General features: G+C 39.6%; 1 protein-coding gene across 1 annotated transcript; it reads right to left on the minus strand.

The window, feature by feature from the left end:
• Positions 1-35,465: 35,465 nt before the first annotated feature.
• Positions 35,466-41,839, minus strand: LOC127102465 (subtilisin-like protease SBT1.3). Its single transcript, XM_051039833.1, has 4 exons — positions 41,323-41,839; positions 40,925-41,212; positions 40,579-40,770; positions 35,466-35,632 (listed from the first exon to the last, which is right to left on the minus strand). Exons 1-4 carry the CDS (start codon positions 41,837-41,839, stop codon positions 35,466-35,468), a joined length of 1,164 nt encoding a protein of 387 aa, XP_050895790.1.
• Between the last annotated feature and the right edge of the window lie 30,250 nt (positions 41,840-72,089).

Below are 72,089 nucleotides of genomic sequence, written 5' to 3' on the forward strand. Positions count from 1 at the left end.
GCAGCCGCGTATTACCACTTGAGATGCGTGCAAAATTAATCCGAAAATATGGAAATTCAATTACAATGAACATCCACAAGCACACAAACATAAGCATATGCAAACAGGGAGGTGAGAATACAAAGTTCACCCAAAACGGCACTTAAAATCGACAAAATCACTGACTCGGAATGGGACAAAAATCGCACAGTGACTAGCAAATGGGCCAAGGAACCCAAAAACAATATCGGTTCGACCAAAAAACGAGTGGAAACACGACTTTTAAGCCTTTAAAAAAAACAGAATTGAAAACGTGCAAAAGTGAAATTCTGAAATAAAAAATAAACCATATGAATGCTTCCGGAATCACTTACCGATGCGGTTTCCATTATTACAAAACGCATACAAATGATACGGATCAAAAGTTATGAACAAATGCATACTTCAGCTCAACTTAATATCACATTTCAAATTAAATCCAAAGTCATGGAAACAACAACATTCAAATCCATATTAAATGTTAACACAAATCAAAACAATATTACACTGTCACAAAAGGCCATCACAAAGATTTAGCATAACAAATGGAATCGAAATTAAGCTCTCAATGGAAGATCTCAACAACATTTGAGGCATTTAATCAACCTTGACACCCAAATCCAGCACTTGAAACCTAACAAAATATCGCCTATTTCTCAAGCAAATTGTCAAGCATCATGCATTTTCAACACAACAATTGACACATAAAGCAACACCATCAATACTCATGAATTTGGTTCAAGATTATCAACATAATACTCCATTTCAATTTAAATTAACCTCATCCAACTTCCATTAACATCGTTCAACAAATTATCCACAATGGACTCTTACAATTTGCTCCAATGATTTAACAAGAGTTTACAAAATCAAAACGATTCTCACGTAGCAATTAACATAATCTACATCGATTGGAAATCACCATAATCACCTTCAATTCATTCCAACAATTTTCACACTATTACAATCAATATATTCATCATTAATTATCAATTCAATCAATAAACATTATCCCAACTCTAGCCAATCCCAAGCTTAATTATCATTATCAATTAAGTTCAAATCCAGTTACTCACAACATTATCACATAACTTCCAATTATGATCCAATCAAGCAATTGAATTCCTAGATCAATTAAAACAAGCTTGTAAACAACCGAAATAGTACCAGAAACGAGGAAGCTTACCGAAGCGTCATCGGAACTTGCACTTGATTGGAGTTGTGGCCGGAATAAGCAATCGAAGAGGCAGAGGATCATCGGACAGCAGCGCTGGTCGCGAGGAGAGAGGTGCGTGTTCGCGCGGCGGTCAAGGGTGGGGATCGTGTTCGTGATCAGTGAAGCTGCGTCGGGAGGAAACCGATCGGACGGGATGCAACACCGGAAATCGGAGAGAGATCAGTTGAGATTTCGGTAATTTTCCAGAAAAATGATTTGAACGTTCTTCGCGTTCTTGAGAATTTGTATGAAGTTGTTGTGAAAACTCAAGAAGAAAATGCAATTTGATTCTATAGAGAAGGGAGAGCAAAAGAGAGAAGTGTTTGTGAAGAGAGAGAATTGAGAGTCCAAAAATAAGAGAAAATTGAGGAAATAGGAATATATAGTGGTCCTAAAATTTGAATTTGAAATTTCCTCCAAAATGTCACTCAACTCCGATCTCGAGGAAACATATTTCAGTACAAAATTCGGTCTCGGGCTTCAAACAAAAGTCGAAGATGTGTAAATTTTTGAACCGTTGCCATGTGAATGGACTCAATTAGATAAACGATGCAAAAGTTACATGCGTTCGAATGACGAGAATTGACTGGTCATTTGAGGCGGAAAATTTAAACGCAAGATTTTCGTGCGTACCTTCCAAAGAACGCGACAAAACTCGATCTTCTGAATACCGTTTGAACTTGGGGTCAAAAAGGGAACTCGTAAATGACAAAATTTATGAAGCAATGCCGCGAGAACCGTCCCGATACGGTAAAAAACGAAGAAGTTATGAATTTTTGAATCTTGTAGAACAGTGGGAAAAAACCCTGATTCACAGTTGACCTCCGACACTTTTGCAATATTATGGAATTTCTAGTGCAGAATTGGCTTCCAGCTTCAACATACTAAATGTTGGGGACCTCGAGACGGGCTCCGTGTCCGAAATTCATTCGGTTTCGATATACGGTTAAGAAGTTATGAATTTTTTATCGCACAAGAAACAACGGTTCAACATAGTTTTTCACTATATAAACTCAGGTACTTGGCGTCAACAGATGAAATGAAGATAATAACCAGCCGGACAACATGGCGAAGGAATCGTATCAAAACGTTGATCGGGTGAAAATTTTCGAAATTTTGAACAACCGGGAGACGGTAAGCAGAAAACTCCTAAACTTCTATTGAAAATTAATTCCCGTTATCTTCCTCAAGGAATTGTCCTTCGGCCTCAACATATGAAATGTAGAATAAGTTGATATGGAATAGACGGCGAAAGAGCCATTGCAGAAAATTCTTCCGAGCAAAAGTTATGAATTTCATACTTGCAACAAAACACTGTTTTCTGCTTAAAACGCGCCGAATTGGCTGAAACGCTCGGATACTCTTGCCAACTCTGACGAAAATAATCACATGACATTTGGAAATAATAAGAACGGGATCGAGCCACTGAGAAAATGATCTGGAACCCCTGTGGAGCCCGCTTTGACTCAAAACCTGAATTCTTGCTTCATACGGCGAAACCGAATTCCGTTTTCTATCAAGTCTTTTAACAAAGAAAATCCTGGCGCTTGTAGAATAAGACGAGGACACTTAATCCTTCTGGAATGAATTAGTAGGGACCTTGATCCTGTATGAATGTTTATTATATGTGAATGTTATGCAAATGAGGCGACACACAAGTCAAAAGTATTAAAAAGGAGAGTGCGAATTTTGGGGTACAACAACCCTGCCCCTAAATCTAGGTCACAGAGAATTCAACTGACTCCAAGAAGGCTTGCATAGTTTGAGTTGGTGCAAGATACCGAGATTGATTCTGAAGGGGAAGTTATTTTATGTTCCATGATGGTGGACTTTGAACATGTCAATATCAATGAAGCACTTAAGAAGAAAGTGTCGTTGAAGGATATGAAAGAAGAACTTGAGGCAATTGAAAGAAACCAAACATAAGAGTTGACTATGTTGCCCAAGGACAAGAAATCAATCAATGTTAGATGGGTATACAAGACAAAGCTGAAACCAGATGGGTCAATTTCTAAGTATAAAGCAAGGTTAGTAGCTCGAGAATTTCTACAGAAATATGGTTTAGACTACTTTGAAGTGTTTACTCCTGTAGCTAGATATGAAACAATTATAGTGGTGATTTCTATAACTACAAATAGGAATTGACCTTTGATGCATTTATATGAAGCCAGCTTTTCTGAATCGTCATTTACAAGAGGAAGTTTCTATGTAACAACCTCTTATTTTTATGGAAAATAATTAGAAAGGAATGATGTACAAGTTACATAAAGCCTTGTATGGACTGAAACAAACTCCAAGAGCTTGGAATCTGAAAATTGATTCGTTTTTAAAGCTTCAAGGATTCTGAAAGTATGAGATAAAGTATGATGTATATGTTTAACATACCTCTGATGGCAATATGATTTTGGTGTGTCTTTTATAGTGTATATTTCTTTCTTTCCCCTTTTTCTTTTTCATATAAGTTCTTCTTCATTTTCTTCATTTCAAAAAGGTTTTATTTTTGTACTTCCATTAACTACTTATTTTTCTTTTGTATGTTATTTCTGTTAACACTTTAAATCTTTCCTTAATATGGTTTTAAGGTTACTTTTATCCTTTCCTCAGTTTGTTCGTCTATTATTTTTAAAAAATATTATTATTATTTTATCTCCATTAAGCAGATCTTTGTGCTAAATAATTTTACTTTTGTTTTATGTTTAATTTATGCATGCTTGTGTTTTTTTTAACCTATGAATTATTTATTTATGTCACACTTATTCTTCATTAAGGCAAAAGGTTCTTTTTTTATTCCTTTATTTTCCTTAGCATACCTGATCACGCTTCTGCTCATTAAAATTAGGAGGAGTTGAGTTTATGCGAGCAAGAATCTCCATATATTATAACAAAAACATGATCAACTCCTTCTAAATCCAGGCATTATGTAATACAAAACTTCAGTTTTATGTTAAGTAACTTGCCGATGAGAAACTTACTACCATCACATTCATAACACGGGGACTAATATATTTCAACTATATCAAGGAAGCAAGCAGAACTCATCTTGAAGAAGATGAAGATGATAACTCGTGTTCAAGAACGAGAGAGAGAGAGAGAGAGAGAGAGAGAGAGAGAGAGAGAGAGAGAGAGAGAGTTTGTTACACGTATTCAAGAAGAGAAGAAGGATTAAAATGAATTGAGTACTATTTTTTTATTTATTAAAATGAATAATAGTTACATCAGTATTTATATACAAGTATGGTATATGCTAAGCTATAGTATGTACATAATAATATCTATGTTAACTATAACAAATGCCTATATCTAATATCCCCCCTCAAGGTGGACTTTGGATGCTACAAAGACCCAGCTTGGACAAATTGGAATTGAAGGCAGGAGAATGCAGTGGTTTTGTAAACACATCTACTAGTTGTGCAGCAGTTGAAATAGGCAAGAGATGTAGCAGCTTAGATAAAAATTTCTCACGAACAACATGGCAATCCAATTCAATGTGTTTACTTCTTTCATGGAAGGTAGGATTGTGGGCAAGGTATATGGCTGACTTGCTGTCACAATAAACTGAAGCAGGCTGAGGAAATTGAATTAGGAAACCATGAAATAGATATTGGAGCCATTGAAGTTCACAAGACAAGGAGGCCAAAACGTGATATTCAGCTTCAGTGGAAGAACGAGAAACCGTATTTTGCTTCTTAGATTTCCAACAAATAAGAGAGGAACCAAGAAGGACACAAAACCCTGTAACTGACTTTCTAGTTTCAGAGCATCTGGCCCAGTCAGAATCAGCAAAACCACAGAGTTTGAGAGAGCTTGAAGCTGAAAACAGGATACCTTTGGCTGGGGCAGACTTTAGGTACCTTAAAATTCTTGTTGCAGCCTGATAATGAGGAACAAGTGGCTTTGACACATATTGGCTTAAGTGCTGCACAGCATAAGAAATATCGGGTCTACTGTTAGTAAGGTATATCAACCTACCAATAAGCCTACGATATGTGGAGGGATCATCAAGAGGTTGGCCATCTGAGGTGGAAAGTTTGATATTAGGATCAAAGGGTACGGAAGAAGGTTTGGCAGCTAGAAAACCTGTATCTTCTAGCAATTCCAGAGTATATTTCCGTTGATTCATGAATATGTGTAGCACCTCAAATTTGCACTTATCATTGTGCATACCATCTCATATTAGGTCATAGCATATCATGATACATTGCATAGCATTTGCATTGTCCCCAGTTGCCTCAAGAGCAAGCAAGCAAGAAATTGGGTCAAACTGATCAGGAGATCAATCCACCAAGCAAGCAAGTGTGTTTCTCAAGGAGCCAAAGCCCTGGGGTTTGTCCAACAAGTTCACATGACTAGAGGATCCATTTGAAGTGTTTAAGTCAAGGGTTGGATGTTCAAAAGTCATCAGTTCATGTACAGACAGTCAGAAACCCTAGAAAGTCAAAGTTGGTCAACTGTGGTTGATTTTGTGGTTTTGATGGATGGAAATGGTTTGAAAGAGCTTATTCATGTCCTAATAGGCCTCATATGTCATGGCAATCAACATCATTGAAGAATTTGAAGCCAAACAGAAAATTTCCAAAAATAGCAACTGGACTTGTAATTTCAACTGCCAAAAATGGAAACTTCTTGATCCTCAACTTGCATCATGATACAAGCTTCAAATGAATTTTTTCCCAACATGAAAGTTGAAGATCTTGTTCTCCCATTTTCAAAAAGTCCAAGAACTCTCAAATCCCATGTATGGTTGTCAAGATATGATCAATTCAATTTCAAAAATTTGTGAACTTCAAAGGGGCATATCTCCCAAACCATAAGGCCAAATTTGTTGGGGTTTTTTCCTACAAACCACATTTTTTCTCCTCTTTCCAAAAACATAAATTTCATGTCCTAAAACCTTGCCAATCAAAATGGCATTTTTTGACCTTTTCCATTTAAAATCAAGTTTGACCCAAAGTTGACTTTTTGATTCTTTGACTTTTTCTCACTTTGGCCAATTGGAAATGCTTGGAAACATCATTTGTGATTTGTCTAGAGCTTAAAATCATCATCATACCACTATTTTACCATCATTTTGGCCTAAAATGCAAAGTTGGCAAAATGTGCAATTGGCTTCACATAACCAAAACAAGTACAGCAATTCTTTCAGCACACACAAAAACAGCAATTTGAATGGTCTTTGGCAGCCTGTACCCAGCCCATTCGACCAAGCTTACACCTCCTTTTCCACTTATGTACCAAATTAGCAAAATTGCAAATACTCCATTTTGAGCTAAGCAAGGTTAGTACATGGATTACAGATGTTAAACAGAGATATATAAACATCCTTCTGCTCATTTTCACAACCCTAGACACACAGCAGCGCAGCAAAAACCTTTCACTCTCCCATTGTGCATTTTGGCAAGAACAGAATTTCAGAGCAAAACACCAAAGACCCTTGAACAAACCTTGATTGTTTCTTCATCTAGACATATCTCTGAGCTCATTTCCACCATCAAACACTAGCTGGAACCATCTCTTTTGTTCTGTTTTCTTCAAGAACCAACCATGGCAGTTAGAGCTTTGAAGAATTCCAAGCAAGTTTGAGCTGAAGCACCTTCATCATCCATCATTTGGAGCTGGAATCTTCGACTGTTTGAGCAAATACCATCAAATAATCACTGTTCCATCGAGTTCTTCAAATTAAGTAAGTTTTTCGACCCTCTCCTTTCTTTTATCCATGCTATGCCATGTGTAGTTCCAATGTTGCTGAGCATTATGAAACTTGTACCATGCTAAATGATCAACCATGCTGTGAGAAAATCGAATTTCCTTGTTTGTGCACAAATGTATTTTCCTTCGATTTGGCTTGTTTACAATGATTTAATGAAAAGTGATGATATATTTGTGATGCTTGAAGTATGTTGATGCTATTGGTATGCATGATTTGGATTTCTGGACATTTCGAAATTTCCATGTTTGAACATTGAATGATGAATGCACTGTTGTATTGAACCCTAACTCTGTCCAGAAAAACTCCCATGGTTATGTTTGTTTTGCTGTTAGTTGATGATGTTTCATGGCCACGATTATGTGTTAATGTTGTTGTTCATGTGGATGATGATTGATGAACATGAAGATAATGCCCTGTTGTTTGAAACCCCATGAACATTGCCCAGAAAATCCATGTGAAATATGTTGTATGCTGTTGTTTGGTTGCTGTATGAACATTACCACATGCCATGTTGTTTGTGTGCTTTTGATTTCATTTTGATCGATTGCATGAAGTTGAATGATGAAGCATGGCTGCTAAAACCCTAGGGTTTTCCTTTAAACCCAGAAATTCGAATGTTATTGGCCAAGTTTACTGTTCCATTGGCAACAGCCAATGAGAACATTTCCCGTGTCCCTTCAAAACGGGGCGTTTTGGATAAGTGAGCCCAGAATTACCAGTTTGCCACTGCGTTGACCCTGTTGACCATCACTTCATGCTATCTTGTTCATACTTCATCCAATTTATTCCTCAACTTGCCAAATTCATTTCTCATCCATTTCAACTCCAAAAATTCTGATTTTTTTTGCATCATGATCACAAAGATGTCTATTATTTAATCATGATTTTTAATTAATTTTTCATTGGCTGGATTTTAATTGGTAATTGTTTTCTTAACATGTATGCCAAATTGACACCTATTGCCATTTCTTTTGTGAAATTGTCATGTTGCATCCAACGCCCTTGAACTTTTTTGTGGTGAAACTAGACACATTGACCTTCATTTCCATATAAAGTTTGTGCATTTATCATTTGTGGATTGAGAGTTATGATTTTCTGAAGTTATGTGTAACATTTGGTGCTATATGAATGATATGCATTTTCCCAATTTTTGTTCACATGCTTCCTTACATCCAAATGACCTCAAATTTTGCATGAATCATCTATCACATGTCTAGTTTGTGTATGAATTTTCTTGGAATTAATCATGCTGTTTTCCATTTGATTGTGAATTTTCTTCCATGCTTAGTCTTTTGTGGACTTTTTGTGCTACATGTTGCCAAACCTTTTGTGAAATTCTCAAATCTTATTGTATGACCATGAAATTTCATATGTGATAACTACACATCTCAAGCTTTGCATTGGTGTTGACCTCACTCATTTCTCTTCTGTTTTCAAATTGATATGATTTTTTGAAGTTGACCCATGCTTGTTGACTTTCATCATGCTTACTTGAATTTGGTTTGACTTCATGATTTTACTTGACTGCCTTCCTCTCATCCAAATGCCATGAAATTTTACATGTCTACCATGCTAGATGTTAGGATTGAGTGTGATTTATTTCATGATTTTTGAGATTGTTTGAGTTGACTTTTGGATGAAGTCTTGCTGTTGACCTATTTGTGCTCTTTCTTGCCATGCTTTGCATCCTTTTGCATATGAAATGACAATGATGCATGATTTGGTTATGAATCCAATTGAGATTACTTCTTACATGTTTGAACATGAATTGGGTTGACTTTTCTTTGCTGTTTGACTTTTTTCTTTCACCTTTGACCCTAGGCTAGTCCTAGTGGTCTTCTGAGCTTACAATTGAGCTATTGTTTCAGGTTAAGCCCCAATGCCTCAAAGACCATTCAAATTTGTTTGAGTTGAATTATATATTGTGCTAACCTTTGTTTTGTAGGTGACTCACATACTTGAGTCTTTGTGCTTTGCACAATTGGTCCCCCTGTGGTTGACTATTGGTTCATTTCCTTTTGATTTTGACTGTTGAGTTGTTTACTAATTGGTTTGACTTTTTGCAGGTACTTTAGTTGCTTAAGTTCTTTGAACTTGCTTGCTTTGCTATTTAGCATTTGCTTTTGAGGTATAAACCTTTCTTCTTCATGTAGTCTGGAGACCCGGTCTGTTATTTGACCGGGCAAACTGTCTGAAGTCCTCCTTAAGAGGCAATGTCTGTGTGTGTTTAAAATTGTCCCAAGCAGGAAAAGTCCTTCAAGTAAGGCAATTGGTGGAAGGTAGGGATAAGTAATCTATCCCCCACTATTCAGTGTGTCCTCTCTTTGCTCCCATTACATGGTTGAAGCATCGAGATAAAAACCCAAGATCTAATCGAGTCAATAATGGGGAAAGAGTTCCATCTTTCTGAACTCCCCCACTTTCTATTATTTGATGCTCTCCCTGATTAGGGATAGAAGCAATGAGGCACACCCCTCATCTCCTATTCATCTGCTTCACCTTAGCCTCTCAATGGCAAGGTTAAGAGCAACACTTACCCTATTACAGTTGGCCCTAGTGCCTAACCTTTTGCTTGAGCCTCTTGTATGCATATAGAGTGTGCCTCTTGTGATTGTGATTGCCTGTTTGCTTTGCCTCTTTAGGTTTAGCTTAGACTTGCCCTTGTGCAAGGTAGGTTGTGCTTGACTTGCTTCCTGTGCAAGTCAGGTCTGTGTGGCTTACCTCCTGTGTGAGCCATGCTTAGAGTTGTTCGGCCGAACTACGGCAACTCTGATTCTCATGTTCAGATGAGATACGTAGGCACGAGACGCGATGTCTTGCCGAGTTTGACTAACCACTAACACTAACTCTTTTCTCTCACCCCTGTGTGATTGAGATCTCTCCTTTCGCTCGCCCTCGTTGCGATTGAGACCTCCCCTTTCTCTTGCCCTTGTTGCAATCGAGACCCTTGCTTCCTGTGCAAGTTTGGTTTTTGTTTGGCTTGCTTCCTGTGCAAGTCGTGATTAGGATAGGTTGGCCCTTGTGCCATTTAGCTAGAAACCTCAACTTAGGGTTGACTTTGCATGACAACATCTAGGCTCGAGTCGTAGTCTCCCTAGTGTTGTGTCTCCCTCTGTTATCTGGTTAGGCTAGTCCTTTTTCCCTGCGTAGGGGAACTACATCGCCCTGATCTTCATACCAGATGAAGTATGTAGGCAGGAGATTGAGCTGATCTCTCCGGGCGCCCTTTTTCTTTTTCACCCTTTGTGTCTTAACCACCCTTGTGTGTGTTCTGGTTGGAGTCCGACATAAGTCCAGCGATTGGCAGTTGGTTTCCTGTGTGTGTTTTCTGGTTCGGATGCTGATGTAAGTCCAGTGATTGGCATTCAGGCTCCACGTTTGCCTGTGTCTTGTTTGTTTGTGTGCGTGTCAGCCGAGCTACGAATGCTCTGATTCTTCTCTCGTCCAAGAAGATACGTATGCATAGGATGCGACATCCTAGCGAGCATTGTGTCGTTTCCCCAGTCCGAACTACTTGGACTCTGATGTCTATGCCTGATAGACTAAGTAGGCCCAGGATACGATGTCCTGCCGAGTCAGTTTCAGTCAGTCTCTTTTGTCTCTTTCAGCCAGTGTGTGTGTGTTTGAGCAGTGTTTAGCAACCATATTCCTTCCTTTTGTGCGTGGATCCCGTAGAGTACTACGGATGCGTAGGGTGCCTAACACCTTCCCTTCGCATAACCGACTCCCGAACCCATCCTCTTTGGTCGCGAGACCATGTTCTTTCCTAGGTTTACTTCGAGCGTTTCCTTTCCCTCTTTTGGGATAAATAACGCACGGTGGCGGCTCTGTTGTTCTTTCTTTTCCCGCCGGTTTTTCGCATAATGCGACAGCTGGCGACTCTGCTGGGGACATAAGAGAAGTTGACCTATGCTGGTCCATCTTCCCTGAGCGAGTCTCTCCTAGCGCTCTCTAGGATTAGGGTTTTGGTTGCTTTCTGCTTGTTGTACTTTATTGCATTCATTGTATATATGTACATTTATTGTTTGCATTGATTGTGTGCATTGATGTTTGCATTCATATTCATCATTTGCTGTTGCCTGGCTGGTTGTCTGTTTTCTCTGTGTGGGGGGGAGTCAGTTGAGGTAAAAGGTCCAATACCCAGACCATGAGTGAAATCTAGGATACCTAGGAATAGAGTGATTCATGGGAAGCGGGTGGTGTACGCCACTTAGCGGAACATTGATATCACGAGCAGTTCAGACTCTGATGGGGTATTATCGGTGCATACATCGGGTGTGCACAGGATGATATTTCTTGAAAGGGTTGTTTATCCTGCGTTTCTCTCAGCTTTACCCTGGCCTAGACTACACCCGTGAGTGGGGAAGGGTTAATCATTACAGGTACCGTTGGTGACTCGGTTCTGTTGGTGACCTGGTTCTGATGTTCAGACAGTGTTCAGTCGACCATAAGTTGGATTTATGTTCTGATTTTGACTGAAGCTTCGTACTGATCAGAGTTTGCACAACCAGCCAGTCCAGTCTGCATCATGTGCATCATAGCATATTTATTTTTCAAAAGAAACGCAAAAAAAAAATCAAAAAAAAAAAGAAAAAGAAAAAGAAAAAAAAACTAATCTCTGCATGCATATCATTCCTCAGGTACATTCCCGAGCTTGTCTACTGATAGAGATGGCAACAGTCCCAGAGCCGAAGCGGAAGACCTGTGTCTACGTTTTCCATCGTGAGCCGTTGACTCCACTAGTTGAGTTGGGTAGCCTTGTGACAGATGACCGTCTGAGGAGTTTTGGTGGGCAGTATGGAGATATCCTGACAGTGTTGAAGACGGTAGTAGATCCAGTACCTCTGCAGACCCTTCTTCAGTTCTACGATCCAGAGCTCAGGTGCTTCACATTTCAAGATTATCAGCTTGCACCTACTCTCGAGGAGTATTCTATCCTGTTGAGCATCCCAGTACAGCATCAGACTCCCTTCTTGGACGTCCCAAAGGAGGTCGACTCCAGGTTGATTGCCAGAGCTCTCCGGTTGAGTGTTGAGGAGGTTGGTAAGAATTGGAGACCCTGTGGGGAAGTAGTAGGTCTGCCTTTGAAGTTTCTGTTGAGAATTGCCAGAAGTGAAGCAGATAAGGGGAATTGGGAAGTGTTTCACGCTCAGCTTGCTGCCATGATCTATGGGATCATCCTATTTCCCAGTATGCCGAATTTCATTGACCATGCTGCCATCAGCATCTTTATCAGAGGGAATCCAGTTCCAACTCTCTTAGCAGATACTTACTATGCCATCCACAGTAGGCATGGTAAGGGTGGAGCCATCAGGTGCTGCCTGCCTCTCCTGTTCAGATGGTTCATGTCTCTTCTGCCAGCCAGTGGACCATTTGTAGATGCCCAGAGCACTCTGAAGTGGACTCAGAGGGTCATGTCGCTCACTTCCTACGATATCAGATGGCAGTCGTACCGGATGGACGTGAGAGATGTTATCATGAGATGTGGTGAATTCCCGAACGTGCCACTTGTGGGGACCAGGGGTTGCATCAACTACAACCCAGCTCTCTCCCTTCGCCGGTTAGGGTTTGTTATGAGTAGAAGACCGCTCGAAGCTGAGATAGTTGAGAGTGTATATTTTGAGAAGAAGGATGACCCTGTTAGGCTGGAACAGATAGGGAAAGCTTGGAGGTCTGTGGGAGTGAAGGATGGGTCCATCTTGGGGAAGAAGTTTGCCATAGCCATGCCCGATTACACCGATTGGGTAAAGAAGAGAGTGGAAACTTTGCTGCTACCCTACGATAGGATGGAGTCGTTGCAAGAGCAACCACCCTTGATCCTTGCTGATAGTGTGTCTGCCGAACACTATAAGCAAGCCCTGATGGAGAGTCGTCGTCTGAGGGAGAAGGAGCAAGACACTCAGATGGAGTTGTACAAAGCTCAGGCTGATAAGCTGCACTTGGCCCATCAACTCAGGGAGGTGCGAGGAGAAGATGCTAGCAGAGCAAGGAACAAGAAGAGATCATATGAGGAGATGGAATCCCTGATGGATGCAGAGCATAGGGAGTGTCTGAGATTGCAGAGAGCAGAAGTCAACTACCAAAAGAAGATCAGAGACTTGGAGAAGCAACTCAAAGACAAAGACACTCAGCTGAAGAAAGAGATGGAGTTGAGACAGAAGTCAGAGGATTATCTTGGAGGAGAAGTCTTAGAGCTCAGAAGACAGTTGAAAGAGAAGATCACCCCTCTACCAGATTGTTCAGAATGCTCACTGTTGATAGACCAGTGTCATTACCTGAAGACCCTCATTCCAGAAGGCCGTCTGCCGTAGACTGTATCTCTGTTTGTATTTTGTTGAGAATCACCTCCAGGCTTGTTGGGTGGGATTCATTTGTGTGTAATCCATCTCTTGGATCTTTTTGTTGAGAATCACCTCCAGGCTTGTTGGATGGGATTCTTTTTCTTTGTACTCTGATTATTCGGATTTTGTGCTGACTTGGCTGTATGACCTTCTTACCCTTATGTATGTATAAGGTTGTCAGTATTTCTTTGTTGCTCTTTTTCTCCCTGTATTTGTATCATTCTCTTGTTGCTGCAGGTTGCCATCTTTTGAAGACGAGTCAGGCTCTTTGAATGCCTGAGAAATGAGCATCTCATGTGCATCATGCATATCATTAAAACATCATAATCATATCATTTGCATAACAGGTGTTCTTGTGCCGTCTTCTTACTGTGGGTTCCTGTGTCCAGGCAGGATAGCTGATCAAAGACCACACCGCTACTCAACGAGGCTCAACCATCAACGCAACATGGATCAAGTACAAGCTGAGTTGGCAGAGATGAGGGCTAACATGGCCCAGTTCATGCACGTGATGCAAGGGGTTGCACAAGGCCAAGAAGAACTCCGAGCAATGGTTCAGAGACAAGAAGCTGCATTGCCACCGCCCAACCAAGCTTTGCCAGAGGGAAACCCAGTTCCTGATGTTCCTGCCGCTGCTATTCCCGTCAACAACTATGCTGTAGGTGAAGAGTTGAGGGGTATCCGAGTTGACGGTCAACCTATCGTTCCTGATGTTGCCAGTGCCAGAGTCATCCATGCTCCGGCCCGTAACCGAATTCCGATTGTTGACAGACAGGAGGATTTGTTTACTATGCTCAGTGAAGACGACGACATTTTGGGTAGAAATGATGCGAGAGATCGCAAAGTTGAGGCCCTTGCTGAGAAGATTAGGGCAATGGAATGTCAAAACTCCCTCGGTTTTGATGTTACAAATATGGGATTGGTTGAAGGACTGAGAATCCCGCACAAATTCAAGGCGCCGTCATTTGACAAATATAACGGTACCTCCTGCCCTCGCACCCACGTGCAGGCATACTATAGAAAGATATCCGCATACACTGATGATGAAAAGATGTGGATGTATTTCTTCCAAGACAGCTTATCTGGGGCGTCTTTGGACTGGTATATGGAGTTGAAGCGGGATTCCATCAGATGCTGGAGAGACCTGGGTGAGGCGTTCCTCAGGCAGTATAAGCATAATATGGACATGGCTCCGACCAGGACTCAGCTGCAGAGTCTTTGCCAGAAAAACAACGAGAGTTTCAAAGAGTACGCCCAGAGGTGGCGCGAATTGGCTGCAAGAGTTCAACCCCCTATGCTGGAAAGGGAGTTGACTGACATGTTCATCAGTACTCTGCAAGGTGTCTATATGGACCGGATGGGGAGCTGCCCATTCGGAAGTTTTTCTGACGTCGTTATCTGCGGCGAAAGAACAGAGAGTCTAATCAAGGCTGGGAGGATCCATGATGCTGGTTCCTCATCTTCTTCAAAGAAACCCTTCTCTGGGGCACCTCGCCGTAGAGAAGGAGAAACCAATGCTGTACAACACAGAGGGGGTGTGTACAGAGCAAACGCAAACAGAGAACAGTACCGTCCAGTGGCTGCAGTGACTATTCCTGCACCACAACCTCGTCCGCAACAACAACAAAGGGTTCAACAGCCACAACAACCACAACAACAACAACAACAACAGCAACAACAGCAACGTCCTTTTCAGCCAAGACAGAATTGGCAGCCTAATAGAAGATTTGACCCGTTACCCATGACGTATGCTGAGCTTCTGCCTGAGTTGCTCAGGTTGGGTTTCGTGGAATTGCGTACAGTGGCTCCATCAACAGTGCTGCCTCCAGGCTATGACGCAAATGTTAGATGTGACTATCATTCTGGGGCACCAGGCCACCATACTGAAAGATGCCGAGCTTTGCAGCACAAGGTTCAGGACTTGATCGATGCTAAGGCGATCAACTTCTCTCCAGTTCCAAATGTGGTAAACAATCCTATGCCTCAGCATGGTGGGCATAGGGTTAACAATGTTGAAGATGGAGAAGCTGAAGACTTGGTTGTCAGTGTTGAAGACATTCAGACTTCTTTGTTGGTAATCAAGGGCCGTTTGCTAAAGGGGGGTGTTGACCCGGGCTGTGCAGAGGGATGTGGGGGTTGTTCCGAGGCTGACAATGGTTGTGACCAGCTGAAGGCTGGTATTCAAAGATTAATTGATGAGGGTTGTCTCCAGTTCAGCCGGGCTGTTAAAGGTAATGGGGCAGTGTCTACTGTCACCATATTTTACAAGCCGTCTGAAGGACGAGGGCGTGGGGCTATCAGTGCACCCACAACGAGCAATGCTCCGGTTACCATTCCAGCTCCGGTAACCATCCATGCACCAGCTACTATTGTTGCGCCTGGCAGAAGACAGATTGAAAATAGTAGGGCTGTTCCGTGGAGGTACGACAACGCCTATCGCAATGATAGAAGGGCTGGTAACCAGACAAGACCAGCTGTACAAGCACCAGTTACAATCAGTGCTCCTGTGAGAACTCCTGCTGTTGCAAGTCCGGTGGTGGACAATGTTGGAGGACCAGGAGGTTTCACTAGGAGCGGACGACTGTTTGCTCCTCAGCCTTTGAGGGATGCTAGTGCTGAGGCATCCGCCAGAGCTAAGGGCAAACAAGCAGTGGTTGACGAGGAACCGACTCAGAAGGAGGCTGAGGGTTCTTTTCAGAAAGATGTTGAGGAGTTCATGAAAATTATCAAGAAGAGTGACTACAAGATTGTAGATCAGCTCAACCAAACTCCGTCAAAGATTTCGATACTCTCTTTGCTGATGTGTTCTGAGGCACATCGGGACGCTTTGTTAAAGATGCTGAACATGGCGTACGTCCCGCAAGAGATATCCGTCAACCAGCTGGAAGGTGTACTAGCCAATGTGAGTACCAGGCACGGTGTAGGTTTCACTGACCTAGACCTAACGCCTGAGGGACGCAATCATAACAAAGCCTTGCACATCACTATGGAGTGTAAAGGTGCTGTTTTATCTCACGTGCTGGTAGACACCGGGTCGTCCCTGAATGTCTTGCCGAAACAAATATTAAAGAAGATCGATGTCGAGGGAGTTGTGCTCACTCCCAGTGACCTGATTGTTCGTGCATTTGATGGATCCAAGCGTTCTGTCTTTGGTGAAGTCACATTGCCGGTGAAGATAGGTCCGGAGATGTTCGACATCGTATTCTATGTGATGGACATTCAGCCTGCTTATAGCTGTTTGTTGGGGCGTCCATGGATTCACGCCGCTGGAGCAGTCTCGTCGACTCTCCACCAAAAACTCAAATATGTCTGGAACGGTCAGATTGTGACCGTCTGCGGCGAAGAAGAGATTCTGGTGAGTCATCTCTCCTCATTCAAGTATGTTGAGGTAGATGGCGAGATCCACGAAACCCTGTGCCAGGCATTTGAGACTGTAGCTTTGGAAGGGGTAGCTTGTGCTGAGCAGAGGAAGCCAGGTGCTTCAATTTCGTCGTACAAGCAGGCCAAGGAAGTTGTAGACTCTGGCAAAGCTGAGGGCTGGGGCAAGATGGTCGACTTGCCAATCAAGGAAGACAAATTCGGCATTGGGTACGAGCCTCTCCAAGCAGAGCAGCATGTACACGCGGGTCCGAGTACTTTTACCAGCGCTGGGCTGATGAACCATGGGGATGTCTTTGCTACTGATGGTGAAGACTGTGACTGTGAGTTGGATGTCTGGGTCCGCCCTTGTGCACCAGGCGAGGTTATCAACAACTGGACAGCTGAAGAAGTGGTCCAAGTTACTCTACTGACAGAGTAATTTTCTTTTGTTTTTCATTTTGCATGAAAACCCTACGTTCTGCCCAAGACGTAGTGGTTCATTGTAGGGCCACATCATGTTCACAATGTTTATAAATAAAGGACGTTTTTTCAATCAAATTTTGAGATCTTTGTCTTTCTATTTTTCTGTTTTCCACTTTTTCAAAACAATAAAACTGGCAATGTTTTTGTTTTTTGTGACTTTTTTCAAACTCTTTTTCTAAAACAAAGCATTAAACATGCAGAAGTGATCTTTTGGCATCCACTGTGAACGACTCTGTTATGGCTCAGTATGATTTCAACAATCCCATCTACCAAGCTGAAGAGGAGAGTGAGGAAGACTGTGAACTCCCTGCAGAATTGGTCAGACTACTGAAGCAAGAGGAAAGGGTCATCCAACCTCATCAGGAAGAGTTGGAAACTGTGAATCTGGGTACTGAGGACGCCAGAAAAGAGATCAAGATCGGGGCTGCTTTAGAAGACTCTGTCAAGAGGAGGCTAATCGAGATGCTAAGAGAATATGTGGAAATATTCGCCTGGACATACCAAGATATGCCTGGGTTGGATACCGACATTGTGGTGCATCGGTTACCTCTCCGAGAAGAGTGTCCGTCGGTTAAGCAGAAGCTTCGCAGAACTAGTCCTGATATGGCAGTCAAGATCAAGGAAGAGGTTCAGAAGCAGTGGGATGCAGGATTTCTGGCTGTAACAAGTTACCCACCGTGGGTTGCTAACATTGTTCCCGTGCCAAAGAAGGATGGCAAAGTCAGAATGTGTGTCGATTACCGGGACTTGAATAGGGCGAGCCCGAAAGATGATTTCCCATTACCTCACATTGATGTATTGGTGGATAATACGGCTCAGTCCTCGGTATTCTCTTTCATGGACGGTTTCTCAGGCTATAACCAGATCAAGATGGCGCCAGAGGACATGGAAAAGACGACATTCATTACACCTTGGGGCACGTTCTGCTACAAAGTGATGCCATTCGGGTTGAAGAATGCCGGTGCTACCTATCAGAGGGCAATGACGACTCTCTTTCATGACATGATGCACAAGGAAATCGAAGTGTACGTGGATGATATGATTGCGAAGTCGCAGACGGAAGAGGAGCATCTGGCTAACTTGCAGAAGTTGTTTGGCAGACTGGTCAAATTCAAACTGAGGCTGAATCCGAACAAGTGTACGTTCGGGGTGAGATCAGGGAAGCTGTTGGGCTTCATTGTCAGTGAAAAAGGGATTGAGGTAGATCCAGCAAAAGTTAAAGCTATTCAAGAGATGCCTGAACCGAAAACGGAAAAGCAAGTCCGTGGGTTTTTAGGGAGGTTGAACTACATTGCAAGGTTCATATCTCATCTAACTGCTACATGTGAACCAATTTTCAAACTGCTCAGAAAAATCAGGCGATCAAATGGAATGATGACTGTCAGAAGGCATTTGACAAAATCAAAGAGTACTTACAGAAACCTCCAATCCTCATTCCTCCAGTTCCAGGGAGACCACTGATCATGTACCTTTCAGTCACCGAGACTTCGATGGGGTGTGTATTGGGGCAGCATGACGAGTCTGGTCGAAAAGAGCATGCCATATACTACCTAAGCAAAAAGTTTACCGACTGTGAAACAAGATATTCACTGCTCGAGAAAACTTGCTGTGCTTTGGCCTGGGCTGCTCGCCGACTAAGGCAGTATATGTTGAACCATACTACTCTGTTGATTTCTAGGATGGATCCAGTAAAATACATCTTTGAGAAGCCAGCTCTCACCGGACGTGTTGCCCGATGGCAAATGATCTTAACAGAGTACGACATTCAGTACACGTCACAGAAGGCCATCAAAGGTAGTATTTTGTCAGACTATCTTGCCGAGCAACCGATCGACGACTATCAGCCTATGATGTTTGAATTCCCTGATGAAGACATCATGTATCTGAAGATGAAAGATTGTGAAGAGCCGCTTGTCGAGGAAGGACCAGATCCTGATGACAAGTGGACACTGATGTTTGATGGGGCTGTGAATATGAACGGTAATGGTGTTGGTGCAGTGTTGATCAATCCCAAAGGTGCTCATATACCTTTCTCTGCCAGATTGACTTTCGACGTCACCAACAATGAAGCTGAGTACGAGGCTTGTATCATGGGGATAGAAGAAGCCATTGATCTGAGGATCAAAACACTTGACATATTTGGAGATTCTGCTCTAGTGATCAATCAGGTCAATGGAGATTGGAATACAAACCAGCCGCATTTGATTCCGTATAGAGATTACACCAGAAGAATACTGACGTTCTTCAGGAAGGTGAAGTTGTATCATGTCCCCCGGGACGAGAATCAAATGGCTGATGCTCTGGCTACTTTATCGTCCATGATAAAGGTTCATTGGTGGAATCATGTGCCACATGTTGCGGTAAATCGACTCGAGAGGCCCGCGTATGTGTTTGCAGCCGAGTCTGTTAATGCTATTGATGATAAGCTGTGGTATTATGACATCAAGAACTTCCTCAAGACTCAAGAGTATCCTGAGGGTGCGTCGAAGAATGATAAGAAGACCCTGAGAAGGCTAGCTGGAAGCTTTTACTTGAATCAGGATGATGTGCTGTACAAGAGAAACTTTGACATGGTCTTTCTCAGATGCGTGGATAGACACGAAGCAGACATGTTAATGCAAGAAGTGCACGAGGGTTCGTTTGGTACCCACGCTGGTGGTCATGCAATGTCGAAGAAATTGCTGAGAGCCGGATATTACTGGATGACTATGGAATCCGATTGCTTCAAATACGCTCGGAAATGCCATAAGTGTCAAATCTATGCTGATAAGGTGCATGTACCACCAAGCCCGTTGAATGTCATGAACTCGCCTTGGCCGTTTGCCATGTGGGGCATCGACATGATTGGGAAGATTGAGCCTACTGCTTCTAATGGACATCGCTTCATCTTGGTTGCGATCGATTACTTCACCAAGTGGGTGGAAGCAGCTTCTTTTGCCAGCGTCACCAAACAAGTGGTTGCCCGGTTCATCAAGAAGGAAATCATCTGTCGTTATGGAGTTCCTGAGAGAATCATCACTGACAATGGTTCAAATCTCAACAACAAAATGATGAAAGAGCTTTGCAGAGATTTCAAGATTGAACATCACAATTCTTCTCCTTACAGACCAAAGATGAATGGTGCTGTAGAGGCAGCTAACAAGAACATCAAGAAGATTGTGCAGAAAATGGTCGTTACGTACAAGGATTGGCATGAGATGCTACCTTTCGCTTTACATGGGTACCGTACCTCAGTACGTACGTCGACCGGGGCAACCCCCTACTCCCTTATGTATGGTATGGAAGCAGTCCTACCAGTTGAGGTGGAGATCCCTTCTCTGAGGGTATTATTGGATGTCAAGCTGGACGAAGCCGAGTGGATTCGTACAAGGTTTAATGAGTTAAGCCTTATCGAAGAAAGACGGTTAGCAGCTGTTTGCCATGGGCAGTTGTATCAGAGAAGGATGAAGCGAGCCTTTGATCAGAAAGTGCGTCCTCGGACATTTCAAACTGGCGATCTGGTTTTGAAGAGGATCCTTCCTCCCGGTACAGATAACAGGGGCAAGTGGACTCCTAACTACGAAGGTCCATATGTTGTGAAGAAGGTCTTCTCTGGTGGAGCCTTGATGCTTACAACAATGGATGGTGAAGATTTTCCTTCCCCTGTCAACTCAGATGTAGTCAAAAAATACTTCGCATAAAATTGACCCGCTGGACGAAAAGAATAAAAGAGTCCAGGCAAAAATGGGCATCCCGGCGAACCAAAAAAAACAGAAAGAAAAGGTTCGGGCAAAAGTTAGGGATAAAAATGAAAAAATTGTACACCCGGTAAGTCGAAAACCCGCAAGGGCGGCTTAGGCAAAAATGGGTATCCCGGTGGATTGAAAACCCGAAAGGGCGATCCAACCAAAAGAGGGATTAAAGCGAAGACTACAGTCTGAGTCATCTGTACCTCTTCATGCTTCGTCAGTTGCCATCTCGACAGATGTGACCGGTCCAGTCATTCTTCTCAGAAAGCAAGGAAATGGGAGGAAACTGATGGTCTATGAGTTATAACAGAGTTGGGAAACAGTGGATGCCGTGTTCACATTGCCATTAGGATAGTTTATTTTCCTTTTGTGCGCAATTACCTCTTTCTAGGAATTGCTTCCCAATGTACTTGCCTCTTCAGGCACACTTTCAATCAATAAAAGTCGTTATTCAGATAAATTGTTCTTCTGTTTTTACTTTTACTGTTTTGTTTGCAAAAACGTCCGAATTTTTGATAAACATTGCATATAAGAACATGAAGGCTAAACAATGACGTGCAGAAAGATTAAAACATTTGAAAATCATTTTGAATGTTGAGGACACTTGAGCGTATCTTGTCCAGGTACTCCCTGGGGCATCTGTTGTCCCGATTTGCAGGTTGTCACCTGTGAATATTTTCCCCAGTAAGGTCGTCACCTGTGAGCATTCCCCAGCAGTGCTTTCCCCAGACGAAATCATTCTCCTAACTATGGATTTGTTCAAGCCTTCCCCAGCGAAGCAATTATCTCTCCAGCAGAGTTCATCCTACCAGTGGATTGGACAGGTGTCCATGGCAGGCGGATACCTACATCCCCAGCTGATTCGTTTCGACTTGTAAACATTGTGGGTCGTCCTCGGCGGAGTAGCGGTTATTCCCCAAAGCACAGTCTACTTTATCTGAGGTGTCTGAACCTTATCCCCAGAGAGTTGCCTGGTTTTACGTCCCCAGCGGAGCATTTATTTCCCCAAGCGGAATTTTTGAGGATTGATTGGGCTATCCCCAGCAGTTTACCTTTGCTATCCCCTAGCGGAGTGGCATTTTTACTCCCCAGCGAGTTGCCTTGTCCTCCTCTAGTGGGTTTGTGTTGTTGGTTCCCCAGCAGTTGATTTGTTTCCCCCAGTGGATTCATCTTGAAGATTCCTCAGCACAGTCGTCCTGTGTACTTTTCCCCGCAGAGTTCTCATCATACCGCATTGCATATAGTAATCATTGCATCCTCAAAACTGCGTAGCATTTCCATTCCAGATGGAGCATTACGCCATAGAAAAATTCAAACATATGCATTCATGTGTTCGAAACCATATCAGACCGTATCCCCAGCAGAGGCGGATCATCTTTATTCAACATCAGCACACCAAGTCTGCTACAGTTGCTTCGACAGCATTCAGAATTGATTTTCCCCACAGAGGTTTATTTCCTCACCCGATGGTGACAGAGGTTTATTTCCTCACCCGATGGTGACAGATAGTTTGTTTCTCCCCAGTGAGATCCTCCAGCAAGTGATCAGTCTTGCTTTGACATATCAGATGCTATTCTTGTGATACCAGTAAGTGTCATGACAGCACCCGCGTGTGTCTCATTTTTTTTGGTGTCGGTAAACGCCATTGTTTCGGTGTCGGTAAACATCGAGTTCCACCCAGTCATCGGTAAATGTCTGGTCATTTTTTGGTGTCGGTAAACGCCATTGTTTCGGTGTCGGTAAACATCGAGTTCCACCCAGTCATCGGTAAATGTCTGGTCATTTTTGATGTCGGTAAACATCATCTTTCGATGTCGGTAAACATCGAGTCTCACCCAGTCATCGGTAAATGTCTGGTCATTTTTTTGGTGTCGGTAAACGCCATTGTTTCGGTGTCGGTAAACATCGAGTCTCACCCAGTCATCGGTAAATGTCTGGTCATCTTTTTTTGGTGTCGGTAAACACCATTGTTTCGGTGTCGGTAAACATCGAGTCTCACCCAGTCATCGGTAAATGTCTGGTCATTTCTTTTGATGTCGGTAAACATCATCTTTCGATGTCGGTAAACATCGAGTCTCACCCAGTCATCGGTAAATGTCTGGTCATTTTTTTGGTGTCGGTAAACGCCATTGTTTCGGTGTCGGTAAACATCGAGTCTCACCCAGTCATCGGTAAATGTCTGGTCATTTCTTTTGATGTCGGTAAACATCATCTTGCGATGTCGGTAAACATCGTGTCTCATCCCAGTCATCGGTAAATGTCTGGTCGTTCTTTTTGATGTCGGCAAACATCATCTTTCGATGTCGGTAAACATCGAGTCTCATCCCAGTCATCGGTAAATGTCTGGTCATTCTTTGTACTCTTGTTAATAAAATCAGAATCCCCAGAAGTCGTCGGTAAACGTCTTGTCTGGTATCACCACAAAGATTTTGTTCCTCCCCAAGTGGAGATGCCATCGGTAAATGGCCCAGTTCTCTTCGATATCGGTAAATATCGAATTCCTTGTTGCAGTAGCCATCGGTAAATGGCCTTGATATCGGTAAATATCAAGTTTGATTTGAAGCCACCATCGGTAAATGGTCTTGCTTCCTTTCTACATCACATTATTTCCCAGCAGCCATCGGTAAATGGTTTTGCTGAAGTTGATATCGGTAAATATCAAGTTTTTAACCATCGGTAAATGGTTTTGTTTTCATCAATTGTTTTCCCAGCAGCCATCGGTAAATGGTCTGGCTGAAGTTGATATCGGTAAATATCAAGTTTTAACCATCGGTAAATGGTTTTCTTTTTCCAGAAATTGTTTTCCCAGCAGCCATCGGTAAATGGTCTGGCTGAAGTTGATATCGGTAAATATCAAGTTTTAACCATCGGTAAATGGTTTTCTTTTTCCAGAAATTGTTTTCCCAGCAGCCATCGGTAAATGGTTTTGCTGAAGTTGATATCGGTAAATATCAAGTTTTTAACCATCGGTAAATGGTTTTCTTTTTCCAGAAATTGTTTTCCCAGCAGCCATCGGTAAATGGTTTTGCTGAAGTTGATATCGGTAAATATCAAGTTTTTAACCATCGGTAAATGGTTTTGTTTTCATCAATTGTTTTCCCAGCAGCCATCGGTAAATGGTCTGGCTGAAGTTGATATCGGTAAATATCAAGTTTTAACCATCGGTAAATGGTTTTCTTTTTCCAGAAATTGTTTTCCCAGCAGCCATCGGTAAATGGTTTTGCTGAAGTTGATATCGGTAAATATCAAGTTTTTAACCATCGGTAAATGGTTTTGTTTTTCAGAAGTTTGCTTTCCCAGCAGCCATCGGTAAATGGTCTGGCTGAAGTTGATATCGGTAAATATCAAGATCCCAGTTCTAACCATCGGTAAATGGTTTTGTTTTTCAGAAGTTTGTTTTCCCCAGCCGCCATCGGTAAATGGTCGTGCTGAAGTTGATATCGGTAAATATCAAGGTTCCAGCTCTTCAACCATCGGTAAATGGTTTTGCTTTTCTGAAGCTGTCATGCAGTTTGTCATCGGTAAATGACGTGGTTCTCATGTATCATACCCAGTCGGTGCAAATTTCTACGGTTCTTTTGTATTCAATCCCTGTTTACCCTGAAAGTCTGACAGCCGTTGCTATCATCCGTTCGGGTTCCCAGCTGATTGAATAGGGGCAGCTGTAGCACCTCAAATTTGCACTTATCATTGTGCATACCATCTCATATTAGGTCATAGCATATCATGATACATTGCATAGCATTTGCATTGTCCCCAGTTGCCTCAAGAGCAAGCAAGCAAGAAATTGGGTCAAACTGATCAGGAGATCAATCCACCAAGCAAGCAAGTGTGTTTCTCAAGGAGCCAAAGCCCTGGGGTTTGTCCAACAAGTTCACATGACTAGAGGATCCATTTGAAGTGTTTAAGTCAAGGGTTGGATGTTCAAAAGTCATCAGTTCATGTACAGACAGTCAGAAACCCTAGAAAGTCAAAGTTGGTCAACTGTGGTTGATTTTGTGGTTTTGATGGATGGAAATGGTTTGAAAGAGCTTATTCATGTCCTAATAGGCCTCATATGTCATGGCAATCAACATCATTGAAGAATTTGAAGCCAAACAGAAAATTTCCAAAAATAGCAACTGGACTTGTAATTTCAACTGCCAAAAATGGAAACTTCTTAATCCTCAACTTGCATCATGATACAAGCTTCAAATGAATTTTTGCCCAACATGAAAGTTGAAGATCTTGTTCTCCCATTTTCAAAAAGTCCAAGAACTCTCAAATCCCATGTATGGTTGTCAAGATATGATCAATTCAATTTCAAAAATTTGTGAACTTCAAAGGGGCATATCTCCCAAACCATAAGGCCAAATTTGTTGGGGTTTTTTCCTACAAACCACATTTTTCCTCCTCTTTCCAAAAACATAAATTTCATGTCCTAAAACCTTGCCAATCAAAATGGCATTTTTTGACCTTTTCCATTTAAAATCAAGTTTGACCCAAAGTTGACTTTTTGATTCTTTGACTTTTTCTCACTTTGGCCAATTGGAAATGCTTGGAAACATCATTTGTGATTTGTCTAGAGCTTAAAATCATCATCATACCACTATTTTACCATCATTTTGGCCTAAAATGCAAAGTTGGCAAAATGTGCAATTGGCTTCACATAACCAAAACAAGTACAGCAATTCTTTCAGCACACACAAAAACAGCAATTTGAATGGTCTTTGGCAGCCTGTACCCAGCCCATTCGACCAAGCTTACACCTCCTTTTCCACTTATGTACCAAATTAGCAAAATTGCAAATACTCCATTTTGAGCTAAGCAAGGTTAGTACATGGATTACAGATGTTAAACAGAGATATATAAACATCCTTCTGCTCATTTTCACAACCCTAGACACACAGCAGCGCAGCAAAAACCTTTCACTCTCCCATTGTGCATTTTGGCAAGAACAGAATTTCAGAGCAAAACACCAAAGACCCTTGAACAAACCTTGATTGTTTCTTCATCTAGACATATCTCTGAGCTCATTTCCACCATCAAACACTAGCTGGAACCATCTCTTTTGTTCTGTTTTCTTCAAGAACCAACCATGGCAGTTAGAGCTTTGAAGAATTCCAAGCAAGTTTGAGCTGAAGCACCTTCATCATCCATCATTTGGAGCTGGAATCTTCGACTGTTTGAGCAAATACCATCAAATAATCACTGTTCCATCGAGTTCTTCAAATTAAGTAAGTTTTTCGACCCTCTCCTTTCTTTTATCCATGTTATGCCATGTGTAGTTCCAATGTTGCTGAGCATTATGAAACTTGTACCATGCTAAATGATCAACCATGCTGTGAGAAAATCGAATTTCCTTGTTTGTGCACAAATGTATTTTCCTTCGATTTGGCTTGTTTACAATGATTTAATGAAAAGTGATGATATATTTGTGATGCTTGAAGTATGTTGATGCTATTGGTATGCATGATTTGGATTTCTGGACATTTCGAAATTTCCATGTTTGAACATTGAATGATGAATGCACTGTTGTATTGAACCCTAACTCTGTCCAGAAAAACTCCCATGGTTATGTTTGTTTTGCTGTTAGTTGATGATGTTTCATGGCCACGATTATGTGTTAATGTTGTTGTTCATGTGGATGATGATTGATGAACATGAAGATAATGCCCTGTTGTTTGAAACCCCATGAACATTGCCCAGAAAATCCATGTGAAATATGTTGTATGCTGTTGTTTGGTTGCTGTATGAACATTACCACATGCCATGTTGTTTGTGTGCTTTTGATTTCATTTTGATCGATTGCATGAAGTTGAATGATGAAGCATGGCTGCTAAAACCCTAGGGTTTTCCTTTAAACCCAGAAATTCGAATGTTATTGGCCAAGTTTACTGTTCCATTGGCAACAGCCAATGAGAACATTTCCCGTGTCCCTTCAAAACGGGGCGTTTTGGATAAGTGAGCCCAGAATTACCAGTTTGCCACTGCGTTGACCCTGTTGACCATCACTTCATGCTATCTTGTTCATACTTCATCCAATTTATTCCTCAACTTGCCAAATTCATTTCTCATCCATTTCAACTCCAAAAATTCTGATTTTTTTTGCATCATGATCACAAAGATGTCTATTATTTAATCATGATTTTTAATTAATTTTTCATTGGCTGGATTTTAATTGGTAATTGTTTTCTTAACATGTATGCCAAATTGACACCTATTGCCATTTCTTTTGTGAAATTGTCATGTTGCATCCAACGCCCTTGAACTTTTTTGTGGTGAAACTAGACACATTGACCTTCATTTCCATATAAAGTTTGTGCATTTATCATTTGTGGATTGAGAGTTATGATTTTCTGAAGTTATGTGTAACATTTGGTGCTATATGAATGATATGCATTTTCCCAATTTTTGTTCACATGCTTCCTTACATCCAAATGACCTCAAATTTTGCATGAATCATCTATCACATGTCTAGTTTGTGTATGAATTTTCTTGGAATTAATCATGCTGTTTTCCATTTGATTGTGAATTTTCTTCCATGCTTAGTCTTTTGTGGACTTTTTGTGCTACATGTTGCCAAACCTTTTGTGAAATTCTCAAATCTTATTGTATGACCATGAAATTTCATATGTGATAACTACACATCTCAAGCTTTGCATTGGTGTTGACCTCACTCATTTCTCTTCTGTTTTCAAATTGATATGATTTTTTGAAGTTGACCCATGCTTGTTGACTTTCATCATGCTTACTTGAATTTGGTTTGACTTCATGATTTTACTTGACTGCCTTCCTCTCATCCAAATGCCATGAAATTTTACATGTCTACCATGCTAGATGTTAGGATTGAGTGTGATTTATTTCATGATTTTTGAGATTGTTTGAGTTGACTTTTGGATGAAGTCTTGCTGTTGACCTATTTGTGCTCTTTCTTGCCATGCTTTGCATCCTTTTGCATATGAAATGACAATGATGCATGATTTGGTTATGAATCCAATTGAGATTACTTCTTACATGTTTGAACATGAATTGGGTTGACTTTTCTTTGCTGTTTGACTTTTTTCTTTCACCTTTGACCCTAGGCTAGTCCTAGTGGTCTTCTGAGCTTACAATTGAGCTATTGTTTCAGGTTAAGCCCCAATGCCTCAAAGACCATTCAAATTTGTTTGAGTTGAATTATATATTGTGCTAACCTTTGTTTTGTAGGTGACTCACATACTTGAGTCTTTGTGCTTTGCACAATTGGTCCCCCTGTGGTTGACTATTGGTTCATTTCCTTTTGATTTTGACTGTTGAGCTGTTTACTAATTGGTTTGACTTTTTGCAGGTACTTTAGTTGCTTAAGTTCTTTGAACTTGCTTGCTTTGCTATTTAGCATTTGCTTTTGAGGTATAAACCTTTCTTCTTCATGTAGTCTGGAGACCCGGTCTGTTATTTGACCGGGCAAACTGTCTGAAGTCCTCCTTAAGAGGCAATGTCTGTGTGTGTTTAAAATTGTCCCAAGCAGGAAAAGTCCTTCAAGTAAGGCAATTGGTGGAAGGTAGGGATAAGTAATCTATCCTCCACTATTCAGTGTGTCCTCTCTTTGCTCCCATTACATGGTTGAAGCATCGAGATAAAAACCCAAGATCTAATCGAGTCAATAATGGGGAAAGAGTTCCATCTTTCTGAACTCCCCCACTTTCTATTATTTGATGCTCTCCCTGATTAGGGATAGAAGCAATGAGGCACACCCCTCATCTCCTATTCATCTGCTTCACCTTAGCCTCTCAATGGCAAGGTTAAGAGCAACACTTACCCTATTACAGTTGGCCCTAGTGCCTAACCTTTTGCTTGAGCCTCTTGTATGCATATAGAGTGTGCCTCTTGTGATTGTGATTGCCTGTTTGCTTTGCCTCTTTAGGTTTAGCTTAGACTTGCCCTTGTGCAAGGTAGGTTGTGCTTGACTTGCTTCTTGTGCAAGTCAGGTCTGTGTGGCTTACCTCCTGTGTGAGCCATGCTTAGAGTTGTTCGGCCGAACTACGGCAACTCTGATTCTCATGTTCAGATGAGATACGTAGGCACGAGACGCGATGTCTTGCCGAGTTTGACTAACCACTAACACTAACTCTTTTCTCTCACCCCTGTGTGATTGAGATCTCTCCTTTCGCTCGCCCTCGTTGCGATTGAGACCTCCCCTTTCTCTTGCCCTTGTTGCAATCGAGACCCTTGCTTCCTGTGCAAGTTTGGTTTTTGTTTGGCTTGCTTCCTGTGCAAGTCGTGATTAGGATAGGTTGGCCCTTGTGCCATTTAGCTAGAAACCTCAACTTAGGGTTGACTTTGCATGACAACATCTAGGCTCGAGTCGTAGTCTCCCTAGTGTTGTGTCTCCCTCTGTTATCTGGTTAGGCTAGTCCTTTTTCCCTGCGTAGGGGAACTACATCGCCCTGATCTTCATACCAGATGAAGTATGTAGGCAGGAGATTGAGCTGATCTCTCCGGGCGCCCTTTTTCTTTTTCACCCTTTGTGTCTTAACCACCCTTGTGTGTGTTCTGGTTGGAGTCCGACATAAGTCCAGCGATTGGCAGTTGGTTTCCTGTGTGTGTTTTCTGGTTCGGATGCTGATGTAAGTCCAGTGATTGGCATTCAGGCTCCACGTTTGCCTGTGTCTTTTTTGTTTGTGTGCGTGTCAGCCGAGCTACGAATGCTCTGATTCTTCTCTCGTCCAAGAAGATACGTATGCATAGGATGCGACATCCTAGCGAGCATTGTGTCGTTTCCCCAGTCCGAACTACTTGGACTCTGATGTCTATGCCTGATAGACTAAGTAGGCCCAGGATACGATGTCCTGCCGAGTCAGTTTCAGTCAGTCTCTTTTGTCTCTTTCAGCCAGTGTGTGTGTGTTTGAGCAGTGTTTAGCAACCATATTCCTTCCTTTTGTGCGTGGATCCCGTAGAGTACTACGGATGCGTAGGGTGCCTAACACCTTCCCTTCGCATAACCGACTCCCGAACCCATCCTCTTTGGTCGCGAGACCATGTTCTTTCCTAGGTTTACTTCGAGCGTTTCCTTTCCCTCTTTTGGGATAAATAACGCACGGTGGCGGCTCTGTTGTTCTTTCTTTTCCCGCCGGTTTTTCGCATAATGCGACAATATGCCTTTGCTAGATCGTGTCAGTTCAAACCCTAAGAAATACCTTAGTTGACCAAGGTCTTTGATACTGAACTGGTCATCCAAGAGTTTCTTGACAGAGTGAATTTCATGAAGAGAATTTCCAGCCAAAACTATGTCATCCACATAAACAAGTAAAGCAGTGAAGCTAAGGGGTGTGGATTTGACATATAATGAACAACCAGCCTGAGATTGTGAATAACCAACAGAAAGCAAGAAAGAAGAAAGTTTAGCATACCATTGCCTACTAGCTTGCTTCAAACCATATAATGATTTGTGAAGCTTGCAAACTTGTGAAGAATTAGATGCAGCTAGCCCAGGAGGTAAAGTCATGTAAACTTCTTCATGTAAATCTCCATGCAAAAAGCATTATTGACATCCAGTTGCTCTAGGTGCCAACCTTTGATAGCAACAATGGATAAAAGTACTCTGACGGTGGTTATCTTGGCCATAGGTGAAAAAGTATCAAAATAGTCTACTCCCTCCAATTGTGTATACCCCTTTGCAACAAGCCTGGCTTTATGTCTTTCAATAGAGCCATTTGCTTTGTATTTGACTTTATAGACCCATCTGCAGCCAATAGGAACCTTACCAGGTGGTAAATCCACTAAAGTCCATGTATGATTATCTGCAAGAGCCTACAATTCAATATTCATAGCATGTCTCCAACATTCAAGTTTGTTAGCTTGTTGAAAGGTGGAAGGTTCAGGATTAGTAGATATGGAACAACAAAAATGATAATATGTAGGAGAACATTGACTATATGAGAGAACAGAGGACAAAGGGTAAAGAACCTTTGAAGGTTGAGACTTAGCAAAAATGGAATATCAGTGATAATCAGCAAGATAGCTAGGGGGATTTGAAATTCGTGTGGACTGTCTTGACTGAGGTTGATATTGAGGAGGAGATGATGAAGAAATATCAGTTGTAGGACTGGTGGATAAAGGAAGGGGGTCAAGGTCAGATAAAGATGTGGGCAAGGGGACAAAATTGGTATTATGAGTAAGCAAGTAGGAGGAGGGACCCTAGGTGGAGTAAGGTACAGGACTGTGTTCTGTACTAGCAGGAGTAATAGGACTGTCTGTTGTACTATCAGGACTAGCACGACTGTTTTCTGTACTAGGAGGGAGGGTAGACAGGTCATTTTGGGAAGGGAAAAGGGGAGACTCTGTATGTGTAGTAACATCACCTAAAGGAGTGGCATCACCTAAAAGAGTAGACTGTGAGCTGTCAAGAGAAAGTGTGTGAGGATGAGAATGATCTTTGAAAGGAAATAGATATTCATAAAAGATAACATTTCTGGATACAAATATATTGTGGTGATTCAAATCATACAGTATGTAACCCTTGGTGTCTTCCTTATACCCTAAAAATATAGCTTTGCTTGCCCTAGGGTCAAACTTAGTTCTATGAGCCATAATGGTGGAAGCATAGAATAAACAACCAAACACCTTAAGGTGAATGAGGGACGGGGTCTCTTGGTATAGAATTTCATGAGGACTCTTTAATTGAAGTAAAGGAGTGGGAAGCCTATTTATAAGGTGGATAGCATGTTGAACACAAAAATTCCATAAGTTTAAGGGTATATTTGACTGGAAATGTAAAGCTCTAGCTACATTGAGTATATGTCGGTGTTTCCTCTCAACAACACCATTTTGTTGAGGGGTTTCAACACAGGATTTTTGATGGATAATACCCTTAGATGAGAGAAAGTTTTGTAGAGTTAAAAACTCAGTGCCATAATACCCTCAGACCTGAAGCATTTGAGAGATTTATTAAATTGTTTCTCAATAAAGGATATAAAATGGATAAGGCTATCTCTGGTTTGATCTTTGGTTTTAAGAAAAATTACCCAAGTAAACCTAGAATAGTCATCTACCAAAGTGAGAAAGTATTTGTGTCCTAATGTAGAAATAGTGGAAAAGGGTCCCCACAAATCAGCATGAAGAATATCAAAGACATCATTAGTACAAGTAACACTATTAGGAAAAGGGAGTTTTCTTTGCTTAGCAAAATGACAAGAATCACATGGGGTATAATTGTGTTTCCATGAACTAAAAGGAAAAATTATAGCAATGGTCTGCAAGCCTTTATGAGAGAGATGTCCTAATCTCATATGCCAAACATTACAATTATTATCAGATATAGAATTACAAGAAGAATGAGATCCAGTTGAATTAATGACATACAATCCATTTTGCAATTCAGTTATACCAATCGTTTCCATGGAAGGGTTCTGCATAATGGAACATGAATTAGCATTGAATTGTACAGAACAATTATCATTTTGTGACAGCTTGGCTATAGATATGAGATTGACATTGAAGGATGGAATATATAGGACATTATTGAAGGAGAATTGCCATCCAAGGCGCAGCGGAATATAAAAATTTCTCCTTTAATGATCCTTACGAATGAGCATGATCAGTGATAGAATCGTTACCTCTTGTGGAGATTCAAACCTTTGGTGCAGATTTCTGACAATGATCAACCTTTGATACAGATCCACGGGGCGATCACGAACGTTGAACGATGACAACGTCTCTACTCAGTCCACACGAACGGATTCCTTCAATCGCAGTGCTAGCTGTTTGTGAGTGAAGGCTTTGAGTGAGAGAGAGAGAGATACGAAATTCCAACTCTTCAGTTGTGTTGTCTCGAGTATGAATTTCCTTACAAAGCTTCTGCACAAGAGCTCTATTTATAGAACCACTTGTGTGGGCTTCAAGCCAAAAAGCCCACTTAAGTGCATTTTGGCCTATATCTCATAATATGCCAAAATCACTTAAGTATTTGGTACCTTACCATATTTCGTATTCTGCTTAAGTACACCGTACCTTACGATGTTCCTCAATTATTCTATCTCTCATCAATCCGTCCTTTGTGTGTGACCCTATAGGTTTTCGCGGCGTTGGCAATTATATTAAATCATGCATTTAACATAATAAACAGTGAGCGGTATCTAGCAACACATCACTGCTACCCAAGTCACGAAAATGTCATGTGATCTGACAAAACCTCCTGTGATAATAATTATGTGCATAATTACCCCTTTGCCCTTATGTCTATATTGAACACAAGGTATAGACCGTGTCACCCTTGTCCAGTTCAATATTGGGCCCATAGACATTTATCCTGTTACGCAGGATTGGCAAATTCCATCTAGGACACTCATGTCCCTCAACATGCTTCGTGGAGTACCCATCAACTGTCTTTATGGTCATCCAGTTACGGATAACGTTGGATCAGTAATAAAGCACTCAACTCTACATCTAGGATCCATAGTGGTTTCAGGTCGAAGAGTGGTATACACTATTATCACCATGAGAATAACTTATGACACTTTGCATAACTTTCTATATAGTATTCTCATAGCGGGTCAATCCGATATAAATATTACTCCTAATATTCATACCTATGTTTAAGACTTGATAACTCTTTATCCATGATCCATGAGATGTGATCATCAGTCTACAAACATAATAGTCTTAATGCTTTAATGTTATCCCACTTCACATTAAAGCTCGACTACGGATACTTTAAGAATAGTGTCCTTATGTTTAATATGTTCTCATGATTAAGTCACACTTAATACATTAAACGGACTATCTATTCTAGGGACTTTATTAATCAACCATAATAAAGAAAATGCCTTTTATTATTAATAAATAATTCGATACAAGTACCAAAAGTATTGGCCTCTAGGGCTTACACCAACAATTATGTAGAACCAAAGATGGTGTAAGGTGGACAGAACCAGATATGGATGCAGATAGTTGAGAACCATCAGGCAAAGTCACAGAAATAGGGACTATAGACTTATAACTAGTGAAAGCTGAAAGATTAAAAGAAATGTGATATGTGGCTCTTGTATCTAGAATCCAAAGAGTGAGAGACTTACCAATGGCAGTGGAAGAGAGAGAGTTTAGCACAAGGGGAGATGTGGAGACGGAGTTGGTTGTTGAGGGGATTTTTGAATGTTGAAGCAGTGCAAGAATATTGTTGTATTGCTCTTGAGTTAATCCATATGAAGCATTAGCAGAAACACCTGATGCAGAACCTGATATGGAACTTGCAGAGTTGTCGGAGGCATTGTTGATGGTTGCAGATTGCTGAGGACCAAAAACATTCCCCTTGCTTCTATGCTTAAAGCCTGGTGAATAACCATGTTTGATGAAACAAGTGTCAATGGTATGGTTCGTTCTTCCACAATGAGTGCAAACTCGGTTCTGACCTCTTTGACCACCATAACCCTGATATTTTCCTCGATACTGATTGTTTCTATTAGGTTGAGCATCAGGAGATGCTTGAGCACTCAAGGCCACACCTTCCTCACCTTTGCCAACAACAGGCATAATAGCAGAAACAGTATTGTTCATCTTTCTTTCTTGCTGAATCACTAAAGAAAATGCCTTATCAATCTCAGGTAAGGGATTCATCATCATGATTTGGCTCTTGGAGTGTGTAAATTTCTCATTCAACCCTTTTAGAAACCTAATTACGTAATCTTGTTCCCTATACCTACGTATGGACGCAGTAGCACCGCAAGAACACGGAATAGCACATGAACAAGATCGAATTGGACGATAGTTCTCTAATCCATCCCACAGAACCTTCAAATGAGTAAAGTAATTGGATACATCTAACGTACCTTGACGAAACTTATACAATTCTTCTTGGATATCAGATATGCGAAAAATGTCGCTATGTGAAAACCTAATTTGCAGATTCTTCCACACGTCAGCGGCATTTTCAATCCATAGTATCGATCGCGCAATTGATTCAGAAATTGATCGTTGAATCCATGCAAGAACCATCGTGTTGCATCGAATCCATGGCGCATATAGAATATTCGAAACAGCAGGTTTGAGAAGAGTATCGTCGATGAATCTGTCTTTGTTCTTGGAGATTAACGCAATTTGCATCGATCGAGACCATGTGTGATAGTTCTTATTGTCGAGTGAGGGAGAAACAAGAACGAGAGTTGGATTCTCGTTCGGATGGAGAAAATATGGATTGGCAGAGTTTGTAGCGAAATCGGCAAAGCTCTGAACAGCCATTGATGAAGATGAAAGAAAAGGAAAGAGGAAAGATATACAAGAATAAAAAACAGAGAGAAACAATGGCTACCAGAGCTTGTATAGCTCTGATACCATATCAAGGAAGCAAGTGGAACTCATCTTGAAGAAGATGAAGATGATAACTCGTGTTCAAGAACGAGAGAGAGAGAGAGAGAGTTTGTTACACGTATTCAAGAAGAGAAGAAGGATTAAAATGAATTGAGTACTGTTTTTTTTATTAAACTGAATAATAGTTACATCAGTATTTATATACAAGTATGGTATATGCTAAGCTATAGTATGTACATAATAATATTTATGTTAACTATAACAAATGCCTATATCTAATAAACTATGATCCTATATAAGAATTATGAAACCAAAAACCTTACTCCACATCATATGTGCTACATAAAAACCTACATTGGGAATAGCATACCCTTAGCAGGAGTTGTAGGTCCTGCTAAACCAGAACTCACAGAGGGAGGTTGAGAAATAGGAGCTTTAGAAATAACTTTGGTGCTCCTTTGTATAGCTGATGATTCAGATGGCTTAACAGTTGCATTAGTAACTGAAGCATCTGACCCTCTTATGACACAACATAGATAACTATTGTCCACAAAAGACAATCACATTTTACCAAACACGAAATTTCCATCCATATATAAAAAAAACAGTTTCTTCCATTATAAAATGGAATGCAAGTAATTCTTGCACAACCAAGCACCAAAAGAAACTATTCTCAGGAAATAAAGAGATTTTCTAGAGCATGAAGAAAATTGACAATGTTGAGGCTGCCATAAGTGTAGTTTAGGATGCATTTACTACCGTGAGAAAACAAAGAGATTTTCCAGAGCAGTTAGACGAGCTTGATAGAGATTTAAATACTGAGAAATAGATTATCATAATAGGAGATCTAAAGCTTTTGATTCTTCGAGGCTGGCATCCATGGAAATAGATGATCATAAAGTAAAGGGTGAACCGAGCACTAATGAAAACTTAATTTATATCAATTTATTTTAATTTATAGGTTATATAAACATTGATATACAAAATAATAACAAGTTTGTTGTAGCTCAAATGGAAAATGTGTTATTTATTTTAATTGAGAGTGTGAGTTTGAATCCCATTACCTGAAAAAAGGTTTATTTGCTTAATATCTCAAACATATAATCACAAATTTGAAGGGGCACAAAAAAAAACAAGAGGGTAAAAAAAGGCATTTCCTCTATCAATATGACACTAATCACATGTAGTCGTTGACATAGTTGTTGATTTTTCTCCATTATACGGGTGAATTCCCTAGAAAGAAAATGAAATCTACATAAATTTGAATTTGAGTGTCAAGACTTCTAGGGAACATGAGGTATCTATCAGAATTCTATTTCAAGTAATGTATCACTCTGAAAGCCGCTTTGAAATGAGTGATAGTTTGAGAGTTCAGAAATTTCCAAAGTTGTTGTGTGACTAGAATAATGTCGGTCTAATGGTTTTAAGATATATCAGCTTGCAAATGACTCTTCTATAGGCTGAAACATTTTGAAATGGTTGGTTATTGTCCTAATGAAATGGTTTCATTCTCTTAAAGGAAAAGGAAACCAGTGGTTAATCTTCTTGAATTAGAAAAACCTACCCAGTATGCATCTATATAACCTCGAATTTGAGTGTCAAGACCTCTAGGGAACATGAGGCATCTACCAGGATTTTATTTCAAGTAATGTATCACTCTGAAAGCCGCTTTTAAATGAGTGATAGTTGGAGAGTTCAGAAATTTGCAAAGTTGTTGTGTGACTAGAATAATGTCGGTCTAATGGTTTTAAGATATATCAACTTGCAAATGAGTCTTCTATAGGCTGAAACATTTTGAAATGGTTGGTTATTGTCCTAATGAAATGGTTTCATTCTCTTAAAGGAAAAGGAAACCAGTGGTTAATCTTCTTGAATTAGAAAAACCTACCCAGACTGCATCTATATAACCTTGAATTTGAGTGTCAAGACCTCTAGGGAACATGAGGCATCTACCAGGATTTTATTTCAAGTAATGTATCACTCTGAAAGCCACTTTTAAATGAGTGATAGTTGGAGAGTTCAGAAATTTGAAAAGTTCTTGTGTGACTAGAATAATGTCGGTCTAATGGTGTTAAGATATACTAGCTTGCAAATGAGTCGTTTATAGGCTGAAACATTTTGAAATGGTTGGTTATTGTCCTAATGAAGTTTTGTGGAAGGATCAAGCGGACTAATAGCCAGTTTTGATCCAAAGATCACAGATTATTCAAGAAAATCCAAGTAGTATTTTCTTTCAGAAATACATATGCCTATTTTAGAGTGAGATACCTTTAATCCTTGAAAGTATTTAAGGTTGCCAAGTGTCGCACCTCGAAAAAATGGGGATACGACTTCAAAGCGAAGCGCGATCGCATGCTCGCAATGATGGACTGAACAGAGTCACCACCGAACTTTATTTATTCCTAAAAAGGAAAGGGAAAATATCGATAAAACCCAAGAAAAAAACGACAATGATTATTGGTCGTCGCAACCAAATTAGGGTTCGGGAGTCGATTACGCAAGGGGAAGGTATTAGCACCCCTCACGTCCGTTGTACTCAACAGGAACCATTAGGTCAGTTGTGTGCGTTAATGTTAATTTGAAATGTTAGGCTTTTCAGTATATTAGGTGGGAAAGAAAGAATAGAAGAAAGGAGAATATTTTTGGATTTTTGACGAAGGACTAAACCTAAGTTTTTTTATTAGTGGGCCTGACAAGATTTACAAATCCTGCTCCTACGTATCTCAAAAGAGAAATCAAGGCTTACGTAGTTCTGGGTAGAAAAATGTTTGTTTGTTGGTCGATTTTAGCGAAAGCTATACTGTATTAATCGACGAAAACATTGTTTTACCCAAAACAGATGAGGAGGGGACGCATACCACACATCAAACGGATTTATAAATCTACATTCGGAAAAGCGTCATTTATCTCTACTGAACAATCGTGGCCGAAACTGTTTTGTATCACTTAAGACAAGATACCTTTCGTTTATGAAAAAGGTTTTTGATTAGTCGCACGGCGGCGAGAAAAAGAGTTTGATTGGTTTGATGTATTTTGAGTGATGGCGAGAACTTGGATGAGCGAGATATACATCTCGAATCCTAGCCTTAGGAGTGCACGGTATACACCATGTTCCATTTCCATATTTATTGAAAGAGTTTAAGATAGGAATTAAGTATTTTGGAATTTAATTGAGAAAGGGTTTGAAGAAACCGCATTGACAGTTTTAGACGATGGCGAGAGTTAAGATTGGCGAGGCATACGTCTCGAATCTTAATCTCAGGAGTGCATGGTATACACCATGTTCCATTTCCACCTTTATTGAAAAAATGTTAAATAAGAATTAGGTATTTTGATTTTTATTGTGAAAATGACTTGACCCTAGATCAAGTATTGATGGACGTTTAAGAGAAATTTGAATGAGTGTTTGAGAGAAAACAAAGTGGATAAATTTGGATGATGGCGAGAACTAGGATTGACGAGATATACATCTTGAATCCTAGTCTCAGGAGTGCGCGGTATACACCACGTTCCATTTCCATCTTTATTGAAAAGGGTCTTGAATATGAATTAATATTTTTTGAGTTTTTATGAAAAATGGCTTGACGTTGAATCAAGCGTTTGATGAAAGTTTGAATGAAATGGAATAGAATAGGAAGGAGAAATGAGTTGATTTGTTTTTTTTAGAAAATACTCGACGTTGGATCGAGTCATTATTTTTGTATTTTTTTGGAAATGGTTGATTTTATTCTTGTGTTAGTATCTAACTAAACAGTCAAACAAAATAAAGAAATAAAATAGTACAAAATTATTACACATCGGGGGAGTGGGGTACATTTTGTCAAATGGGGATTCGAAATCATGAAATAATTAAATCGGGCCCAAACAACAAATAATGCAAAAGTATGAGTGTAAGTGCAAGAGAACCGGCTCATTGTAAGAAAGCCCAAGAGTAAGCTATGTGAGGTTGATGGCGATGCTTAAAAGCAATCGACTTACAAGGGTATGGAAATGGGCTCGACTTTGAATCGAGAAAAATGTGATTTTTAATAGTTCAAAATGGTTTTGAATGGATGATGAAATTAAAAGAAATCAAATTTGTGCTATTAAACAATAAATGAAACTATGAGTATAATAAAGCATAAACATAAAGAACAAAATGAATGCTAAAAGAAATAAAATGCTTCATATAGGTATCGAACCCACCCCACTAAAGACCATGAAACTACCTTCTCTCCACTAAACCATTTATGATTAGTTATCATCTTAATGCTAATTTGGATAAGTAAACCAAGATAGATTAAAAATTAGAATTAAAATAAAAACTAATATAAAAGACAGTCTGTTGGACTACCAAGAAAAAAAACAGAAAATTAAACCCAACCGCTTGGCTGTTGGGTTTTAGAGTTAATGGATTGGGGAATAACAAATACATTAATACACTATTAAATAAAAGAAATGGGAAGACTTAACGTGTAATCTTTTATAGTTTTAAATGTGGTTTTGTTGAAAAAGTAAAAAGAAAATGCATAAAAGAAAGAAAAAAAACGAGGGGTATTGTAACATAACCCAGAAGAGTTCATTGAGTTCAAACTCCCTCTTACACCTCTCAACTGCGTTTCTCTCGAAATCGCTTCTCCATATCTCGCTCTCTCTCGTTAAAACCCTCTCACTCAAAAGCTCACACTAGCCTATTCATTCCCCTCTCCGTCTCACTTTCACCTTTCCTCACCTTTTCGCTCTCAAACAAATGCTCCAGAAAGATTCAAGCAAAAACTCACCTTCGGTGCAACTGCCTCCCTTCGCTAGCTTTCAGGTTATTGTGGTCTCCAAATTTTGGATCTTTTCGTGTTTTTTGAGTTTTCAAATCTCTCGTCCGCCTCCTAATTTTTCCTCCCCCCTACTGATTCGCTCTCTCTTTCTATTTATCTCTCACGAATTAGGGTTTTGATTTGGTACCCAGAGATTCAATAGAGAAAATTTCCAGAAGTGCTTTTTGTGCTCAGAATTGGGTTGTCCTGTTTGATGCTACAATCCGGAAACGGTAAATTTAGCTACGCACTTTTCGCCCTAACTTTGTCTCAATGCCCATTTGGGATTCTTTTTTGAAATTTTAACAGCTTTGACTAGTTTTGTGTTACTGCAGTGAAATGGTGAAAACGTGAGGAGCTCAATCACGGTTTTGTTGATGTCGGATCTGAATTGCATCTCATGGTGGCGTGGCTGCTGAGAGGTCAATACATGTTGTTGTATGTGGATATCCTTATTATATTGCAAACAATTTCCATGATTTTTTTCTGATCTGTAATGGACTATGTGCTATTCAAATGCGTATTTTTAAGGTTGAGTTGAAGACCTCACATGGACTTCTCTTGGCTTCAACAGGTTTATCCATTAACGTTGGTTTGTTGTTATGTTGCAATTAGGACTGTTAGCTTTGTTGGTGTTGTACCATATTTTGAGCAATGATATCAATGATATTACCAGATTCCACAACATGTGCATAATGCAAAACACTGCTGTCATCCACCTTATCACAGCCACGAGGCAAAGGAATCCAAAGCGTATCACCAGCGGTTATATTGTTAGCATCTGGTATGTTATTAGCGGTTTGGATCTGTTGATACTTCACCAAACCGGCAAAACGAACCGTCGCTATTTCGCTTAACGTGTCACCTGGTTTTATTTTGTACCGTGGTAAATTGTTGGACTTACCAGTTTTGTTGCCGCATTTGCAGGAAAACGGAACCTTAATGACTTGGCGAGCATTCTTCTCAGACTTGTTTGACAAAGCATTGGTGGATTGCGTGGAAATGCCCTCAGGTTTGACTTGCTCGACCATCGCTTCCAATGCTTTGAATTTCTGCTTGTACTCCGTTGGCTACTGCTGTATCAACCGCTGATAGAATATCTGAGCTGAAACATCCACCAGTCCAACACACTTTGTAAGCTGCAATTCTTGCACCTGGTGTCATTCCTCTTGCGGTTCCATAAGCATAACCAAGAAGATTAGCACCATGAATTGGAGATCCAGCAACAGTAGCTGCAGTGTGAGTTCCATGACCATCTTGATCTCTTGGTGATTTGTAATCTGCTTGCTCATCAATCTTACTAGTTGCTGCTTCATATCCATGGTAGAAGATTCTCGCATCTACAATCTTCTTGTTAAAATGATGTTTTTTGAAACCCTCTACCAGTTTCACATGCGCCTTTCCAATGAGAAGGTACCGGCGTCATTGAAACTCTCACTCTTAGGCCAAATACCAGTGTCCAAAACTCCAACTACAACATCATGGCTAACTCGTTTTTCCGACCAGCTTTCGTTGTTGGTTTGAATCGGTTCAAGACCAAGAAAATAAGGACTTCTTGTAGTGTGTAGTTCATACTTTGTATCAGGGAATATAGCTACAACACCATCTTCAGATTCTAGCTTTTTCGCTTCTTCTGTGCTTAACTTAGCAGCCATTCCATGAAAAGCAGTACTGTAACTATAAATGATTCTCTCTTCATCATCATTGTTGTCCATTTCAGCATCTACTGATTTAGACAAAACTGATTTTACTTTTGATGAATACCAATCTAGATGACTGGAGAACACTTCTGGTTTCGCCGAGTTTTCCATTTGAATGATGTAAGTGGTTTTGGTAAACTCAGCATTTGTTGAAGATAAGACTATACTCAAGAGGAAACATGTTGTTAGAATGAAACTCATGCTTTCCATTGGAGTGATTTGAGACTTAGCCATGAAGAAAAAAGCGAAGATTCTTGAAGCATTTGGTTTCCTATGTCCAAGATGCCAAAAAAAGGAGATGACTGGCCTACTGTAACCGAGATGGTTCAAGCAAATCATCGGCTTATTGTTTTCACTTCCGATGCTTATTTCAGTCTTGTTTAAACTCTGATCACTAAACATTATCATATACCTTATGGAAGCTAGTCTGTCAAGAAAAGCTTCTAATGTCTTTGCTTGTACACTAATATATTACTTCAAGCCGAGAAATTCATGAAACTGTTGCTAGGTTAGAAAATTATATGAGTTTTTGTTTATGCTTAGGCTATATTCAAGAATATTTGATGTAAATTGTAATCGAGAGAGATCAAGAGTTTATCCAGAGCTATAAGAAGTTCAGGTATGTTAAAAATAAAAATAAAAAGGTTGTAACAAACTTGGTTTGAATGAAATGAATTTGTGGTTATAGAAATGAATATGGATTTTAGAAATAAATCTAAGACTAATCAAAATGTCAATTTAAAATAAAAAAAACCAACAAAACCAAATAAAATCGAATCAATCTATAATTTGTTAAAATTACTTTGATATCAACTCTAACATTCATTTGGAAATTAAAATCAATTAGAGTTTGAATCATTAGTAAAACACAATTAAGATTAACTTGAAATTTGGAATTAGATTTACTTTGAAATTAAATTAAAATTGAAAATTAAAAAAGTCAAATAACTAAAATCCATTTTGTAATCACAACGCACCATGATCAAAAAGCTAGATAATAACCAATGTTTATCACAAAATATGGATTTGGGAATGAATGTATGCAAATGAACTTTAGGCCAAGTGCCAAATAAAAAATGAAAAAAAATAGAAACAATTCAGGATCCAAATCAGGGTATAACACCAAGATCTTTTATTTTGAAATTTTTATCTAGAACGTTTTTGATTCTAGTGAATTTTGTAAGATAAGTGTCAACCGTGATAATCTAGAATGGTTTTGGTTCTTCTTGTATCAGAAAAACCTACCCAGTCTGCATCTACATAACCTCGAATTTGAGTGTCAGGACTTATAGGGAACATGAGGCATCTTCCAGGATTTTATTTCAAGTAATGTATCACTCTGAAAGCCGCGTTTAAATGAGTGATAGTTGGAGAGTTCAGAAATTTGCAAAGTTGTTGTGTGACTAGAATAATGTCGGTCTAATGGTGTTAAGATATATCAGCTTGCAAATGAGTCTTCTATATGCTGAAACATTTTGAAATGGTTGGTTATTGTAATGCCTAAGTCTTTTAAGAGATACAAAAGCCATTGTAGCTCACATGTAGCAGTTAACAAAGCTCAATACCCAGCCTCTAAAGATGACCTTGAGATAGTTGTTTTTTTCTCCATTACACGGGTGAATTGCCTAGAAAGAAAATGAAACCAGTGGTTGATATTCTTGAATCAGGAAAACCTACCCAGTCTGCATCTACATAACCTCTAATTTGAGTGTCAGGACTCCTAGGGAACATGAGGCATCTACTAGGATTTTATTTCAAGTAATGTATCACTCTGAAAGCCGCTTTTAAATGAGAGATAGTTGGAGAGTTCAGAAATTTGCAAAGTTGTTGTGTGACTAGAATAATGTCGGTCTAACGGTGTTAAGATATATCAGCTTGAAAATGAGTCTTCTATAGGCTGAAACATCTTGAATTGGTTGGTTATTGTCCTAATGAAGTTTTGTGGAAGGATCAAGAGGACTAATAGCCAGTTTTGATCCAAGGATCCCAGATTATTCAAGAAGATCCAAGTAGTATTTTCTTTCAAAAATACATATGCCTATTTTAGAGTGAGATACCTTAATCCTAGAAAGTATTTAAGGTTGCCAAGGTCTTTTATTTTGAAATTTTGATCTAGAATGCTTTTGATTCTAGTGAATTTTGTAAGATAAGTGTCAACAGTGATAATCTATAATGCTTTTGGTTCTTCTTGAATCAGAAAAACCTACCCAATTTGCATCTACATAACCTCGAATTTGAGTGTCATGACTTCTAGGGAACATGAGGCATCTACTAGGATTTTATTTCAAGTAATGTATCACTCTGAAAGCCGCTTTTAAATGAGTGATAGTTGGAGAGTTCAGAAATTCCCAAAGTTGTTGTGTGACTAGAATAATGCCAGCCTAATGGTGTTAAGATATATCAGCTCACAAATGAATCTTATATAGGCTGAAACATTTTGAAATGGTTGGTTATTGTCCTAATGAAGTTTTGTGGAAGGATCAAGAGGACTAATATCCAGTTTTGATCCAAGGATCCCAGATTATTTAAGAAGATCCAAGTAGTATTTTCTTTTAGAAATTCATATGCCTATTTTAGAGTGAGATACCTTTAATCCTAAAAAGCATTTAAGGTTGCCAAGGTCTTTTATTTTGAAATTTTGATCTAGAATGCTTTTGATTCTAGTGAATTATATAAGATAAGTGTCAGCAGTGATAATATCATTAACATACACTAGAATAGTAGTGAAATTACGTCCGTGTTTAAGAGTAAACAAAGAGTAATCAGAGGTGGATTGATGATATCCTTCTTTAATGAGTAGATGAGTCAACATTTTATACCATTTTATGCTTCCTTGTTTCAAACCAAATAAGATCTTTTGTAACTTGTATACCTGATTTGAGTTGGCTAAAACACCATCAAGAATTGACATGTAAACATTTTCTTGCAGATCTCCATGTAAGAATGCATTCTTGGCATTCATTTGATAAATATGCCAATTATTGAGAGAGGCTAGAGCTATCAAAATTCTGACTATTGTTAACTTTTCCACATGTGAGAAAGTGTTAAAAAAAACCCAACCCTTCTATTTTATTGTAACCTTTGGCTACAAATATATACTTATATCTCTTAATTATCCAACAACTTTGTGTTTCACTTTGTAAACCCATTTGCTACCAATAGGCTTCACCTATGATGGTTTAGCATTTGACTGTCAAGTATTATTAGTAGCTAATGCATCTAACTTAGTTTTCATAGCTTTTAACCAATAGTCATGTTGGCATGCTTCTATACATGTCCTACACTCAGTACAATTATTGATGGGCATGGAAAAATCCTTTTGAGAAGAGGACAAATAATTAAAGGAATGAAAAGAAGCAATAAGGTAAAGAGTACTTGAGGGTGATTATTCTTTATGACTTGAAGAAGAACTGCATACATAGTCATGTAAGTAAGAGGGAGTATGCATTTGTCTAACAGGTCTGGTATGGTTTTCTTGGTTGTTGTAAAAAAATTGAGTGTTTGTTGTTTGGTATGGTTTTCTATAGCAGGTATGCCCTCTAGTGTGTGGTCATATTCAGCGGAAACATTAACATGTGGGATATCATGATCATGTGTTTGTTGTTGGGATTGGTCTTGAGTTTGAATTAGATATATGGAATTATTTGTAGTTGGTTGGTCAATGTTGGTTGTGGTATTTGGCTTTGTTGTTGATTGGTCAAATTATGTATGATAAGTCCATGTTGAAGGGGAATTTGAAGGTTGGTAAGGAAGGATATGTTCATGACGTGTGAGATTATTTGAGACAAATATTTCTTTGTTGTTAATGTCTTGTTGGACCCTTCATACAAGTTTTGTAACCAAGGAAAACACATTCCCTAGCTTTATGGGCAAATTTGGTTCTATGTACTTGTAGGGTGAGGATTGTTCACACTTATAAACACATGTTTATTTCATATATTGTCTGATGTGAGACTCTTAACATACTCCCTCACACCCAAGACTAGATATCAATAGTGTGGAAAAAAATGTTTGGTGGCCCGATAGTGGAAACTTGATAGAAGGTGGCCTATCGAATTTTAAACAGGACTCTTGATACCATATTAAGAAACGTGGTTGGACTTAACTCAACCCTACAAAACTGACTTGTAGGATGAGCATTACCCCTGTAATGCCCCAATTTTATTTAAATTATTTTCCGTATTTTGATCATGTGATAGTTGTGGTTGTGTTGTGTTGATTGGTGTTTTGATGTGTTGTGTAACCTTGGTGTGGGGTAGTTGCCTTAGAAATTAAGGTGTTGGGGAGTGTATGAGCAAAAGTGTAGAAAGGGTGATGTGGTGAGTAAAACTAATTAATCATATTAGTTATTATTTATTTAATTAATATTAATTTAATTATTTAATTTGAGTGGATTATTATTATTATTATTACTATTATTATTATTATTATTACTATTACTATTATTATTATTACTATTACTATTATTATTATTAAGAAAATAGTGATAATATAATAAGTTAATTAAATAATAGGATTTATAATAAAAATATAAAAGGGGTATTGGGATAGAAACTCAGTACGTAACATTTGGGGAGAAAAGAGGAGAAGCAGAGAAAGAGAGAAGAAGAGGTTAAGGCTTAAGGGGAGATTCGTCATTGTTGAAGGTTAAAGAAGTTATTGCTAGGAACTCTAAGGTAAGGGCGGGTTCTGATTATCTAAGGGTTAACATGATGATGGTGGGTAGATTATGCCATGTAGGTTTTGTGTTTTCTTCTCTATGATGAATTGTGGAAATGATGAAAATGTTGCGGTTAAGCCCATGAAATTTGATTGAATTGTGGGAATGATGAAAATGTTGTTGTTAAACCCATGAAATTTGAGTGAATTGTGTGAATGAAGAAAATGTTATTGTTAAACCCATGAAATTTGATTGAATTGTGGGAATGATGAAAATGTTGTTGTTAAACCCATACAATTTGATTAAATTGTGTGAGTGATGAAAATATTATTGTTAGACCTATGAAATTTGATTGAATTGTATGAATGATGAAAATGTTGTTGTTAAACCCATGAAATTTGATTGAATTGTGGGAATGATGAAAATGTTGTTGTTAAACCCATGAAATTTGATTGAATTGTGTGAATGATGAAAATGTTGTTGTTAAACCCATGAAATTTCATTGAATTGTGGGAATGATGAAAATGTTGCTGTTAAACTCATGAAATTTGATTGAATTGTGTGAATGAAGAAAATGTTAATATTAAACCCATGAAATTTGATTGAATTGTGTGAATGATGAAAACGGTGTTGTTAAACCCGTGAAATTTGATTGAATTGTATAATGATGAAAATGTTGTTGTTAAACCCATGAGATTTGATTGAATTGTGTGAATGATAAAAATGTTGTTGTTAAACCCATGAAATTTAATTGAATTGTGGGAATGATGAAAATATTATTGTTAAACCCATGAAGTTTGATTGAATTGTGTGACTGATTAAAATGTTGTTCTTAAACCCATGAAATTTGATTGAATTGTGGGAATGATGAAAATGTTGTTGTTACACCAATGAAAAATTTGATTGGATTGTGCGATGTAAAAGTTGTGTGAATTTATATGGTTTTGGGTCAGAGTTGTAATGATGAGTTGTTGCAATTGTTGTTGTTGGGAGGTTTGGGGTACATATGAATTGATGAGAATGAATGATTTTTTTATTTTAATCTGTGATATAATGTGTATTTGATGTTTTAATCATTGAATAATTATAGTATATCGAATTCTGAGATCATAGGTTTTAACAAAATTGAAATCGGAGGTTTGGAAGGCCTCCAACGGTGAAAAATAGGTTTTTGGGTTGTTTTTGAAGCCCGTAATCGGTTACCGATTTGAGCGTAACCGGTTACCACTGTTACTTTTAAAAAATTGGAAAATTGAAAATGACGTAACTTGAGCTTCGTAACTCCGTTTGATGCGTGGTTCGAAGCGACAAAAAGCTGAGAGTCTGTAATTTCATTTAAAATTGGTTTCAGTACTTGAAAATGAATATTTTTCTGTGTGATGATGTTGAAATGCATTGTAATGTTTACGTGATGTTGTTGAGCTGTAAAACATGTGTTTGATGCATTATGGTCAGTATTGGTGGTGTACATTGACTATGGAGGTGGGTCCTTGTGCATGATATTGTTGTTGCATGTATTGTATATTGCATGCATTCATATTGTTGGATAGATGGTCAGTTGTTGATTAGCCTTAAATCCCATTGTGTGGATGGGACCGGTAGCTGATTTCAAAGGTGATTGAATTAGTGAGATGTTATCGGAGGTGATGGTAACGAACTGATGACTTTGATCCTAGGAGGTGAGGATCGAAGTGGTGAACCTGAGTGTTCACGTATTGGTACCACATGCATTGAATCGAGTTGTTGAGTTCCATTGCATTATACATTGGTTGCATTTGTTATTATGTTGGATGGTTGATTATGTTGTTATTATGTTGGATGGTTGATTATATAATTGTTATGTTGGACGGTTGTTATGTTGCTATTATGTGTGAATAGCCGTTGTGTGGATTACGTGGAATTGTGTTGTGGAGTGCGTGATGTGCATGTAATAATCGGATGCTTACTTATTATCATGCTTTCCTTTATATAATTATGATATCTCATCCCTTCTGTTTGAATTTTACCTCCACGCGGGTAACATGTAGATAATCTGCAATAGGAGTTTAGATGTGAGTAGAAGATGAAGTCTTCCATTTTATTTTTGTGTCGGCGTCTGCTCTGATGTGTAACACTAGGGGATTGGAATGTTGTGTCTTTCTTTATGTTTTCATATTTCTTATATGACATGTTATATTAATGTTGGATATGTTGAGTTAATTGTTTGTTATTGTTGTTTCACTGTGATTTGATAAAAGTTAACATTCAGACATGTGGTTATTACTACTATCTTTATAAATGCAAAGTGTTACATGTCTTTATAACTGAGCAGGTTGATTGTGTGTTGTAGTGTAGCATCCTAAATTGCATGTATATTTGTTTTTTTTATGAATATTTTAAATTTACACGGAGAAAATTTAGGATGTTACAACCCCCATTAATAAGCACATGTTCAGATCATATATTGTCTAATCCGAGACTCTTAATTATATTCGTGTATTCAATATTTCTTTTATTTAATGATATTTCTAAATAATGTATTGTGTTTGATCTCACTTTTGGAAACTCATTAAGATAAGTTGTATTTCATCTCAATGTAATTTCTTTTTTATAGATATAAGTTGTTTTGAAGTCAGCCATGATCTTCTTTTAATGGCAAGTGGTATATATTAATAATAAAGGACATACAAATATAGCTACAAAGGATAGTTAAAAAGGCATGAGATGTGCACTACAGGCTCACCAACAAGCATTGGACAAAAGAAACACAAGACAAATAAAAAATAAAAGACATAAAAGGTGTGTTTGATTTGCTTAAAAATGAAAGACTTGACATAACAACTACTTGTGTACCTTGTATGATGCAAAAAAAAAATCATGGGACTGGACAAAATAGATGATAAGAGACTGAACAAATACATGAGTTTTTGTCCCTCAATAAATCATGGGAGATATTTTTATCCCAAACACAAATTATTAAAAAATCAAAATGCCATTTAAAAAAAATCCTTAAAACTCTCTCTCTCTCTCTCTCTCTCTCTCTCTCTCTCTCTCTCTCTCTCTCTCTCTCTCTCTCTCTCTCTCTCTCTCTCTCTCTCTCTCTCTCTCTCTCTCTCTCTCTCGTCTGTATGTGTTTACGCACGCGAGAGTACTTTTAAGTATAAAAAATTACAAAAATGATATTTTGATATTTCTTTATAATTTGTGCTTAAGACAAAAGGTTGTCTCATGTGAGAAACAAGAATTCATATTTATCACTACTACAAATAATATATTTTATGACGAAACATTTACCTCACTCAACAAAAAATCGAGGTGTAAACCATAGACGTGTCACAGTTTAATTTTTTTAAAAAAATACTATATATTCTCTCGATTTAGCTGGAAATCAAGGGGTAAAGAATTTAGAGGACACACATTTGAATCCAAACAATCACATTTTAGCACATTTTAATTTTTTAATTTTTTTTTTATGATATATTACCTCAGTTTTGCTGAAAACCGAGGGATACAGTACTTAGAGGACACGTCTTCGAGTCTCAACAACTACATTTTATCACGTTTTAATCTTTAAAATTTTTGTATGACTTATCACCTCGATTTTGCTGAATACCAAGGGGTAAAGTATTTAAATGACACATCTTCGAATCCCATGAACTATATTTTATCACCTTTTAATTTTTTTAAAATTTTGTTTTATGACATATTTTCCCGATTTTGCTGAAAATCGAGGGGTAAGGTATCATATTATTTATTTATTTATTTATTTATGATCAATTTGATGGAAAAATTAAGTAGTGAAGCTTTGTCGTTCATTTATAAAGTAACAATGGTCAATACATTGACAAATCATCAATCCACATAAACATTAGTGATCTATGTGAAACTCTCACTAGCCAATTAATACGTGATTGCCACAACTATCTATCTTGAATGCAAAGTGCTGAAACTTAACTATTTCATGGTTAGTTTCTTAACGTAATCTTTTCTCTAGTAATTATTGTTAAAAATGTTTAACGTTAGTTAGGAAAACACGAAAGTAACTTATTAATGTTAGTTGTAGTTGTATCAAATAAAATATTTAATATTGTTGTTGTTGAAATTTAGTATTTAACGATTCTATTGATTTTATTTGTTGTTGTTGTTGTTGTTGTTGATGTTGTCATTATTGTTGTTGTTGAGATTTAATGTTTAAATATTCCATGAATTTTGTTGTTATTATTGTTGTGGTTGAGATTTAATGTTTAAGGATTTTATTGATTTTGTTTTTATTGTTGTTGTTTGTTAGTGTATTGTTCATGATGATGAACATTTAGAATTTGTCAACAAATTTGATGCTTTACGGATTAAAACGAGAAGAAAAAAAACAAGTTAAAAATAAAATTTTGTAAATAGTGATTTACCCCTCGGTTATTATTAAAAGTCAAGGTAAAAAGTAGTGCAATTTTCAAAAACAGATAAGTAGAGTGGCAGATTTTCATATCACTCTTCCTTACCTCGCATTTATAATTGAGATTATATTTCCCTCGCGTGAGGATAAATAGAACTATTTGTAGTAGTGCATAGGAAGTCTTTTGTTATCTATTTTATTCAATTTCATTATTAATTTCTACATCAAAGAAGATAAAAAATAATTGTCATGTCCCTATTATTTTAGCAAAGCAAATCTCCCTCTTTACGTTAATGTTAGCTAGAATTTTAGTCAAAAATGACAATGATGAGATAATTAATAATACATTAAGTTTGTATTTCTATAACATCATACACAAAATAGACCTATTATAAACCTATGTAAGTTTCTTATTTTTGGACTGAACATATAAGTTAAAGACTTAAAAATATATGATGGGGATCTTGTCCATATCTTTTTTTGCAAATTGCTAGCACTCAGACAACCAAACAAAAGAAGAACGAAAATTATAACAAAAATACAAAACCATATGCCCATTTTGGCCACTAGCTTAATTAGCTGGTGATATTTCAGCCTCATGTCTAAAAGCATTGATTATGGCTTTGATTTCTATAAAATTGAATAAATTAAGGGCTCTTATTTCAAATCAGTGTAATGCATGCATTGTTCCCTTTGAAGGTGTCGATCATCTTTTTCCTAACCAACTTTTTATTTACCTTTTTATTGTTCATTCATCCATAGTCCGTACACGTATACATGTATGTAGTCCACGGTTAATAACAGCAATTATTAATAACGACAATCTAGGATATTTTTAATGATGCTACCATGTTGTGTTTTCTTGAGTGATTTTCATCTATCGTCATGTTCTTGTTTGTTTCTACCTCAAAACTATGTCCAAAAAAATTACTCATTCTAAAATCACGGTTTGATAAACTTAGACCATAAAGACAACCGAAAGGGTCACATATAGAATCTCTTTCCCATGCCCTACCATAAAAAGAAATAAAGGAAATCAAAATTCAAAAGCATAATGCAAAAAAGGGAAAAGAAAAACATAGCCCTTATGATGCTGTCTGTAGGGACTTTATAATATTCCAAAATGTGCAACTAGGGCTACACCACTTTCCAGGTAAGAAAATTAAGTTTTATCAGATTATGTATTTTCCTTCAATTATCACTAACCAACTAACCGTTAGGAAAAAGCAAAAGTAATGGTAGGAAGTGAATATATCACAAATGATGTCAGAGTCTCTTAGCATCATAAAACATTTTTTGTTTTAGCTATCTGTTTTTATCTTTAACTACAAACTTGACATGTTGTTTTTATATGAATTTTATTATTTTTAAATGACTTTATAAAAAAATGTTTTTTTATATTATATGTTTTAATTACAAATATAAAAAAATTGACACTTTGCTTCATAATCTCTATTTTTATAACTATGGCAATGGTGTGTCTTTCTCATGTTAGGATTTTTTTTATTTAGGTCAAATGTGTTTGTCATCCTCCTTCCTTGAGTCTTCTCCTTTGGGATGGGGGTTGTTTTTCTTATTCTTTGTGGTGAAGAGTCATCTTTAAGAAATTCGAAAATATCCTTGAAATAATATGAAGATTAAACTCCGAACGTCCTCTATACACACACCAAAACACTTTATAAATGAGTCATTTTTATTTTGTCAAAAAAATAGTACAAAAGTTAACCTCTGTATTGATGGAAGGGTGAGTCCATAGATTAAGTTTCAGACTAACCCTTAGATATATTTTGATCTCAAAATAGTATGTTTATTGTACAACTCCGTGGATATTATGGAAGGTAAGTTATCTATTAACCCTCGGTACAGTAATCTTCCTTCTGGGAAGTGTTTTTGTTATAAACTTGGCATATTTTATGACATTTATACAAAATATACATAATTGTTATTCAATTAAATCATACAGGTATGTAATTTAATCAAAATACAATATATTAATTCAAAATACAAACCATACATTGTTCACAAAATTATACAAACTAAAATACAAAATATCAAAATACAAAGAAAAGATCAATTACTGGATATATCTGACATCTGGTTCCTCCTCTGTCTTATGTATTGCAAGGCAAGTTGTGCCTCGGTTATCATAGCCTCTACAGTGGCCCTCTCATAAGTGTCTTCGCCAATCTCTCCTCTCTCTCTCTATGCCCGCTCTCTCAATAGCCATAATACACTAACATATCGACAACACATCAATGACATGGTTCTTCCTACCTCGCTCATGTTCGAGTATCTTCTGATGAGCTAACCTAGGTTGATTTCCATCTACATCCACTGTCATTTAAGGATGTGACATTCTAAAAAACCAGTGTATGTAGTTGTATGCAGTACTCTATGGTTGAGGAGTTGGAACACTATGTACATCCTCTGACACTAGATGACCATGGTACTCTGCAAATATCTTATTAACATCTTTGTGACGAAGTGTGGAAGGATCAGCAACGGTCGGAGCTCTAGGAATATCCTACAAATACCCAAACTAGCATATAACTCACTCAGTTAGATGTGGATACATCAGACATGATCACAAGGTAGAAGGATACCTCATTGAATGGGTTTGTCTCACGGTCATCATCATACAATATGAAGTTTATATCATCTATCGCGATGTAGTCAAGATAAATTTGGAACGGCTCAGTCGCCTGATTCCATATAAGCGTAATGAAGGAGAAAGCATGTGGCAAAGCCTCATCGTAGTCATTCATATATGACCATTCAGAGAGATGTGGAAAGTGTTGGAGGATCCATACCTAAAATGGTTCAGACGAAATATTAGTAAGAGTGTTGCACAAGTTTTAGGAAATATTAGTAATAGTAAAGATGCTAATATATTATCGTAAATAGTGTGTTGTTTGTGGTCATTTGTTTATTCTTTAATAAACAAACTTAATCTAACTTTGAGTAGATGTAAACCAAACAATAGGCCCCTCAGTTATACTCATGAATCCCCTCCAAGCCAATGAAGTATCTCAGGTAGACGACATCGACCTAATATGCACTTTTGTCCATAAATATGGATGTGATAACTAGATATAAGAGGTATGACATCTCAACACACATACTCTATGATGTGCTACATGTGCATCATCGCCATCAGCCTCGACTGCCATATTCAAGTGGTACCTGTACAACCTCTCTTGAAATCCAAACCTGGCATTACATCCTCTGGTGTCAACTATCTCCTAACGGACATCACTTAGATCAGCTCCCAAATATTGCACCATCATCTTCAGTGCCTCAGGTCTAATGATTTTGGAGTAGTTTAATAATCTCCCCCTTATCAGAATATGTAGGAGGGATGATACATCATTAAGTGTGATAGACATCTCACCGACCGGAAAATGGAATGAAGAAGTCTTTAAGTGTCATCTCTCGATGAAAATAGACAACAAACCATGTTTAATAAAAGTATGACCAGTCTTGCATAAATCTTACAGCCCGAATAGTTCCATGACATCATGAAACCATGCTTCATCAGGTTGTGAAAGCTTTGTAATCTTACTATCGTGGTTGATACATTTTAAAAACTTGTGAAGCTGTGAAAAATACATCAGTGTCAGAAAGTTTAAATCTTATAACACATATATTTAAAAAAATAAATACATATTTATCTTACCTCTTTAACCAATGTCTTCCTAACAACATGGTCTGCATACATACAAAGTAGTGAAGTGTCTGAGGGGCCTCCTAGAAAAACATCAGGAATGAAAGCAGTAGGTTGGACTTCTACGACATCAGGTGCAGTAATAAGAGACTCATGTCTCTGGGAGGAAAATGTCAGACACGCATGAACTCCGGAATACAATATGTTTGCATCAAATGAAGTGGCACAAACGGTTGGACGAGAGGGTCTAGTTCTTTCCCTTCAAACAGAACCATTTTAGGTCACTCTACCATGTCTCAATCTGTCTATATTGTCAAACATTTTACCTGTAATTAAATCATAAAAAGTAGCGAGAAATATTGAAAATGATGGAAATGGAGTTTTCTCACAAGCTCTATTTTGGGTCTTGAGTAAACTTTATGAAATGAAATTTGCAAACAACTAAATATATCTAGAAACCTTGCATAATGCCTTGCATTGTCTTTCTTGGAAGGAGCGTGTGGATAAGGTAGGTGTTGAACCGGAATACTCTCCATAGTTTCCTTCTCCTTTTGAAGTTTGTTCTTATTTTCCTCTCTCTTTTTATTTTCTAACTCTTCTTTTTCAAGTTTCTCATTTTCAACTAATTCTTCCTCTTTATTTTTTTCTACTTCAGCCTTGTCTTTTTTTCTTCTATTTCTACCATAACTTCCTCATTCTCAACATCATCACCAATTCCTTTTCCAATTTCTCTACCACTACGAGTTAGAATAGACTTACAATGCTCTTTCGGATTATCTTGAGTATTTGTAGAAAATGTTCTTTTTTGTTGATCAACTAATTGCTTATCTAGTTGACCAACTTGAGTTTCAAGATTCTTGACGGTCGCCTCATTGCTCTTTTGATTTTCCATAGACATCTGCATGAATTGATTCAAAGTGTCCTCAATCTTAAAAGGTCTTTCTTGGGATTGAGGATTCAGATTAAAATTCTGATAAGGATTTTATCTATTGGATGGTCCTCCATCTCGTCTCCACCCTTGGCCATATTGTGCCTTGTTTCCTCTTTGATGATAACCGGAGTTAGTTTGATGTGGTGTTTTCCTTTGTTGGTATTGATTTTGATTTCCCATATAATTTGCCTCTTCATTAATCGAAGGATAATAACCGGTAGGATGATCTCCATTGCACAACTCACAAGAAGTAACTTATTGATGTTTATTAGGAAGCTCGTGTATCTCTTTGAGTTGTTGTGGAAGCTTTGACATTTGCTTTGTAAGTTCTTCCACTTGTTGAAATAACAACTTGTTTTGCACCAATTGTCCCCAATTCAATAATTCCAGCTTTCTTTTGAGTAGGCCATCTATTGTGTTGCCCTTGGTGATCATTTAGTGTCATTCGGTCAATAATTCCTATTGCATCTTCTACATTCTTAGACATCAAAGAACCACCCGTAGTTGCACCCAAAAGAAGTTTTGATTACGATTGAAGTCCATTACGAAAGAATTGGATTTGAGTAGGTTCATTAAAACCATGGTTGGGACATTTTCTTAGCATTGACTTGTACTGCTCCCACGCTTCATTAAGGGATTCACTTGAACCTTGAGAAAATACCGCAATTTAAGTCTTGGCCTCCATAAGTTGGTTGATCAGGATACCACTCTTTCGCTTTCCGATCAAAGAATGAAGAAACAATCTCATGAACACTTGTTCCTCCTCAGCTTCTGGAGCATCAAGTGTACCGGCAATCTCATAGAATTTGTTGAGATGAGTATATAGATTTTCATGGTCAAGACCGGTAAAAGGATTCGCATATAAGATTTGGAGCAATCTGGTCTTCATCTCATGATTTCTTGCATTTTGCGTAGGTCTAACAACATGAGTATTTTTTCTTAGGCTATTGACATAAGGCCCTCGTATGATTACTTCTTCTGCCATAGCTTCTTCACCAATAGGAGTTGTTGAAGAAGCTGAAGTTAAAGTTCATTCACGTTGGTTTCTTTGTTTGGCTAGTTGCCTTCTCTTTCTGGTTTTGCTATTGAGCTTTTGAGTTGTTCTTTCAATGTCGGGACCAAAAAGAAGTTGATCTTTCAATAACTTTCCTCGCATAAACAGAGTTCTGAAACACTAACCACACAAATTAACAAACACGAGAGATAATAAATAGAATAGTTTATAATGGTATGAAATGACTTAAAATAACACAAACGGTTGTTATGCTTTCAATATCTAAACGCTAATCTCCAACAATGGCGCCATTTTGTCACTACGCCAAAAACTGGAATAGACAGCGCACCTTAGAGGGCGCTTTATTACAAAAGCGCACTCTAAAGTGAAGCGAAAAAATAAGGAGCGAACAACTGGAATAGACAGCGCACTTTAGAGGGCGCTTTTGTAATAAAGCGCCCTCTAAGGTGAAGCGAAAAAATAAGGAGGAGATAGAGGGACAACAATACAGGGCGCTTTTTAGAAAGTGCCCTCTAAGGTTACCCTTAGAGGACGCTTTTAAAAAAGCGCTCTATAAGTCCATGTGCATTTCCAGTTTATAAAGCGCTTTTGGAAAGCCTTAGAGAGCGCTTTCATAAGCGCCCTCTTAGGCCCCCTTTAGAGGGCGCTTTTTTTCCACAAGCGCCCTCTAAGATCCCCTTTAGTAAACATTAAAATTATAACATACTGCGCGTTTTGTTATTTCACTATCTGTTATTTTCGTTCTTTTTCACGTTAGGGTTCTCACTGCTACGATTTTCGCTACTTCTAAGGTGTTCTCCTTCCACCTCTGTTAGATCTACGACGTTTCCTCCTTCTATTAATTCGTTGTTAGCTGTTCGATTTTGACACCATAGGTATTTTTCTAATCTTCATATTACTTGGTTTCTCTTCTGACGTTCACTATTGTTCATTTTTGGTTTCATTTTTCTTGGTTCATACATTTATTGAGTATTCTCAACAATAATTATTGTGTTGCAATGCTAGCAATGGAGACTAGGCATTATGGGTTAAATTTCACCAACTGTTCCATTTGTTTCTCGATGTAGAAAAAGGAGGCAGCAATATCTAAAACACCTTCTACCAATCAAAGGTACACTATGCAGCTTATGAGTGTATTTATTCTAGCATACATAGCGTAGCTAGTAACTTAAGAAGTTTAGGTATGGATGTTGTTTGATAGAGTAAATTAGAGTCGACTATTCTTCTGTTAGCTTTCAGTTAGACCATTATACAATTCAACATATATATTTTCTAGTCAATGTTTATCTTTTGTAAAAACTATATGATGATATATAACTATGCTACAAATTAGTGCATACCACTAATGCTTAATGCATGGTTCATACATTCTCATGCTATTTGTCGCATTACGCGAAAAACCGGCGGGAAAACAGAACAACAGAGCCGCCACCGTGCGTTATTTATCCCAAAAGAGGGAAAGGAAACGCTCAGAGTAAACCTGGAAAAGACGTGGTCTCGCGACCAAAGAGAATGGGATCGGGAGTCGGTTATGCGAAGGGAAGGTATTAGCACCCCTACGCATCCGTCGTACTCGACGGGATCCACGCACAATAGGAAAGAAAATTGGTTGCTAAAAACACTGCTCAAAACAAACATCTACACAGGCTGAAAGGGACACAGGAAAACAAATAAGACTGACTCGGCAGGATATCGCATCCTGGGCCTACTTAGTCTATCAGGCATAGACATCAGAGTCAAAGTAGTTCGAACTGGGGAAAACACGTGCTCGCTAGGATGTCGCATCCTATGCATACGTATCTCCTTTGGACGAAGGAGAATCAGAGCATTCGTAGCTCGGCTAACACGCACACAAACAAACAAAACGGGCAAAGGCAAACGTGGAGCCTGAATGCCAATCACTGGGCTTACATCAGCATCCGAACCAAAAACACACACAAGGAGGCAAACGAGGAGCCTGAATGCCAATCACTGGGCTTACATCAGCATCCGAACCAAAACAGGAAGAAGAAGGGTCTCGATTGCAACTAGGGCAAGAGAAAGGGGAGGTCTCAATCGCAACGAGGGCGAGAGAAAAGAATTAGTGTTAGTTGTTAGTCAAACTCGACAAGACACCGCATCTCGTGCCTACGTATCTCACCTGAACATGAGAATCAGAGTTGCCGTAGTTCGGCTAAACTATTCCTGTTGGTTTGTGTTTTTTAAGTGGACGACGTCACTACGCAATCTACCGGATGCTCGACCTTTGGAGACTTACTCACCTGTAGTAGAAGGAGTTGACGTATCCTTAAGAGGGGATAATGTTTGTTTGTGTTTTAGGAAATCTCAAGCAAGAAAGGAAGTCCTATACGAAGGAACCGTGCTACCTTAATTGACATGCAAACGAGACTACGCGGAGTCTAGCAAACCTAGGGGATACAATCACACCACACAAACATATACAGCATGAAATAAACACACCAACAAGGGGCTCAAACATCAGGGCTAGGCTTTAGTCGAGGGGTCATATCAACCTCAACAAACAAGCCTTTGTATCGGGGTAAGGTTAGCTCTTAACCTTGCCATTGAGGGGCTAAGGTGAAGCTGATGAAAGGTGATGAGGGGTGTGCCTCATTGCTTCTATCTCAGGTCCGAGAGAGCATATAAATATAAGAATGTGGGGGAGTTCAGAAAGATGGAACTCTTTCCCCATTTTGACTCGATAGATCTTGGGTTAGGATCTCAATGCTACAACCATGTAATGGGAGCAAGGAGAAGACTCACAGAATAGTGGGGGATAGACTGCTTATCCCTACCTTCCACCAATTGCCTCAAATGAGGACTTTCCCTGCTTAGGACAAATATAAACATACACAAGCATTGCCTCTTAAGGAGGACTTCAGACAATGTGCCCGGCTCGGTAACAGCCGGGTCTCCAGACTACATGAAGAAGAAGGTTCTATACCTCAATGCCAATTGCTTATAAGCAAAGCAATGCAAAGCAAGTTCTTAAGAGAACTGAGCAACTAAGGGTACCTGTACAAAAGTCAAACAGAATCAGTATCTACTTCCACAAACAGACAACAATATAATGATCAACAGTGTACAATCATAATCAAACAATGGTGTGCGTAGCACTCGTCCCTGTGGACCAACATCCTACAAAACAAATACATTAGTTTATAGGCCAAGCAACACAATCCCAAATGTGAAACAAATGCCTTAATCCTTAACTTCTTAACCTGAAAAGCCACAATCACATTCAAATGTAAGTAACATGACCACTAGGACTAGCCTAGGGTCCAAAAGAAGGAAAAATCCTAAAACAGCAACCAATTCATGATCAAAGTCAAGCTATTTCAAATACAAAGGGATCCCAATTGGTCCCATATTCAAACTATGTACACATTTTATTCTATGCAACATGTAAGGCAAAGTGAGCAATGTTAAATCACATATAGACAACCAGAATGATTACATCCAAAAAAATATCAAAACAACACAGTAAATTCCACAAAAATTATATCCTAAACAGAGGACATTCAACAAGCTACATGTCAAATTTCAATCGATTTGGATTAGTGGAACTATGGGAATTAATTCAACATGTCTAAGCATGCAAAAACACAATCAAATGAGGTTTCAAAATATACATCAACTTCAATCCAATGGCAAACAGTGACATTTAATGGGAAATGGATGGGACCAAAGCCAAATGAAAGCTACACATGTCAGGAACTATTCTACCAAATTTCATGGTCATATCATTCATCATGCTCATTCTATGCATAAAATAAGGCAAACTAGTTCAAAGGAAGCATTAAGCCTACAAACAGAATTATTGCATTCAAATCCACATCAACACAATCCCAAAAATTCTCAAATAAATTACACCTAAACAGGACCTAATCCAGGTATGGCACACCAAATTTCAGCTTAATGGGGCAAATGGAACCATGTCAATGAAAATCAACAAAAACAGACATAATTATAGGCTCCAAATCACAACCTCAACACATGCTTCCGCTTTAAAAATTCATAACTCAATGAAAACAAAAAGGAAATGGATGAGACCAAAACAGGGAGGTCCTAACATGTGTCTACTACAAGCATATCAAATTTCATGAATATCCAAAACACTATGAGCATTTCACAATGATTCTATCAACCTAGGTCACATGGATTTGCCAATTCAACCACCAGAAATGAAAAATCATGATCAATTAGAAAATACAATTAACAATTCCACAAAAATTACCAAAGGATCCTAACATGTTAATGAGCATCCATACCAAATTTCAATCAATTCTAACAAGGATAGGTCATGCTAAAAAATCCAACAAATTGGCATCAAGAGGTGTGACACCAATTGTCACACCTAAGTTTGAAAAATTGTAACTCAAAGGCCAGGTAACATAAATTCATGAAATTTACATGGAAAAAATCCTCAGCCAATCAAGATTCAACACAAAAATTTTCAGCCATTTATCATACAATATGAGAATTTCATGATCAAAATGGTGTAAGGTATCACAAATGCACATGTGGAAGAAACCCTAGGCAAAAATGCAAAATAATCCAAGCATAACTTTGACCAATAGGTCAAAAATCATCTACAGCCAAACACCAAGTCAACAAAATTATTTTTATATTTTTGTGATTTTTCTATAATTTTCTATGATTTTTCTAAGGTCACATGTATTTTTTAGATTTTTATTGAATTAATTAATTTAAATCAGAATGGCAATTTGGTAATTATTAGGGCGGGGGCGGGAAACGCCTAAATTGAATTTTCAAATCAGTTTATGGATCAAACGCATGAAATTATCATCTTCCTAACAAGAAATTTTCCAGAAAATATTATGAAGCTCAAGAACACGTTCCAACCAAATCTTCACCAAAATTAACAAAATTATAACCGTTGGAATCGTATGAACGCGTAGAGCACAAATCCTAACTCTAATCAAACTAAAACTTCCTAAATCTCAAGAATCATATGAGTTAGGGTTTTACGTCGAACCTTCGAGTTAAGATATCTAAGCCTACGCTCAATCATTTTTAATTCCGAAACCAGCACGATGCTCTACGCAACAAGGCCTACACCACGCACACAACAATTCAATGAAACGGACGAATCGAATTCGGGACGAACCTGCTATGGCAGCGGTGTAATCGATGGAAATGGCGCGCGATTTGCATAAACAGTAACAGTACCAGCTATAGGAACGATGATGTGATGCTCAGTTTCAATTGCTTCCACTCCTATTGTCCACAATTCCAATTTGCCATGGATGAGGTGAGGTTGGACAGTCACGATTTTGTGATCTTTGCAATCCAAATGCCACAAACAGTTGTTGTTGATGATGCTATGAATCCAATGCAACTAAAATCGTGCGAATTGGTGAAGGAATGAAGGAGATTTGGTCAATTTTGCAATGATGAGTTCTTGGTGATTCTTGGAGAAGATTTGTGATTTTGATCTGAAAATTTTGTGAATGAGAATTCTGTTATGTTTAGGAGATCATTAAGCTTTTATACCATGCCTTTAATCATGATTAACAATCCCTTAATCCAAATTGGCATTGTTAAGCTAATATGCAATTTTCCTCAATTTGGCCAAAAATGCCCTTTCCTTATAACAGTCCAAATTGCAGCTCAAATATGGTTTCAACATGTCCAAAATACCACTTGTAATGTGTAGAAACAATTCCCACCTCAATTGGATGCCTATTGTGCAATTTCACCATTTGATGGAAAAAGTCCAATTTGTGCACTTTCATTTTTCGAGCCAAAACTCAAATTATGAGGCCTAGCCATGAAATGAGGATTCAAACACATTCTAAATGTCATTCCTGAGGTGTTACAAAAGGTCCCACTCAAAAATTCCAAATATTTTGACGTTTGGACGATTTTGCCCCTGGTCCAATTCAGCTGTCCAGTTGAAAAGTGACTTTTTGCCTTGGCCATTTTTGGAAAAATCCAATGATGCACCCTTGAAGTACATGTCAAATGGAGTTTGTGCATATAAAGAACTTGCAATTTGGACAAAGTATGTGGTAGTTATGGCCTCCTGATTACGGGTCTTTTCTGAAATTCACTGAGCCATATCTTGCAAACCGTACATTGGATTTTCAAGTTCTTGGACTTTTTGGAAAGGTGAGAGCAAGATCTACAACTGTCATGTTGAACAATTTTTCATTTGAAGCTTCCTTGGACTTCTGTTTTTGAGGTCAAAAACTTTCCATTTTTGGAAACTTCAGTTACAGGTCACCTGCTATTTTTGGCAGTTTTTGTCCTGACTTCAATTCCTTCAACCTTGGTCTTTGATATGCCAAATGAGACTTATATGGACATGAATGAGGCCTTTCAAGCCATTTCCCACCTTCCAATCCATAAAATCGGGCACAGTTGACCACAGTTGACCACAGTTGACTTTCCAGGGTTTCTGGCTGACTGAACAAGGACTGGTGACTTCTGAGCATCCAATCTTTGGCCAAACCACTTCAAAATGATCCTTGGACCATATGAGCTTGAAAAATCAACCCTGGGGCTTTGTCTCAATGCAAATGGCACTTGCTTGCTTGATTGATTGATGCTCCTGATCAGTTGGTCCTGATTCATCAACTGAGCTTGCACTTGGGCACATGGACAATGCAATGTTATGCAGTGGACATTGTTAATGCTATGACCTAATATGCAATGAATATTCACAATGGTAGGGTGCAAATTTGAGGTGCTACAGCTGCCCCTATTCAATCAGCTGGGAACCCGAATGGATGAGAGCAACGGCTGTCAGACTTTCAGGGTAAACAGGGATTGAATACCAAGTACCGCAGAAATTTGCACACTGCTGGGGATTTTTATTGTTTTCTTGTTTTTTGAGGTACAACCACATCCCGACATCGACACACGATGCGTGGGAACAGGAATCATCTCAACTAGATGCCAACGGACAACTAGGAAACACTCAACGTTTACCAAAACCAACGGAGAGGTAACTCAACTCTACTGGGGATAACCAGGAAAGGATACAACCATACGTCAGCGGACGTAATGGGGAAAACTCAACGTTTACCAAGACCAACGGAGAGGTAGCCAGACATTAATGAATGAATGGAAGGAGAGATACAACCATACGTCAGCGGACGAAATGGGGAAAAACTCAACGTTTACCAAGACCAACGGAGAGGTAACCAATCATTAATGAATGAATGGAAAGAGAGATACAACCATACGTCAGCGGACGTAATGGGGAAAAACTCAGCGTTTACCAAGACCAACGGAGAGGTAACCAGACATCATCGGATGAATGGGAAGAGATATATAACCATACGTCAGCGGACGAAATGGGAAAAACTCAACGTTTACCAAGACCAACGGAGAGGTAACCAGACATCATAGGATGAATGGGAAAGAGATACAACCATACGTCAGCGGACGGAATGGGGAAAAACTCAACGTTTACCAAGACCAACGGAGAGGTAACCAATCATTAATGAATGAATGGAAAGAGAGATACAACCATACGTCAGCGGACGAAATGGGGAAAAACTCAACGTTTACCAAGACCAACGGAGAGGTAACCAGACATCATCGGATGAATGGGAAGACTCGACCAGACGTCATAGGACGAAAGGGAGAAGCTCGACGTTTATCGACACCAACGGAGAAGGAGAAAACTCAGCCAAGACGTCATAGGACGAAAGGGAGACTCAACGTTTATCGACACCAACGGAGAAGGAGGAAACTCAGCCAGACGTCATAGGACGAAAGGGAGACTCAACGTTTATCGACACCAACGGAGAAGGAGGAAACTCAGCCAGACGTCATAGGACGAAAGGGAGACTCAACGTTTATCGACACCAACGGAGAAGGAGGAAACTCAGCCAAGACGTCATAGGACGAAAGGGAGACTCAACGTTTATCGACACCAACGGAGAAGGAGGAAACTCAACCAAGACGTCATAGGACGAAAGGGAGAAGGAGAAAGCCACTTCACGAGGGAAAGGCACCACAACCTGAAACCGAATAGGACGTCTACTGGGAATTCTGGCTGGGAATCAACCAGACATTAATGAATGAACTGGGAATAGGGTATTCAATCAGACGTTCGCGGACGAATGAGAAAAACACAACGTTTATCGAAACCAACGGGGAGGTAAATCCACTTGGGGATAGGTACAGCTAGACGTCATAGGACGAATAGGAAAAACTCGACGTTTATCGACACCAACGGAGAGGAGGTTCAACCTGAGGGGAATCATCTGGTATTACCAAATGATCTGCGGGGGACAATCAACTATACGTCATAGGACGCACAGGAAAAACTCGACGTTTATCGACACCAAAGGAGAGGAGAAAACTTCTGGGGACGACCCTGTGGGGAATGATATCAACTATACGCCAACGGACGCATAGGAAAAACTCGACGTTTATCGACACCAACGGAGAGGAGGAAACTCTGAGGGGAATCATCTGGCATTACCAAATGATCTGTGGGGAATAAGCAACCCGACGTCATCGGACGACTAGGAAAAACTCGACGTTTATCGACACCAACGGAGAGGAGTAATCTTCTGGGGACGACCCTGTGGGGAAAGATATCAACTATACGCCAACTGACGCATAGGAAAAACTCGACGTTTATCGACACCAACGGAGAGGAGGAAACTTCACTAGGGAAGAGGAGGACGCAACCAAATCATCAACGGATGATAGGGAAAAACTCGACGTTTATCGACACCAACGGAGAGGAGGACTCTTCTAGGGAGGAAGGACGACGTTACGAACATCGAAAGATGATGTTTACCGACACCAAAGAAGACCAGACACTACGCATGACTGGGAAAGCACCGAAAGATGGTGTTTACCGACACTAAAGAAAACCAGACACTACACATGACTGGGAAATCACCGAAAGATGGTGTTTACCGACACCAAAGAAATAACACACGCGGGTGCTAACGGGATACTGACATCTACCAGATGACAGGGCAAGGCTGAACACTTGCAGGGGATCTCACCGGGGAACAAGGTCACGACAGCGAGCAAACAGGAAGGAACACCAAGGATACCGGGTTGTAGGTATGAAACAGGTGACCGACCAAAGCGTGAATTGGTTTGTGTTCCAAAACACTCAACATCCTGAAGAGGGCTAGAAAAGCAGTCTTGTTAGAGGATGGACATTCAACTCCACAAGGAATACGAATCTTACTCGACTGGGGAGGACGACTTCGACCCAAGAGCGCATGAGACATATTATCTATAGCCGTCAAAACGTAGATAATAGACTCGCATGGAAGATTATCCATAACCGGGTTGCAGGTTGTTAAATGGATAAATCGACCGACATCATCCTGAAGAAAGCAAAGGCAAACTTGTTAAAGGATGGTCATTCGATTCCGAACAAAGGAATACGAATCTTGCTCTGCTGGAGAAAACAATCAAAAGACTGACCAGAGAGTGCATGAGATATATTATCTATAGCCGTCAAAACGTAGATAACATACTCGCATGGAAGATTATCCATAACCGGGTTGAGGTTGTTAAATGGATAAACGACCGAAAAGAAAGGCATCGAGGTACCAGGAATAGGTATGCAAAAGATGACCAATCAAAAGAGGATAAAATTGCTAACTCAGAGCAAATACCCAAAAGGAAGGGGAAGACCCACCGGGGACAATACTGCTTGATCAAGGCAAGTATCTAGAGGGGACAAGACTATCAATACCGCCAACTGGGTACTGATAACTGCAAAGAGGGGATTACATCTACCGGTTTGTAGGCAGAAAACCACGGAAAAGTAACCAGTCATCGATAAGATGAGCACACAGGGTTAACTCCACCAAGGGGATGAAAGTGGGATTTTACAACTACCAGCTAATAGGTAGAAAACCACAAAGATAGGACTTACAACTACCGGGTTGTAGGTAGAAGCCAACCGACAGAATGAACCACAAAGGTTACCTCTGCTAGGGGATGAAAGTGGGATTTTACAACTACCGGTTGGGTAGAAAACCACAAAGATAGGACTTACAACTACCGGGTTGTAGGTAGAAGCCAACCGACAGAATGAACCACAAAGGTTACCTCTGCTAGGGGATGAAAGTGGGATTTTACAACTACCGGTTGGGTAGAAAACCACAAAGATAGGACTTACAACTACCGGTTTGCAGGTAGAGGCCTTAAATTCCGCTGAGGATAAGATGAATGAGTGGTGAGCAACTATTCATTTATGCCCCAGGGAAAAACAGGAGACAGCCGACATGGAGCCAATTCAGGATCAATCCCAAAAGGCAGACTGAAACAAGACTCATCCTAATGAGGAAAGAACTCACTAGGGAAAACCCATCCCAAGGGGAGGGAACGGAAACAACCGTCATCCACGAGGACACAACTCTTGGGGAGCGCAGAAGGAAATGACAGACATTTTCTGCTTAAAGGGTCAACTCTACATGGAGAGATCAGACACACCCACATCTGCTAGGGAAAAAGATCCAAGCTGGCAAGATGCTACCAATCGGGGAGTAACAATGCTGGGGATACCCTCTCGACTAAAGAGTCACTTGTTGGGGGAAACACCTCTCTCAACCCTGCTGGGGAACCCAACTCTGAAATCGATCCAAGCGATGCTAAACTCTTTCCAACAACCCATTCTTGGTCAATTCACCACGGCCTCGGGCTAATGGATATGCTTGCAATGCCGATGCATGAGTTTTTTTTTGTTTTACACAATGCCCCATGATCATGGAAATGCTATGCACTAATGATGCAATATGTTATGCTTATCTAAATGATGGATGCATAAAAATACGTCCCCTCCAGAGACAACACCGGGGAACTCCAGGAACTGCGCTGAGGATCTCATTACCACGTCCATTTCCACCCTGCTGGGGAAAGACAAACCTTGCTGGGGATGAACTCCATCGAACCCATACTGCTTGGAGATTACCCTGCTAGGGGAGGCAACCCACGCTTATCTCTACTGGGGATGATTTTCTCCGAACCCGATCCGCTTGGGGACCTCGCTGAGGGAAAACCATCAACACAAACTCTGCTGGGAAGACAGCTTCAGACTTGGAAAACAATCACAACTCCGCTGGGGCTTTGGTAACCTTCAGGCTTGCTGAGGAGGCACCGATCTCGACTCTGCTAGAGAGATGACACTCTCAAACCCATTGGGGAAATATGGCCTATCGGACACGGGCCGCCCTTCGATTCGTCGAACACTGGTATTCACCATCCTACCACAGTGTTGACTTTCCACTTTTGAGAACTTCCAGAATCGTCTAGACTTTTCTGATCTATCCCACGAGGATCGAATTCCTGGGATCCATACAAACTTTCCAGTCTTTAGACTTTGAAGAGTCTTCTTGATTAACCCTCCCAGGATCGTCGTCCTTCTTTCGTCGTCCTTTCACTGTTCTTCTATCCCTTGCCCCTGGTTGGACTCTGTGGGGATCTTTTTTTTCAAAAGGCTTCACATCACCACCTGTCAGCGAATGAAGATATTTAACAGCACCTGCACAAGAGATTGTTAGATAAAAGCGTGCCCCAGGCGTGCCAACACTTCAACATCTAAGTCACTCCAACTTCCGAATAAGATTTCCAGATTTCAATCTTATAAGCATGCATCGGAAGGGACCTCTATGTTTCAAAATGCAAGTATTCTTTATCAAAACGAACGGATGTTTTCGTAATCAAAGCGGCAATGAGAACAAAAACAAAACTATTTGACTGAACACACACTTTATTGACTGAAACAAAAAAAAAATGGCTCAGAATTGAGCAACCCACAGGAGGCAAACCCTGGAAAGAGGTGATTGCGCATAAAAGGAGAAAATCTATCCTATTGGCAATGTGAAACCGTGATCTCATCGGGTTCCAACTCGGTTACACCTCATATGTCCTCAAGACTCTCCGCACTTTCGGCCTTCTGATCCAGACGCTTCCGATCGATCTCTGTCGGAGATTATCCAAGTCATATCTCAAGCACAAATGATCATGCTGGACGCCGTTGTTCATTTCAATCCCTCTTTTGCCTGGACCGCCCTTTCGGGTTTCAGTCCACCGGGATACCCTTTTTTGCCCAAGTCGCCCTTGTGGGGTTTTCGACTTGCCGGGTGTACAGTTTTTTCATTATCCCTAACTTTTGCCCGAACCTTTTCTGTTTTTTTTTTTTGGTTCGCCGGGATGCCCCTTTTTTTTTGCCTGGACTCTTTCTTTTTTGTCCAGCGGGTCAATTTTTCACGAAGTATCTTTTAACTGCGTCCGCATCCGCAGGGGATGGAAAATCCTCATCATCCGTGGTCGTCGATCACAAGGCTCTGTCAGAGGAGACTTTTTTTTTTTGACCACGAATGGACATTCATAACTGTTTATCCACTTGCCCCACGATCGTTGAGGAGGAAGGATCCTTTTCAACACCACATCTCTTCCATGCTACCCACGAGGTCCCACTTCTCGGTTAACAACACGCTTCATTTATTGGGTACAACTGCCCCATGACAAGTAACTGTCGAACTCTTTTCTCAATCAGGCTCAACGCGTCATACCGAGTCCTCATCCACTCGCCCTTTTCTGACTTCTCATCCATCTGGACTCTCCACAATGAGATCTTGCCTCCAGCAGGCAATATCACTCACATCCCATACTGAATGAGGAAGGTGTTGCCCCAGTAGATGCACGTATCGAAGTACGACACTCAGGATACCAACTTCGTACTCAGCCACCATCGTTGGTGCTTTCAACTGTTATCGGGGAAGCACTAGCTCATTCACTTTAAACTCTCCCCATCAGACATCAGAACCCGTTCGGATTCAGGGTCAGGCCCCTCTTCCGGGATCGGTCACTCTCAATCTTTCGATTTGAGTACCTCGAGATGTCCTCATCAGGGACTTCAAACTTCCTTGGTTGAGAATCATCGATGGGTTGTTGGGCGAGATAATCCATACAATACCCTCGTCTTGATTACTTTCTGGGAGGTATACCGAATATCGTATTCAGTCGACACCATTTGCCCTCTCGCAATCCGTCCGGTCAACGCTGTCTCCTCGAGCACATACTTAATCAGATCCATTTTGGACATCCACAAGGTGGTATGAACCAGCATACTGTCTCAGTCGGCGAGCAGCCTATGCCAAAGTACATCAAGTTTTCTCGAACGGTGAGTGTATTGTTTCACAGTCGATAAACTTTTTGCTTAGGTAAATTGCATGCTCTTTTCGACAAGACTAGTCATGCTGACCCAATACGCCTCATAGACCCCTTAAAGGCTGTCAAGTACCAGATTAACAGTTGTTTCTTCCAAGGAAGGTATCAGAATCAGAGGTTCCTGCTACTCATTTTTCTTTCCATGCCCCTTGGCAGTCATCATTCCACCTGACCATTTGATTTCTTTTCTCTCTTTTTTTGTTTGTTTTTGGTTCAGGCGTTCCTTGCACTGTTTTTTTTTTTTTTCGCAGGATCGACCTTGATTCCTCTTATCCGCTCGTAATAAGCCTCGGCAGCTTACCGGACAGCGCTCCATAAGTGCACTGATTCTGACTCAACAGTGTGAGTTATCCCGACCGGTCAAACAACTTGATCAAGTCCACCGGATGCCCCTCTTCTACTTGGGACTTTGTCATCATGTCATCAACATGGCATTCGCTTTCACGGTGAGTCATATCATGAAACAAAGTCACCGTAACCCTTTGATTCGTGGCACCGGCCTTCTTCTTCACTAGAGGATAATCTTCTCTCGATGGTAGCTCGTGTACCCTGGTGTACCTTGATGCAACCAGGTGAAGATATCAACCTGCTCTTTCAACAGGGCTACCATTCTGTTATTGACTTGCCTCTGAAGCGGCCTCAACTTTCATTTCCCTTCTGACCTCGGCGGTACTTGGGATTACCATCTTGACTCGCTCCTCGTGTGGTTGAATCACCTTCTCCTCTTGTTTCAACAACCTGGCTAATCTTCCAACAGATCACAATCTTCTTCGCCTTCTTCTTCGGCATGATAGCTTGGATTGTCGAAGCCATATAGAGGTGTAACCAAATTGTTATCGATGAGATCAGGAGGGTAATCACTTTTGTGGTTGGAACAAGACAAGTTCAAAAGAAAAACGAAAAACATTGCCATTTTTATATTTTTTAAAACTGCAAAAAATGAAAAACAGGGAACACCGCTTTAGATCACAAAAACACCCATTTATTACTGATGCAAAATGTTGCAAAATGAGACACATGAGGTGACCCTTACAATAGACCATTACGTTTCGGGCAAAACGTATGGCTTTCATGCAAACAAAATTAACACAGAAATACTACACTTCCGGATGAGCGACAGTGGTGATTTTGGAGGCCTTCCAATTGCCTGGTACGCACGACTTTATCCACAACTCGAGCTCGTGGTCGCGGTCGATCTCTTCACTCACTGAACAAGCATGATCAGAATCCAACATTCCTGCACTGACGAAGATGTACGGTGGACGACGTCCTCTGTTTGGTCTAGACGACTCTTGATCTGGATAACCAATCCCGAACATGTCTGCCTTTACCGGTGTGGAGTGGATCCATCAGTTTGGATTTGTTGCCCCCTAGCAGGATGTCTGGGCAAACAAGCTATGCGCACCGGTTGACACCTACAAAACAGCAAACAGGTTAGTATGACTCACACATGCAGTGTCTATCCGTACTAGGAAAATTCTGTCCTTGGATTCCGGTTTCATCGAGACAGATAATTTTTCATCAACAACATTCTGACATCTGGATATCTCTCAACCAGAATCTTAATCAAAAATGGACCCTGAATACGGACAGACATGGGTTGAATGCAGATGAATGCGAAATGAGACCAATGCAAATGCATGAATGCAGGTCGCTGTGCCGCCAAGTCATCTGAAGACCCATTCTCTGAGCCAGTCCCAGTCAACTGAGTCACCATAAATCCGACTTGGGGAGTTCCGAAATAAACGGAACTGGAGATTACATTACTATCATCACAGGAACATCCACTGAACGGAAGATAATCAGATCCTTTGAACGAGTACTCTCAAATTCAACCTGGGGATCCGAAATAAACGGAACCCGCTGATAAACCACGGACAGAACTCCGGCGTCCCAGAAATAAATGTCCATGATTCACAGTCATCATCAGTACTAGGAGTCACCAACAAGTCACCAACTGTACCTGTAAAAGTGATCATTCCCTCCCCACTCACGGGTGTCATCTAGGTCAGGGTAAGGTCAAGAGAAACGCAGCATAAATAACCTTTCGCAGAATATCATCCTGTGCACACCCGATGTATGCACCGATAATATCCCACCAGGGTCTGAACTGCTCGTGATATCAATGTTCCGCTAAGTGGCGCCATACCACCCGCTTCCCATGAATCACTCTATTCCTAAGTTTCCTAGATTGCACTCATAGCCTGGGTATTGGGCCTTTTACCTCAAGTAACTCCCACCCCAAACAGAGAAACACAGCCAGCACAACAGATAAAATGAATGAATGCAAATATTAATGCACACATTGAAAGCAAACAGTAAACGACATGAATGCAATAAATAAAGCAGCATATAACAACCAAAGCCCTAACCTAGAGAGCGCTAGGAGAGACTCGCTTAGGGAAGAAGGACCAGCACAGGTCAACTTCTCACGTCCCCAGCAGAGTCGCCAGCTGTCGCATTACGCGAAAAACCGGCGGGAAAACAGAACAACAGAGCCGCCACCGTGCGTTATTTATCCCAAAAGAGGGAAAGGAAACGCTCAGAGTAAACCTGGAAAAGACGTGGTCTCGCGACCAAAGAGAATGGGATCGGGAGTCGGTTATGCGAAGGGAAGGTATTAGCACCCCTACGCATCCGTCGTACTCGACGGG

This window comes from Lathyrus oleraceus, chromosome 7, assembly GCF_024323335.1.
Source record: "Lathyrus oleraceus cultivar Zhongwan6 chromosome 7, CAAS_Psat_ZW6_1.0, whole genome shotgun sequence".
NCBI lineage: Eukaryota > Viridiplantae > Streptophyta > Magnoliopsida > Fabales > Fabaceae > Lathyrus > Lathyrus oleraceus.

What these genes read in the sequence shown, in the direction of transcription:
- LOC127102465 (XM_051039833.1), bottom strand. Translation starts at nt 41,839, where the DNA reads ATGGCTAAGTCTCAAATCACTCCAATGGAAAGCATGAGTTTCATTCTA. An exon ending in TGAGAGTTTCAATGACGCCG is followed by an intron (nt 41,213 to 41,322) that starts GTACCTTCTCAT and finishes GATATGAAGCAG; the next exon opens with CAACTAGTAAGATTGATGAG. An exon ending in TGCACATGTTGTGGAATCTG is followed by an intron (nt 35,633 to 40,578) that starts GTAATATCATTG and finishes GTGTCATAAGAG; the next exon opens with GGTCAGATGCTTCAGTTACT.